Source organism: Elaeis guineensis, chromosome 1, assembly GCF_000442705.2.
Source record: "Elaeis guineensis isolate ETL-2024a chromosome 1, EG11, whole genome shotgun sequence".
Taxonomy (NCBI): Eukaryota; Viridiplantae; Streptophyta; class Magnoliopsida; order Arecales; family Arecaceae; genus Elaeis; species Elaeis guineensis.
Window position 1 is genome coordinate 133,012,754 of NC_025993.2, and position 72,089 is coordinate 133,084,842.

The window sequence follows — 72,089 nt, forward strand, 5'->3', positions numbered from 1 at the left end:
TAGGATACTCCACATCAAGCAAGGCATATAGAGTCTTCAATAAGAAAACTCTCGTTGTTGAAGGAACTATCCATGTAGTATTTAATGAATCTAATAACAAAATTTCTAGAAAAGAAGATATTTTAGATGAGGATACAGGAATTCTCAACAAGAAGATGGATAGCCTCATGTTGAAGGATGATTCCTCATAAAATAATGAAGAAGATTCAAGGAAGGGGGATGAAGAAGAAAAAGAGGAAGCACCTACTCCAAACCAAAGAGAAAAGCTACCAAAAGAGTGGAGGTATGCATATGGACACCCTAAAGATCTAATTATCAGTGATCCATCACAAGAGATAAGAACTTGATCTTATCTTAAAAATATTAATAATTACTTAGCTTTTGTATCACAAATTGAGCCTAAAATTATAGAAGAAGCTGAAAATGATCTTTATTGGATAAATACTATACAAAAATAATTAAATCAATTTGAAAGAAATAAGGTATGGACATTAGTTAATAGACCTAATAACTATCCTATAATTGGAACAAAATGGGGGTATAGGAAAAAACTAGATGAGCATAGTACTATTGTTAGAAATAAAGCTAGGCTAGTCGCTAAAGGATATAACTAAGAAGAAAGCATTGATTTTGATAAAATCTTTGCTCCTATAGCTAGATTAAAGGTAATTAGGCTACTACTTGCATTTGCATGCTTCATAAATTTTAAATTATATCAAATAGATGTTAAAAATATATTCTTAAATGGATACATAGCAAAAGAAGTATATGTTGAATAACTATCTAGTTTTGAAAATCATATATTTCGAAATCATATCTTCAAATTATATAAGGCTCTGTATAGATTAAAACAAGCTCCACGTGTATGGTATAAAAGGTTGAGTAAATTTTTGTTAGATAATGAATTTACTAGAGGTAATGTTGATAAAAATTTTTTAAAAGAAAAAAATAATGACTTATTAGTGGTATAAATCTACGTAGATGATATTATCTTTGGTGCTACTAATGAATCTCTTTGTCAAGAATTTATCAAGCTTATGCAGGGTAAGTTCGAGATAAGAATAATGAAAGAGTTAAATTTCTTTCTCGAACTCTAAATCAAGCAAAGTAAAGAGGAAATCTTCATCAACCAAATAAAGTACATAAAGAAAATGCTTAAAAAGTTTGGGATGGAGACTTCAAGACCCATTGGCACACCCATGAGCCCCTCGTGTAAGCTTGACAAAGATAAAAAGGAAAAGAAAGTAGATACTAAATTGTATAGAGGTATGATAGAATCATTATTTTATCTTACCACAAGTAGATCAGATATTATGTTCAGTATATACATGTGTGTTAGGTATCAATCAGATCCTAGAGAATCTCATTTATCAGTAGTTAAAAGAATTTTTAGATACTTATTTGGCACGTTTAATGTAGATTTATAGTATGATAGATTATCACCATTTGAATTAATTGGATATTCGGATGCTGATTTTGCTAGATGCAAATTTGATAGAAAAAGTACAAGTGGCACCTGCCAAGTTTTAAGAGTTAATTTGATCTTATAGTTTAGCAAAAAATAAAATTCAGTAGCACTATCTATAGTCGAGGTCGAGTATATTACTGTAAAGAGTTGTTGTGCTCAAATCTTGTGGATCAAACAATAATTTAAAGATTTTGACATCAAACTTAATAAGATCCCAATAAGATATGATAACATCAGTGCAATTAATTTAATTAAAAATTTAATTTAACACTCAAAATCTAAATACATTGAAATAAGATACCATTTCATAAGAGACCATATACAAAATAATGATGTGATGCTTGAATTTGTTTGTACTGATAAACAACTTACTGATATATTCACCAAATCCCTTAGTGAAGAAAAATATAGTATCATTAGAAGAGATTTAGGGATTTGCTACCAATCAGAATAAATGTTATTTTCTAAATCTCAAAACAAGTTGAATCAAATCTAAAATAATCAATTTTATGTGCATAACCATTGATTAATGTCATTAGGAATCTCCTAATGCTTTTTATGTGTTGAATTTTTTTTAAAATTATAAAAAGTTTCAGACTCATGCTCGAGTCAACTCGAACTAAAACTTGAGTTGACTTGCATTTGAGTCGACTCGAAGTAAATTCAAGTCGACTCGATTGTCGGGACCACGATCACTTAAATGGACCCACGACTATTCACGGTGCACTAAAATCATTCTATGGAGCCTGTAAACCTTGAGTCCATCCCTAAACTCTTCGTGAGGGTCCTCTCTTTCTCCCAAACTTTCCTCAAACAGTATCTCCTTCAATATTTTCCCTCTATCTCCTTGATTTCTCCTTGATCTGTTGCCGATTTGAGCAACATGGTGCAAACTTGGCATATGGGGCGGAGAACCCTCTCGACTTGGGGCATTGAGTAGCAGAAAAGAAGAAAGAAAGCTAGAATGGAGCGATCCCAAGCTCCTCAATAATCTGTCGAGAATGAGCCGGATCGAGGTATGGAGTCTTCCACTGCTCCACGACTCTCTCCTTCCAGAAGAATGGCCACTAGGGCCATTGCTATGGGCAGAAGGATTGATTTCCTTTTCTTTAAGAGATACAACTTCTTCATCGGTCCATGGCTAGAAAAAATGGAGTGGAAGAATTTCTGTTCTATGAATATTCCTATGTATCCAAAATTAGTTAGAGAATTTTATGAAAATGTGAGAAGAGGAGCAGATGATTTGAACACCACAGTGAAAGGAGTACATTTTGAAGTCTCCGAGGCAATCATAGCTAGAGTATTTGATCTACCTATAGAAGAGATTGTGCCTGAGAAAATGTCAAACAAGAAGACTGTATTGAGGGTTATTGTTGGTAGAGAGGATATAGTAGGAGAATTCTTAGCCAGTGCCCTCTCGTGGAGATGAAGATCTTACACCACATTATTGGAGGGATTTTCATTCCAAAACTAGGGAGATGTGATTTTATTTCTGAGAGGGAGCTGATGGTTATGTATCATATTGTTCAAGGGATATCCTTGAATTTATCGGGTATCATGATGCACCATATGAGATAAGAATCAGCAAAGAACAAAGTATGCTTACCTTATGGAATGGCACTGGCTGGATTGTTTATGGCAGCTAGAATTTCATTGGAAAATGAGGCATGCACCAAGTTATCTCAATTTGATGTGCATGATTACAAGGCCTTGACTAGGATGCAATTTTATGTTGAGGTTAAGAGATGGGTAAGGAACGAGTCAGGACAGGAGAAAAGGGAGCCTAAGATAGAGGAGACAGGAGAGCCATCTACACCCATTGCCTCTAGAGCTCCATTTGATTATCCTTCATCATCTAGAGCTGCACCTAATCTTCTTTCACCAGCAACACCACCTGCTAAACCCCCTACAGCCTTTGCTTCTCACCCAGTAGCTATTGATTCTGCCACATTAGAGAGGCTTGCTGATCTTATCTCGATTAGACTTAGTGCCCAGATAGCAGCAGTATCTGAGAGAGTAGAATATATTCAGACTGAGATAAAGTCCATATCTGAGAGACTCACTGTGTTAGAGCAGAAAGGACAACAGCCAGATGCCCCCACTGATCTTTCTAAGGTAGCATCAAAGATTGCTCGATTGAAGAGGAGAGTCGAGTCAGGAGGCTTTGAGATGCTTGGAGCTATCAGTGGACTTGAGCAAACCTAGTAGTGAGGACCATGTCTGTGCTTGGAGCCATGGGGAGCCTGATTGGGAGGATTGAGAGACTTGCCCTAGGCGCTATACCAGCAGTAGCAGCAGCAGATGCAGCTGCCAGAGCTGCCATACCTAATCTTCCATCAGCTCAGTCTCAGCCACCTATTCAGTCTCAGTCTCAATCACTAGTTTAGTCACAATCACTGCCCCAGCCTCCTGTTAGGCCTATCTAGTTGTCTGCTAATTAAAGCAAACCACCTTTCAGAGTATATACTAGAGCTGGAGTAGGATTTCCTTCATCCCTAGCAATTTGTCCATCGAGTAGGATCAGGAGTCAGAGAGCTGGACCATCATTCTCACGAGCTTCCTCATTTGAGATCCTGGACATTCCCTCTGATGAGGATTAGAGGCATAGGGACTTCTGTTTGCTATATGATGTATTAAGTCTTTTGTTAGGACTTATGATTGTATTTGGACTTCTATGTTGTCTTTTGGACTCTTATATTTGTGTTAGCTGACTTATCACTGTATTAGTGTGATTTGCTTGTATTTGCTGACTTATATGACATTGTATATTAGTGTGCTATGACCTAGCACATTCATTTTGATGAATACAATGCTATACTATTACTTTTCCTTATTCTTGTATTATGGAGTATTCTAAATTCCTTATACCTTGCCCTTTTGATTGATGACAAAAAGGGAGAGTAGAAAAGAATGAATGAGCATAGGAGAAAAGAATGTATGGGCATATGATTGTATGAGCATTGCTTAGCATTGCTTCTTTGATATTGCTTGCTTTGATATGTATCTCATGAATGTATTATAAATGTACTTATGTGTGTTGGGTGGATGTCTGGCCAGGATACCACCTCCCAAGATCTTTTCAGTACCACGCGATGCAGCAGGAAGAAAGAAGAAACAAAACAAAAGAAAAAACATCAAAATACGTGGATCAGCCACAAAAGGGCTCGCCTCCATGGGGCATGCAAACTTCACTATGAAAAAAAAAAATTATAAGAGGAGACCTCACCCTCAACCCTTGTACACCCAACTCTCTCTCACTAGAAGTTTCCCTCACAAAAGCTCTCTCTCTTTTGGAAGACCCCCTGAATCCCTGAAGTGCCTGGCGATCGCTGTCCAGGAGCCTCCTGCTCCTTCTCTATCAGCACTTCCACCTTTCTCTCTCCTCTCGGGTTCGTACGGCTTTGTACGGCAAGAAAACCCGAACCATTTCTTCTCTGTTTCATGCACAGGCCCTTTTAAAAGGTTAAAACCCAATTAGATTAGGTTTAAGAGTCCTTAATCAACCCAAATCAGGTTCTGAACCGTCGGATCAAAAAATAGATCAACCCACGCCCGCGATCGTGATCGGTCCACAGAATAGTATCGTGGACCGTGCGAAATACGTGGGAAATGCCCGTGTGGTCCACAGGCCCAACCGTAGACCGTCCGGTCCATGGTGGATCGGGGCAAAGGAGCAGCAGGCCGCTGGGCCTGGGCCGGCCTGCTCCCGCGCGTGCCTGGGCCGCACACCCGGCTGGGCCGTGCACCTACTTGGGCCGCGGCCTGCCTGGGCCGCCCGCCCGCATGGGTCGCGCATCCCGCACCAGCCTGGGTCGCGCTTCCCACGTGCCGCCGCCTGCGGCCGCACCGCTGCCACCCACCGTCGGTCGCAGGTGGTCCTCCACCATCTTGAATCTCATGCCGACTTCAAAAGCTCGTATCTCCTCCATCCGAGCTCCGTTTCGGGTAATCTTGATCTCGTTGGACTTATTTTTCATTGCGAACCTCACTGTGAGCTCAATATGGGCTGAATCTTGAGGCATCAAATCTTAACAATCTCTACCTCGACTCGATATTCGGCCTCCTCCAAACTTCGAGAGCTTCTGGATCTCCTCGCCCCCATGCCCTGGGGCAATCGCCTGCTGATCATGGATGGGCAAACATGGGAGTCGAGCCAGGCTGCTCGATCCCATCTCTGTCGTATGCTGTGCTCCTCCTGACCTGAGACCTGCTCGAGGCATCATCCTGCGAAATAGGAATCTCACCTTGCGACGTCGCCTCTCATCCTCTCGAGTCTCTTGTCTCGTGCCCAATCCGCCTCCTGAAGCTCCACCTCGCTTTGAGCTCCACTTGGCTCCCGAAGCTCCACCTCACACTGGACTCCCTGCCAGGTAATAATGTCCTCTGCTCTTCTTCTTCCCCTCCAGCATAATTCTATCACCGCATAGTACCCTTAGGATTCCTCCACCAGCTACCGTCCTGTAGCTTCTCGAATCCAGTCTACTAAGTGAGATAAGATTCTGCCTGAAATCGGGTATGTATCAGACCTTCCCCAATCTCCTCACTGCACCGTCATGTGTCCTCCAGCTGACCATCCCAATGTCTCTGATCGCACAGCTCGATCCATCCGGTAGATATACAGTGCCCTCACTGTTCTCCAAGGAGTCAAGCTGCTCCTCTCTGTAACATACATGATAGGGGCATGCAAAATCTAATATCCACTGCTGGAAAGAAGTAGATACCTCATCAGATATCTCAAGGACATCTCCATCTGAATCGCTGCCGACCGTCGCTACAGCAGCCACCGTCCGATTTTTAAGTTGAGGGTAATCTCTGGCTAGATAACCCAACTCCTCAAACTGGTAACACCTGGTTTTGTTCAAGTCCCTCTTGGACTTAGACCGCCCTCATTGCGATCTCCTGTCGCTCCGTCTACCGCCTCCTGCTCTTTCAGAAGCCACCAAAGCTGAGCTACCACCACCTGAGCTCGAAGTTAGATTCTCCCTCCTGAGAACCTCATTCTGGAGTATCGCCGCAGTGACCTCATCCATCTTGATAGTGCTCTTTCCCACTAGAAGAGCAGTCACCAAGGACTCGTACGAAGTGGAAAGCGACGCCAGCAAAACCAGCGCCCTGATCTTCTCCTCAACATTCTCACCAATGCTGAGGAGGTCGGTGAGGATCTTCTGGAAGTGACTCAGATGCTCCTGCACGCTTTGTCTCTCAGTCATCCGCAGTTGGTAAAACTGCCTCCAGAGGAAAAGTGTGTTGGTGAGAGACTTTGCCATGTACAACTCCTCGAGCTTCGACCATAGCACCATCAGAGAAGTCTCGCAGAGCACATGGATCACCACCTCATCCGCCAGGTACATGCAGATGGTACTCACCGCTTGCATCTGTAGCCGTTTTCAATCCCGCACCTCCATGGTGGTCGGCTTCTCATCGCACAAGAGAGCATCGATCAAGCCCTGTTGGATGAGCACGTCCTTCACCCTTACCTCCACAAGGAGAAATTGCTCTTACCATCGAACTTGTTGATCTCCATCTTGATTGTTCCTGTCTTCTCCATCTTCAGTCTTGCTCACCACCACTGCAATCTGCGTCCTTGTATCACCTTGCTCTGATACCACTTGTTGGGTGGATGTCTGACCAGGACACCACCTCCCAAGATTCTTTCAGTACCACGCGATGCAGCAGGAAGAAAGAAGAAACAAAACAAAAAGAAAAACAATCAAAATACGTGGATCAGCCACAAAAGGGCTCACCTCCACGGGGCACGCAAACTTCACTATGAAAAAAAAAATTAACAAGAGGAGACCTCACCCTCAACCCTTGTACACCCAATTCTCTCTCACTGGAAGTTTCCCTCACAAAAGCTCTCTCTCTCTTGGAAGACCCCCTGAACCCCTGAAGTGCCTGGCGACCGCTGTCCAAGAGCCTCCTGCTCCTTCTCTCTCAGCACTTCCACCTTTCTCTCTCCTCTCGAGTTCGTACGGCTCTATACGGCGAGAAAACCCAAACCACTTCCTCTCTGTTTCACGCACAGCCCTTTTAAAGGGTTAAAACCCAATTAGATTAGGTTTAAGAGTCCTTAATCAACCCAAATCAGGTTCTGAACCATCGGATCAAAAAATAGATCAACCCACACCCTCCGATCGTGATCGGTCCATGAAATAGTGCCGTGGACCGCATGAAATGCATGGAAAATGCCCGCGCGATCCACAGGCCCAGTCGTGGACCGCCTGGTCCACGGTGGATCGGGGCAAAGGGCTAGCAGGCTGCTGGGCCTAGGCTGGCCCGCTCCCGCGCGCGGGCCTACACGCGCCTGGGCCGCTCGCCCGGCTGGGCCGTGCACCCGCCTGGGCCGCGCGCCCGCTTGGGCCGCCCGCTCGTGTGGGTCGCCATCCCGCGCAGGCCTGGGTCGCGCATCCCGCGCACCGCTGCCTGCGGCCGCGCCGCTGCTGCCTGCCGCCGGTCGCCGGCGGTCCTCCACCGCCTCAAATCTTATGCCACTTCAAAAGCTCGTATCTCCTCCATCCGAGCTCCGTTTCGGGTGATCTTGATCTCGTTGGACTCTGTTTTTCGCTGCGAACCTCACTGTGGGCTCAATGTGGATTGAATCTTAAGACATCAAATTCTAACAATGTGTTGATATGTACCTCATGAATGTATCATAAATATACTTATGTGTCTTGTGAATGTAATTTTCGGCTTTAACGTATAAGTATCGCAATGGGCCTTAATGTGTATTATGTGTACGTGCCAATGTCTCATAATATTCAATATATGTATGAAAAATATTGCATATATAGCACAATCAATGAATGAATAAGTCTTAAGTGGACATATATAGTTAATTGATACTCACACATTTAATTGAGCTTGAAATAAATATGAGCACATACTAAGGGGGAGCAAAGCTTAAACTTATGAAAAAGCTCAAACCTTTAGCATATTTCTTGATACTTATGCATATTTTTGCCAATTGCTCATATACTCAAAAGTTTTATCATCATCAAAAAGGAAAAGATTATTGACCCCAAAGATTGATTTTGATGAATAATAAAATATTTGAATATATATTTAGACTAGTGAATTCTTTAAGTTCATATTTCAAGAGAAATTACAGAGTATCAAAAAAAAAATTAATGATACAATTAAGAACAATAAGAAGAAATCTAGAAGCTTTTGATGTGTGTTACACATCTCAAACAAGACTAGAAGAAGATATTTGAAGGTTGGAATTGAAGAGGAATTCAAATTGAAAAAGATCACAAAAAATTCAATGGAGGGCACTTCGAGATGACTCAAGGCTATTTCGAGTCAACTCAAGCTGGAACGGCATACAAAAAGGATTTTGGTATGAAAATATTTCAGCCGACATGCCCTCGAGTCGACTCAAGTTGGGCGCGAGTCGACTCAAGTGAATAGTGGTCGAAAAAGCAGAGTTTTAAAATAAAAAATATTTCAATCGAGCTGAGTTGAGTCAACTCGAGTTGCTCGAGTCACAGCCGTAAGATGCCAACAGAGAGCTGATGTTTGGGATAAAAGACTTGCAAACTAGTCGAATCGACTTGAGGCACAGTTGAGTCGACTCAAGATTCAGTGAGTTAACTCAAGGATCAGCTGAGTCGACTCGAATCACAACAGCTACTTCTACAGAAAATTTAGAATAGTATAGTTTTGGCCCCAACGACTATATTTTAGATTTCAATGGCTAGAAACAATTTTTGAGGGTCTAAAATAGTATGCTTTCAAACTGATTGAAGTGACGAGAAAAAAGAATCAAAGTGAGAAGTACAAAAATAAGAGAAAAAGTTCAAAAAGCATTGAAAAAGAGTGCATTCAATTTCTAACTCATTGAAATATCAAATCAAATCATTCTCTTCGCAAGAAGACAAGCTCATTTCTCCAAAAGCTTTCACAAAAGAAGAGTCAAGAGCTTTATCGATTTTATTGCTCATTAAAGGAGCTTCTTGTTTTCATTTGTCCTAACTAGCTTCAATAGGATTTTAAAGCTAGGGGATAGGCCCATCCAAGCCTAAGAATTGGAGTGTAAGCTAATGATTGGCTTGTTTGTTGGTTGTGGTTGGTGATCTGATATAAAGTCAACTAAATTTTGGATAGTGAGCCTAGAAAGCTATCCGAATGTTATCTTGAAAAGATCATAGTGAAATTTTCAAGTGGATATTGAAGAGTGGACATAAGTGCAAGGAGCACCGAACCACTATATATCGATTGTATTTATAATTATGTTCTTTTTTCTTACCCTCCTTATATTTATATTTCTGCATATCCTATTGCTGCCCTTATCAATACTTCACTAGTTTTCAAAACAGCATATTATATGCTTAAATTTTGAAAAATTCAATTGACCCCCCCCCTCCCTTTTGGGTTGTTCTACTGGGCAATAATAATTATTCAAGAAAGGTTTCAACATTCAAAAGAAATAATTAATAGATATTTTACCCATATCTTAAATGTTATCTTAAATATTACCAAAGATATTATTAACCTGATTGATAGAGAGTTGAAAAATGTCCAAGTCCATGATTACAGTCATCGGTGGCCTTATTTTAAGGATCACATTAGAGCAACTAATGGTACCCATGTGCTAGTAAAAGTTTATCCATCTAAACAAATACCATATATTGATAAAAAAAGAATTTCAATGCAAATATCAGGGCTTGTTATTAATTTGACTTGCATTTTGCTTCTAGTTGGGTTGGATGGGGAGGTACTACTCATGATACTCATACTTCTTTCGAGGCTATATGTAGAGAAAAGCTCAAATTTCTATACCCATCTAGAGATATCTATTTTAATTAAATAAATTATAATGGCAGGCATATATTTTAACTTCCATGCATAAGTATTAAATTATAACTTGTACATATTTATGCAGGTAAATATTACTTGATAGATGTAGTATATCCTCACATGTTAGGATAAATGGGGCCTTACAAAGGGCAGAAGCATCATCTATATCATACTCCAAACCCAACATTCAAGTCGGATATATGATGGCCGCACACCCTTAAGGCAAGATCCTAAAGAATATAAAAGGTCTTAAAATTCATTACAACCTCAAGATTTTCCGAATGCTATTGATCTCAATTCATAATAAATATTCCATATTAATGAATATCAAATCTTATATAATTTATAAGACTCGCTCATCCCACTGATATTGTTGATGTTCTATGATCTTTTCAAATCATAGTCCCAATCTTAGCCAAGTATAGGCATGCTATAACACTAAAAAAAGAAAAAAGGAGGGTTGTGAGCTTTACAGCCCAATAAAAATTTTTACACACCAAGATCAATATGATAATAATAAATGAGAAACTATCAATAGTTATTAGTCATAGAAATCACATACCAAAAAATACCATGATTCATAAAATAGGCATAGCAAATACATCTTTTTGTGCAATGAGTTGCATCATACAATTATCTCAAACCAATATACATCAGGTTCGATCATATCAAGGTGCTCGGCTCTAGACTACTACAATCATATTTTTAGTCTATGACAGGGCACCAATATCGTGGCTAGTCCTGTGAACAACCACAACTATGTTTTCAGTCCATGATGAGGTATTAACTATGGCTAGTCCAAGGACCACAAGCGCTCAACCCTGACTATCACAACCATTTTTATAACCTATAGCACGGCACTAATAGTGGTCAGTTTAAGGCACTACAATGAAGGATGTCGCACATCTGAAAATATGCATGCAAAAATCAGAAACACAGCAAAAAATTTTTTGATCTAGATTAAATATTTCAATCTATCTAACATGCATAAAGTAAATCAATCTATAGGCTAACAAGATGATCACATAAATTTTAAGATGCTAAAATTTAAATCAAATTTAAATAAAAATTAAAAAATTAGAGATCCGATTTCTATACCTTTGCATGGATAGCCTTTCACCATAATCTAATGATCATGGTAAATCGATGAGGTTTCTACAGAGCCGCACACACGTCCGACCTCTATGAGTATCTACATAAGATCTTTGATCCGATTAGAGGCCTTTGATTTCACCAGAGTGCTAGCTTCCTTACAGAAATTGCCTCTTGATGGTTGATGCAAATCTTCTTCATTTCTTTCAGACCCTCTCAGAGGATAAGAAGAGGAAGAAAAGGAGGAAAAGAAAGAAGAAGGAATAGAAGAACCCTTTCTCTTTATTTTTCTTCTTAAAAGTCCCTACACACAAGAGAAAGAAGATGCCCAAAGGATATGCAATTCTCTTTTTTTCACATACAAGAACTCACGGCTAAAAACTTTCTCACACCCAATCTCTTCTGATTTTCACATTGAAAAGCCCACTTAATCTCACACCAAAACCATATTTTCAAGGTGGCATCCAAAGAATTTAAGATAAGGTAGAAACCTTATCTTGATAAGGCTTGTGAGGCGGCATCCAACTCTTGGACGTCTCCTCCTTTCTTGTGCGTCAGATAGCTTATGCGAAGGGATATTAGGGTTTCACGAAAAAACAAAGAAGGGGCGTGTGCGTGAGAAGGGGCAGTGTGGGGCATCTGATAGCGCAAGGAAGAGTGAGAGTCCCAATCAATTTTGGCTCTTTCTTGTTGCTTCAATCAAACCCTAATTAATTTAGAAATTGGTTACACCCAAAGGGGAGTCCAAATCTAAATAGGAACCCAATTAAATTTCAATCTAATTAGGATCTAAGTGCACTTAAGTCCTAACCAAATAAGAAATTGGTCTTCATCGCAATTGGGTTATCTCATAATCCAATTAAGCTTGATCAAATCAAATTGAATCTAATTCAATTAGACTTGATTGTAGCCCAATTACTTAATTAAATTGAATCAATTAGTAATCCACTTGCTAATTAATTCTTCTATAACTCACTAACTCTTAGTGAATTACTTTATTGTAACTCTTGCACTGGATTAATCATCAATCATATTGATGATTAAATCTAATATAGATTCATAATTGCTAATAACCATCTAATCGGATAAACACCTCTTTTGTATATGATTCCATAGGTTCTATTCTGTCTGATAGTGAGATATACCATAATCTCCATCATAATATCATCGAAACTCCTTTCGATAGATTGGAACGATTCCAACTCTACCCATCAAGGATCATCGATCATTAAGACGACGCTCAACGAGTCTTACAATCCATCAGTGACACCTAGCAGTATATAGTAGCACTCAACAGAATGAAATATTAAACCTCTAGATGTAATTACCATGTAGTTCGATTCTTCTATTATGAGTTTCGATAAGATGCAGATCAAGGATAACTCATCAAATCCATTCATCCATCATATGCCAAATTCAATTGATTCGGATCCATGTGAAACCTTATGGAAACTCTTTTCCATCATCCACCTTCCATGGCCATAGATTTTAGGATTCAGTCTCATGAGCTGCATAGGACTTCTCCCTATCTATCAAGATTGACAGATTCCATTTTAATATGTATCCTATTCCTATAATGGACCTACTGTAGCCAACATATACCTCAAGATTTTGAATGGCTAGATTACCAAGTATTGGTATAGTCAAACTATAGCAATCCCATTGTGAACAGTCGAAGCACTACAGATCAAAAAACTATCTATACAACTGTAACTTTGAGCAAGTCACCGATGAGTGGATAGCCATCCTAGTGACTTCTTGTATTGGTCATACTCAGTATTCTTGATCTCTATTAAACACCTGTACTCTCACTCCAGTATCTCCACACTATCGAATCGAGATTCATCTACCTATGAAGAAAAGTAATCCATGCATCGATCTATTTAGATCAGTCACCATCCCCATAATGATCCATTGATCAGAAGTATTTAGAAATTAACCATTAATGATACGTGCCTCAAATTTTTAACTCTTAAAAATGCATATCATCATTCATTAATTTCTCAGACGATTCATGGATACAATTTAAACATAACATGAATAAAAAATAATCTAAATTTATTTATTTTAAAATTTTAATTATAAAATTATGCCTCTAGAATGTGTACATGTGTCAGCCAATCTGGCTTTTAAGACATACATCTAACACACAAGTGCTCCACTGTTAATACTGTAGCCCCTAACCAACCTTCTAAAAGGAAAATTTATGATAGAAAGTGAGGTTTATTAGTCTTTATCCACTAAGCTCAAAATTCTACGTCTCTATGTGCTGCGGACGGGTCAAGGGGCTTTGCCCTGGAGTCAATCCGCTTCAAGCTAGATCGACCCCAACGGCAGGTAGAGAGGTTAGTCTCTCTTTAATCCTCCAACTGAGGGATGAACTAACCCCCATAAAAGATCGACCCTCCAAGAATTGTTGCCACATCACCAGCCACATAAAATTTATCTTGGGGCCAGTTGGGTGTGCACACGAATAAAGCCGACAATCCCCTCCAGTGACTATTTGAGGGGCCAAGTGGGACTCGAATCTATAATCTCACTCTGATACCATGTGTTAAGACCGTAACTCCTAACCAACATTCTAAAAGAAAGATTTCTGATAGAAAGTAGGGTTTATTAGTCTTTATCCACCAAGCTCAGAACCCCATGTCTATACATACTATGGGCAAGCCCGAGGGGCTTCGCACTGGAGTTGATCTAGTTCAAGCTAGATCGATCTTAGTGACAGACAGAGCAGTTAGTCTCTCTTTAATTCTCCAACCGAGGGATGAGCCGAGCCCCTCATAAGAGGTCGACCCTCTGAGAATGTTGCCACATCACCAGATATATAAACCCCACCTTAGGGCTCCGTAAGGTGTGTTGAAATATAGCCAACATCAACTCTAAACTACCACAACCATATTTCTAGCTCATGACAGGGCACCAATATTGTGGCTAATCCTGTGGACTACCACAACTACATTTTCAGTCTGTGGAAGGACATCAATATTGTGACTAGCCTAGAATATCATAATCTCACATACAGTCACACAGCTCAATTATAAGCTTGTTAGGTTTTGCAATTCAAAAGTTCATTCTTTTGCAAAACTCGATGCACATAATTACTAGAATATATCTAAGTGAGGATCAATGATATGTAATACATCATATCAAATGAGTTATAAATATATACTTAACAATTAAATATATGACATATCACCACCAAAATATAAGGATTAAAATCACTGATGCACAAAATAATTTTTATATAAATAGGTAATCAATATCCAAAAATTTTTACCTCTATTGATGACAAACTTTGGAATAAAATTTACCAATTCATGACTAGTATGTCCACTCAATATTATAATTCTAACACATCCTCGATCAATCATTGGCATAAGAAAATTAAATTATCATTAAATTTCTATTTTTAAAGCTCTAACATCTGAATTACTTTTACTCCCAAATTTCTTGACTCTACATAAAACATGACTAATTAAGAAATAAGGATTAGGATCTACCTTGATTTAAGGGTAGAGTGTCAATATCCTTGCTTAATGTCCTCGATTGATTGACCACATCATATATAATCAAAATCAATAACCAAAAGAAATCATAAAGTGATCATGGTTGTGGTGGAAAATCATGAAAAAAAGGAGAAGCACAACTATCTATATAACAATACCTAGCAATTTGAATTGGTCGAATCCAGGTGACTCAACCAGTAGATCATGTAGTAAGAATCAATAAGTTCAAGACAAGCATTGTCAATGATAGGTGTTCTATGAAAATCATGATCGAAATCAATACCGGTCCAAAATCCTCTACTAAAGTCACTTGGGATGCATGAAACAAGGGTTTAGATTCACCCTCTAGATCTACATTTAAGTATAGAGGGTAGAGAGAGAAAGAAAGGAAGAAAAGATGAGAGAGAGAAAAGAAAAAGAGAAAGAAGAGAGAGAGAGAAGAGAGAAATCTTCTTTTCTTGGAATAGGCAAACTCTCTCCTTTCTTCCTAAACTCAACAACAGCAAGGTTGGGCCAGCGACTTGCAGCGACGTCCAACATGTTAGTGGCAATAGTAGGTGGCAACAGTGGCGACGTCCGACCAGCATAAAAGGATGAGAAGAAGAACAAAAGGAAAAAAATAATCACATTAGACTCAGCCTAGATCATGGCCAAGCCTCCAATCAGTGATCATAATCTGATGATGAGAAGAAGAACAAAAGAAAAAAAATAATCACATTAGACTCAGCCTAGATCATAGCCGAGCCTCCAATCAGTGATCATAATCTGATGTACATCCTTAGGGAATGCAAGGAAGCTATAGAGTGGATCAAATCCAAGGATCGACAGCTGTGAAATAAGAAAAAGAGGCCAAAATAGGGCACCTTTGTTTCAAGCATGGTTTTCGATGAGCTGCTGGCTCCAATCAAAATAGGTCGATGACCTTGAGGTCAGAAAAAAGAGGAAAAACAAATGCCTAGATCCTTACCTAAGTCCGATTAAGAGGAAAGCCAATTCCAATGATGAATCAATGGTGGCTCTTTGAGCCTACACCTTGAAAAATCAAAAAAAAAAAAAAAGATCTTCATTAGCAGAGGATCGAAGATGAGAGATGATGCATAGTGGGAGGAGTCAGGGTGCATTCTATAGGTAGAGTTTGGGGCTCCGATGAGTCCTACGACTTGATTTCCAATGGAAATTGAGAAGAAGAGGTGGACTCCTAATTCTTGATTTCCAACGGAAATTGAGAAGAAGAGGTGGACTCCCATTGGGAGTCCCCTTCTTCAGCCTCACGTGCCTAGCACGTGAGTTTCCATCTCTTTTTTTTAAGGGCCTGCTTTAAGATCCATGTGAAAAAAAAAAAATCCATGGGCAGGGTTCTTACAATCCACTAGATTTTTGATATCGAAGTCAACTAAGAGGTATGTATAAAATCTATAATCATGCACATTTATCACTGATATGTACTATTAGGAGGACATTTGGAGGTTGGAATATAGATGGAGAATATTGAGTAGAATGTCTAATTTCCTTTATCATTTATAAGTTCAAATTATGGCGGCTTCTATGGCCATTTATAATTTTATTAGGAATCATGTTAGTAAAGATTTTGAGTTTTAGTGTTATGATGATGAGAAGGATTTCCTCTCTGCTGATTGTTTAGAGATTAGCAAGAAGAATTAAGTTCGAAGCAAATTAAGCCGAACAACAAGTAACTGTAAGATGGATATTCTGCATAATCATATTTAGTATTCTTCTTATGATTGTTGATTTCTTTTTTTATGAAATTATACATGCAATATAAATTTTATTTTGTATCATTCATATTTTGTGTTTCAGTAAATGATAGAGTTGCTCCATGCATTTTTGTTGCTATTAGAATCAAGAATGTAAAACACCTTGGTAATGTTGATGGTTAATATATATTTTAGAATTTGTTAAGAATATGGTGGCATCAAATGTATACTGGATTTATCAATTCCAACCAATAGTATTTTATTGTATATAAAAAAAAGTAGGAATAGGAAAGCATTAGATAGAAAAGAATTCTAAAATCTCACTTTTACAAGTGTTATTATTATATTATTATTTTGTACCATATATTATTATATCACATTATATTACATATTGTATTAAATTATGTTACACTAGAATAATATTATATCATGTAATAATACATTATTACGTTATATTATGTTATATTATATCATACTATGTTACATTATTATGCTATAGTATACAATATTATATTAAATATATTATAATAATATTATATTACATTATAGTAATATTATAATGTGCAATATATTTATGTAATAATATATATTTATATTTTATTATTCTAAGGTATAATATTATGTAATATCTTTTATAGTCATTTTGTCATGCCAAAAGTACTTTCTTGGTTTGGTTATGAAACACATATTAAATTTCACAATATATACTTTAGAAATGTAATTATCAAATACTAAATAGTTTTTTATCTATTTTTTAAAAGCTTTACTTTCAAAAACTCCAAAAGCTCTACTAGCAACAGCTTCGTCAAATGAGACCTAAATACTGGAGAGATATAAAAGAGGATTTTTTTAATGATTTCAATTGATAAGAATCTTGATTACTTATGAAATGATAAAGTTTCTTTTTCACCAATGCCATTTTTTTCACTTATATCTATTTGGGAAAGGTAGGTGTTTTTGAATTTCAAAATCTAACTCCTAAAATTGGGAATGATGTGAAAAGAATTTTAATTGATTTTAGTTAAGAAAAATCATGATTAGTTAAGAAATGTAAAATCTTTCCTTTTTTAACTACTGCTAATTTTTTTCTACTTATATCTAGTTGGAAAGTCCTCAATAGGTGGATGATTTTAAATTTCAAAATTCCACTACTAAAATTAAGAGTAATACGGTTTCTTGATACTATGGTAGGAATACTATTTTCTTTGATTTTCTTTAAAATTTTGGTGAATTTCTAGATAGGAGAGATTTTTTATTTATCTCTTCTACCCGTTGAATATGTATAGAGAAGAGAAAAGATGTAATCTAAAACCTAATTTGCCGATCCTTCAATTACTTGCAGGAATTTAAGAAACTATAATTGTAGAAAAGATATCAAGTGCTAGAAGTTGGAACTTCTATGCCCACAAGACTGCAGAGTGCAAGCCAAGATAATAGCGACATGGTTGGCTCAAGAAGCAAGAATGATCAAAGGCCAATTAGACCTAGTCATCCCTTTTCATATGGAAGATATATCTTTGGTATGAATCCAGATGGTGTCTTTACCATTATATTTCTCAGAAAAAAGATAAATAATTGAGTTACAAACTGATGATCCTATATAAATATTCATACTTCTTTGCTCGTCCCTTAGGATCTCCCTGTCCATGTGTGTTTTATGCGCAGGTGCGTGTAGATATCTATATGGAAGAATATACCCAAGCCATCCTCTCTATAATTAATCTCAATTGTTCGATTACCCAAAGAAAGTGCAAACGGGATTATTTGGTTGGTCTCCCTTTGCTATATTTATACTCATTTCCAGTTGGGGTACTTAGTGCCGTCAATGGGCCAAGCCGAGGTGTAGTAAGACCTTAGATAGGTTCAACCTGATGACCCAGCCTCACATATTACAAATTATTTTAGGGATGAAAGTGGTATAGATACTATCCATTCGGATTCATTTTCGTATTTAAATCAATATAGATATAGATAAAAATTTGATGATCCAACTAATATCGATATCCGTATCCATATCCATCGAAGAAAAATAGCTGTGGATATGGATCGATAACTATTCTATCTATATCCAAATATTCGAATATGCATATAATTTTATATAGTATTTATTAATTTTTTAAAAAAAATATACAACTATATAAATATGTTATTAACTTGATTGATCATCTATTTAGTAATATCTTTGATTTTATAGTCATAAAGTTTAATTATCTAAATAATATTCATAATTATATTCATACATCCAGTATTCGAATTGTATCCGTATCCATTTAAAATAAATATAAATATGAATTTTTTTATCTAAATAATATCCGTATTCGTATCTATATTCATCAGACAAAATAAATATGGATATAGATATACTAGTATCTGATCCGATTTTAGTCTTAAATTGTAGCCTATGGGTTGGCCTATTGATGGCCCTAGCTATTGAGGGTTGCAAGCTAGGTGGATTAGTTTTGGACCAATTTTAGTATCATAAAGTGTTTTGGATCATGTAAGGTGTAAGTTTTCAAAGCTAGAGCTGAATTTTGGGGACTATTTTTGTAGGTTAAATAGAGATTGGAAGTCAAGAGCTAATTTGCAACCATGCCTGACCATTTCTTTGATTGTCGCTCATTTTTCTGTGTGACATGCATTTTCTTTTTTATAATATAAAATTTTAATCATTGACTTAATTTAAAATTAATTTTTTTACCTTCTGGAAACAATGGAGAGCCCATCAAACTTCTTTCGACTAAGATACAAAAGTGCCCCTAAAGTCCAATCTAGGATTCTCTATGGTAAACAGTTCATATTACAAAGTGCTTAATGGCTGATATTAAGAGATGGATAGCTACCAATACAATGCCTAATGTATAATATGTATAGCTATCTTTTTTAATAACTAGCTGTTCATATCATGATGGTGGCCATCAAACATTGCACAATATTTTATGGTACAAAACTGCGTACAAGGGATCCATGCTCTCTGATGTCCAGCCCAAAGCTGGAACAGTAAGCCGAAAAGGGAGTGCAAAGCCCAAAGGACAGATTAATCCATCCAGCTAAAAAGTTATCAAACACCAATCCAATGATGCAAATCAAACAAATTAACCAAACATGAGCAAAGAATTGTGTGCTTGTTCTCCCTTAAAAAGGACTCCTCTTCTTCTGCATGGTGCAATGTGATTACTAAGGATCTGTAGTGCCAAAAAAAGAAAATCTAAAGGTCTTTCAAAAATTTTTATTAGACATGCAAAGAAACAGCAGAAATATTCCACGCACGAGGAATCCTATTTAAACAATCTTCAAGAAAGCCAGAGTTCTAAGGATTGGTGATGCTCATGTTTTATATTGCAGGGAGTGAGGACAAATTAATCTCTTGCCATTATATCTCATTCTGGCCGCGATAAACTAGACGTTGCAGTTTACACAAGTAACGTTAACCACCGATAAAGAATTTATTTTGAATTTTGATATTGATATGACATCATGGGCTCTAGGAGCTTGATAAGCGCCTCACACACACACAAATTAACAACTGAACCCCCACAGGAATACTAAATCATGCCAATTTTCACATTGGACGTCCATATATTCCTTTTTCTATTTGTCTCGCCCAGTATAGAGTTATTAGAACTCGATGGAGGCACAACTTCAGCCTGGGACAAACATCTGCGGTATGTATTTTGGCACGAAATTAGGGGGGAAAAAAACAAATGCCAGAGATAGATATATAAAGTTATAAAAGGTCCCCAATTATCTAATTTTATTCAACTTTCTAAACTGTTTTCCTTCATCAATCTAGAATTCAGGGACAATGAATACAACCAAGAATAATTTGATGATCCTACTGTTAAAATTATTTTCTTATATGGTCTAACTATCATTTTCTACAATCTTCTAGAGACATTCTTTTGATAAAAACTTGAGACATCTTTAGAAACGTTTCCTAATGATGATAAAACACTAAGACTATGATGGAGGATCCAATAAGGGGTATAAATATAAAATCATGGCCCCTCTCTCCATTCACAAATTAAGAGCAAGCTAGCACTTGGTGAGGATACCCCACCTATCTTCTTATTGAAGTTGGAGAGTGAAGACCAGGATGCCAGTCTCTGGTAGGCTGTGCTCTTGCTTTAGTTGCACTATGGGAGCAGACGGGATTAGAGAAAAGTACGTTCTTTCTCTATCAGAAAAAAAAAAAGGTATGTTCTTCAACCTATATTTTTTGCCTTTACATGGTTATCATATTGCGGATTACATGCACATCAGTTATTACCACAAATTATAATAGTGCTATCAAAGCACTATGGTTTTGTGAGGGCCGACTTTGCATGTTATAAAAGAGCAGATAGTCTAGGTTAATATTTTGAATCTAATTTTTATTTTTTTGGGAACTAAATAAATTAAAATAATAAATAAAGGATTTTTTAAATTATTTCAAGAATGAAAAAATTGGTGAATTCGGTTTTTCTATTTCAAGCTGCCGGATGAAAGGAAACCCGGCATCCAGGTGGTAGTGGGATTTTAAGAACGGTGGGGGATAGGATTGGTCGCATGGATTAATAGTTAAAAAGAAAAAAAAAGAAAGAGTTTTGTTTTCCTTTTCTGGGCTTGCCCAAAATCCTACCAACACCGTCACCACCACACTTGGTTGGCGGCCTTTCCTCACCGGTCCCGCAGCTGAAATGGGCCTTGGTATGGATATTGAGCCCAGCGGGCGTGGCCCAATAAGATAATCCTCCTTGTTAAAATGGGTTCGCTTCGAGTTTAGTCCAGCCTAGCTCAAGTCCGGTCTGGTCCAAATCTTACATAATATATACCGTATACTTATGTCTTAGGAATTTGGTTTAGGTGACCAAAATTATATTAGGGATAATTATATATTACCCATATATGGTGAGGCTTAATTTTACTAAGCCCGTTTGTGTTTTAAAATGTAACACTTAATTCACCTGAGGTCAGCTCTACCAGACTCCCCTGTTATCATCCCATGTAATGAAATAGGATCAAGGGTTTACTTTCCATACAATTCCATGTGATTTTGAAACTCTTTTCCTCCCTAAATCACTAAATCAAGGCCTTTTTTCACCAAATTGAAGCCTCCATTTACCAAATCAAAGCAGAAAAGTGAGCAAAAAACCAACAATGAGGCACATTGCAATTGTTTTTGTTTTTTATGAATTCGGATCTTATTTGAGAATTAACATATGGGGATTGAGGTGTTTATTTTTGAATTATCAAATTTGGGATTAGGAATAATTACATGGGGACTAGGATTTCATGGATTTGGGATTTTTCTTTTCGGGAACTAGAGATTCAAATTATAAAATTTCTACAAGACATGCTGGGAATGTAGGTGGTTAGTGAGTTAGTTTTTGTGTTTATTTATTTCCGACATTGTGGACCATATGGGTATGTGTAAGTTTTTATTGAAACTGTAGTGGTCAGTCCTATTTGCCAGTGATTATTTGGTTATGCAGCAGTTTGATTAGTTTAAAATGGTGATGTGATGGTCTCATTTTTCACTCTTATTATATGAAGAATGGTTATGTAATGGTTCGTCCTCTTTTTTTATTATTGGAAAACTAGCAAGTAATATGGGCTAGACAATTGGATTAAGAAAGCAGATGTACCAAAATTTTATTATAATCATCAATATGAAGTAATAAATGTTAAATAAATACTATATATTATTAACTAATATGAAACACAATCTTTAGAAAAAAGAAAGAAATTTTATAATTATAGTACAAGATAACAACAATACAAGATAACAACAATGAGGAGTGTAGCTGAGAATAATTACCTGCAAGTTGAACAAGGGTTTTGAGACACAGAAAAACTTGGGACATGCTACTAGAAACCATTGTGTATTTCTCCCTTTTTTTTTTTTTTATCAATTTTGGAGAGGTAGAGCTTTGAAAATCAAAAGGCAGGTAGATCTTTTAAGATGCATCATTATTCTACTCACCAAGCCTGACATTTCCCATCTATTGACGCGCACTCTCATTGGCCATGGGTCTCATTTCTAAGGGATGGATATCCTCCAATCTTGACCACCCATCACCATCATGTTTGATGAACTGTAGAAGCTAAGAGACACACAAACCATCAAAATATCATTCATGTTTGAGTTGTCTTTAATGTTTAAGTTAGTGAAACTTAATGTTACATTAGAATTTATTATATAAAATAGGAAGCACTTTATTTACTCTACTTTCATATATAATATGTAAGTTTTCATTAGAATATATATTTCAATTGTGTAACGACTAAACGACAAAGAAATCCTCAAGAATAAATAATGCCATCATCAAATTAGATTAGATCATAAAAAAACTCGATATTGTTCCAAGAATTGATTTTAATGATTATAAAATATTTAAAAGAGATATTAATAGCTACATATCTTTGAAGTAGTTTAAAAGCTTGCTTCAAGGAAGCTCAGGAAGTTTAAGCAAATAAGCATGCATAGAGAAGGCCAAAGTATCAATTTTTTCGAGTTGGAGACAAGGTTGATGGTTTTCGAAAGTTTCAAAAATATGAAAAAATGACTTTAGATAGATAGAAGGTAATTTCATAGTATTCAATAGTCAAAAATATGATAAATCAGCAATTCGGACATCAAGAACTGGCCTTTGGAGCTTAGAGGGCCATCTATAGGCCATCCTCTTTGAAAATGGAATGTTGGCATACTTGGCATGCCAGAGGGGGTGACACTAGTATCGATCCTTGGACCAGAGGGTGATACTTACTACATGGTGGTAATAGAGAGCTATCCTCTTTTTTTCATACTAGTGTCTACCCCCTATGCCATGGGGTGACACTAATGTCGATCTTTATGTCCTAATAGATTATTATGATTAGTTTTTCAATCCAAAAAAGATACAATTAATGCCCCTCTATCCATCTCCAAAAGGCTTCTAAAATGAGGAAAAATACATCAAGAATCCAAGAGAAACCACTTCCAAAGAGATAGAAGTATTCATTGCAAAAAAACATTCACTTCAACTCCAACCACCACTTCCTAGTGCTTTTATTGTTCTTCTCCAGTTGAAGGGTGCAGTCAAGAGGCTTCTTCATTGATTTATAAAACACTTTAATTGTTTATAGTATGCTCATTAAGGAGCTTTCATTATTTTTATTGTTTTGCTCTTATACTTATAAGAATAAGTTTTACATGAGCTAAAACTTGGGGATAGGTTGATCCGTACTTGGAAATAGAGTGTACTAAGTTTGCTCATACCTACAAAATGAGTGACTAGCTTAGAAAAAGCTAGGATGATTAGTCGATAGGATCTGATTTTATAATTATTTGAAAATAATTAATGGATTGAAAATTTTCACGTTGAATACAAATGGGCATACAAGATCAAATCTTGATTAGATGGTACGGTTAAGCATTACAAGGTACATCTAGGAGACCTTTGCTTCTGCACTAAACTAACATCAGTTTGTTCTTTGTTAGTTATCGCTTCTATTAGAAAATGATCTCTCTTTCAAATGGATGTAAAAAAATATTTTTCTCAATAGTGATTTAGAAGAAGAGATTTACATGCAACCTTCTCTTGGGTATCCTCATCCTCCTAACACTATTTGTCGATTGTGTCGAACATTATATAGCCTTAAAGAGGCTCTTTGTCCTCGGTTTGTAAAGTTTAAATTCATCATTGCTCAATTTAACTTTATTGCTAGTGCTCGTAATTCGATACTTTTTATTCATAAGACTTTTAGTGGACTCATTTTACTTCTACTTTATGTGGATGATATGATCATTATTAGAGACGATACTAGAGGTAATTATGATTTAAAGCATTCTCTCAATCAATAGCTTGAGATAAAAGACTTAAGTTCTCTTAATTACTTTTTGGGTTTTGAAGTCTCAATATCTGATGATGGACTTTATCTCTTACAAGTTAAGTATGCTTCTGATTATTTTGTTTGAGCAGAGTTGATCGATAACAAAATAGTTAATACTCTCATTAAGACTAATGCCAAACTCTTTGCTACAGATGGAGAGCTATTGACTGATCCTACTCTGTATCAATAGTTAGTTGGTAGTTTGGTTTATCTCATTATTACTAAACTAGATATTGATTATGCCGTATATCTGGTAAGTAGTTTTTATCTACAATATACTCCATGCATTATGTAGTAGTGATCCGCATCCTACGGTACATAAACGAAAAAATATTTCATGGCTTACATGTTTCATCTTAGTCAATCCTTGAACTACATGCTTTTTCTGATGCTGATTAGGCGGGTGATCCAATTGATTATCAGGCAACAACTAGATACTATTTCTTATTTGGAGATTTACTTATTTTTTGGCCCAACAAGAAACAAATAATAGTTGTCCGATCAAGTACTGAAGTTGAATATCGTGCACTTGCAGATACCATTGATGAATTGATATAGTTGCATTGGTTATTACAAGATACGGGCGTTTTATATACTACTCCTGTTCCATTATACTGTGACAATCGAAGTGCAAACCAAATAGCTCATAATGATATTTTTTTCATGAATGAACTAAGCATATTGAGATTAACCATTACTTTGTGTGCCACCATTTACTTTATGGAACTTTACATCTTCCCTCTATTTCTTCTGTAGATTAGCTAGCTGATATTTTCATCAAAGCTCATCCTCCAGGCTATTTTTGTCTCTTAATATCCAAACTCAAGCTTGCTTCTAGTCACCTATCTTGAGTTTAAGAGAAAATATGAATATTATTATGAGTTATTAAGATCATAACTATTATGGTCGCATGACTATAAGGATTCCAGGATCAGAATATCATATTCATTATGGTCACGAAATATCATGACTATTATGGTTGCATCAATATAAGGATTCAGGGTCAAACTTATCATATTTACTTGATTGTGATTATTGGATATAATTGTATAACTACAATATTTGTTTGGATATAATTGTAAAGCAACCATAGTAGCCTTTCCACTTTAGTGTATATGTAGAGCTATATTCATGATGTTGAGTACGACAAATACAATATAATCTTTTCCATTTACAAAATCCATGGACTATAGAGAGTTTATGAGGTGCTGTCTACTACCTCTTTGCAGCAATTATAGGCCTCTAAGGTGGTCCCAATTTTTACACAACTATAACAAATTTTAGGAAGATTTTCATATATAAACTCCTACTAGAAAATCTTCTCATTTATCTTGAGTTTTGTATTCGAGCAAATGTTTTCTATGAGATTGATTTAGGCAATGTTGATGCCTTTGTCATTCATGCATGTTGATGTCTTTGTCATTCATCGAGATAATGAGATGCAACGGCCACACAAGCAAACTTCATAATTATTTCTTTGTCTCAAACTTCCAACAGAAGATCAGGTAGGCAAAGCTAGATATGAGTATCAGATGGAGTCTTTTGAAGCCTTTAAACTTTGGCCTTCAGCATTCTAGCACCAAAATCTGTCTATCAAGGCCAAGGTCCCTTGTCCAAAATCCTTGCATTTGCCTTATCTGACAGTACACAAAAAAGAAGAAACCTCTTTGAGAGTGATAGGGCTTGGAAGCCCCCTTTCAAGTTTCACCAAACTTTCATCTCTTGCTAGCTTCCTTGGACAACCTGAGATTAAGATTGTCCAGGTTCAATGCATTGGGTGATGTTCAATCACTAGTGGAACCAGGAGATGGTGGAGCCACCACTTGATCTCTTGGAAATGGCCCCCAGGGATGCAATCGATAGATCCACTGAGAACCTGCCAAACTAAGGTATGATTTGGACCCTCCACTCCCAATAGCTCCTCCATGAAAAGGTCAGTGGAAACCCTCTCCATCACATTTTTTTTCAGTTAGACATCATTTTTGTTCCTATTCCTAATTATTAAGTGTCTTAACCAAGCTCCGCAAGTCTTTGATATACAAGTCTGTGCTACATCATAAACACATACCTTATAGTTATATTTTTAATATTTTAAAAATTTTAAGATAAATTTCAAAGCATCTTGAATGGAGCTAGCCTCATTGTTGCTCAACCTAAGTCGCAGTGCAATTTCTTTTCAAAGTCTATAATTTTAAGCCAAATATTAGGATAAATTAAACTAATACCAAGATAAATATATTAGATTTTTTTGGATAATGTAAGCGATCAGATAAAATAGTAAAATAAATATATGATTAAGTAAAGTTGACTGATGACTCGTAATTTTTTATAGTACGAGCTTTTTTATATACTAAATAATGGTTGGACCAAGATCATCATCAAGCTAGTGGACCAGTCCAAATGTGAAGTAAGATATACTAACATGCATATATTGTATACTTTTTCATTTAGTTCGGCTTTATATATGCAGCTTCATGGTTAGATTAATCTGCTGACCATGGATTCGGTCCAACCAATGAGCATTCTTTTCTATAACATTAAATAGAAAATAAATTAAACGTAACAAGTACCTGACCTGAAAGGTTATAAATAAACCAAACACTATATTTTAAACCCAGACGGGGATTTGACTAAGTTGTATTGACTAGTGATAGACCGAGAGCGCATGAATGGTCGTGTTTAATTACCCAGGTAACGCTACACCTCCCAAAATCAATTAATATTTCATCCTCTAAACGACCAGTGGGCCAACCGATTTTGACCATGACCTCTTCCATTGTCGCCATTTCCTTTGACATCATTTGAACTTAATGATCGAATTGATCCACAGTGAACGGCAGGCTCCCTGATATCAACGTGCTCTAAATATTTGCCGTGCAAGTTGGGTTACAGCCAGACACACATTTATGTACTTGGATTCATTGCATGTTGTTTTCAGAATCAACATGAATATGTCCTCCATTTAAACCAAGAAGACTTTAGAAGGTGTTCTAATTTCAAAGGTAAGTCTTAGTGTAATATGTATTGGTCTCCATTTTGTGAATTACATTACTGGAGAAAATTCTAGGGGCAACGATTCAAGAAAAAAGTCAGTTACAAATAAGCAGATTGCCCCATCAAAATTAGGACCAGTTCTTTTAAATCTTGCTCAATCATCAGGGATGGTTATTGGGAAAATCTTTGTTGCCTCTAATAATTCCATATAAACGAAAGTACATGTAAATGAAATTTGTAAATTGCAAACATAAATAATTAGTACCTTGTTCAAAGCTCATTTGTTCATATTTTTCTATCAGTGTCAATGGACCAGGTTGGGTTTAGACCTGAAGGTATTGGCTCCAAATTTGATTTGACTCGGTATATACTTGCAGATTTGATCAGGTCTAGAACGAGACTCTATTCATGTCTTAGCCTAATCTTCTGGTTAAGCTTGGTCTGAAAATTATCAGAGTCTTAATTTTTAAGCTCAAGCCTAGCCTGTGGTCCAAAAACTTAGCCTGACTTCTTTCGAAATTAGGTGTCGGGGCATTCAAACCAGCCTCACCCGTTAACAAACCCAATATTTTTGTATTTCTGCTTTTCTTTTCATCTTTTCTCTTTCTTTTCTGTAGAATTGTTGTGGATTATAAAACAGATATAAATTATACCAGAGAAGGATTAGTTTCAATCAAACGCTTTAAAAAGGCAACATATAACACAACTAATATAAGGAAAATGTATAGCAAAGAGAAGGGCCATCTGAAAACATGTAGCAGTTGGATCCTTTATATTTTTCATTTTATTTTTTCAAAGAAAGAAAATTAGTTTAACTCTGACACCTCTCGTGTCTGAACCCAATTTGAGGAAAAACATGATGCAAATATTGTATTGGGTCATCTGAAAGCTTGACTTGGGATGAAGTCGACCAACACAACAGATTCCATGCTTGGAATTTGGAACTTTGTTTGTAGCTCCCAAAATGGGCTTTGGACAAAACGTGTTGAATGGGTCGGTCATGAGCTAGTAAATGATCTTCGGCCGTTAATGGCTGATGATTGGTCCCGGTTTCGGCCGGCTTTTCCTGTTCCCTATGTAGAGTCCAGATTTAAGTACGTCCCAGCCAAAAATATATATATATATTCAAGTAAATGATAATAATTTTCATTTATTTATTTATTTATTTATTATTTTTAACTGTTCTTGAAAGGAGGTGAGGTGCAATTTTTTTTTAAAAAAATAAGTTTTATTAAATTAATTAAAAATAAATACATCCACAGATATCAAAAAATAAAATATCTAATAGCTTATAATATTTAAAAAGGAGAATGGTTAATAATCAAAAAGTTATTAATTTAAAAAAATATTTTTCATGCGTTAGTATAGGATGACTTGACACAGAAATTTATAGATAGGAGTAAATATTGAAGTCTATGAGCTTAATATTAATTATTTTATTTATTAATTTTTTATACTTTTTGGATATAATGATCTAAAGTAGTAGCAGCATAGTGTAAGAAAAAACAAAGTTACTATATTTACTTTTAAAAAAAAAATTGTTGTATATATGTGCATGTGTATGTGTGCATGTGAAAGTAATAGTATGGCAACCTATGAACTTAGAAACCCATTTTGCCAACACTCTATTCACGAAGGGTTCATTTGTTAATGCAAATGGCTTTTTGTATCTTAATACAGACTATTTGATCATTAGAATTGTTTTGTAGTGAGAGCTTGTCAATTTATCTATTGCTGTGTCATTGCGTCATGGATGTATGGCCTCCATAGATTTGCTTAGCTCCTAATGCAAAGAAAAAAGCTGAAGAAAGTATTCTAGCCAACATGGACTTCATTAGAGCTAAAAGTCAATGAGCTGGATGCTTTCCATTTGATGGAATCAATCCATTCTTTGATGCCTTCACATGGTCTAACAGCTAATTTCTGGCCATACATGTTAATTTAATGACTTTCTCAACTGTAGTTTCACTAGATCATTTCAAAGGTTTGAGATTTTTATAAATCTTAACATATGATGTCACTATTGATTTTATTGTAGTACCTCAAAAAAATCACCAAATCTTATGGCATAAGGAGATCACACTTGAAGCATGAAAAATGTGCTTGTCTAATTGTTCAGAATATGCCCATTACATTGTATGCATTTTTCCTTAAAGAAATACAACATATGTCACTATTTTTTTTTTGTAGAAGATATATGCCACTATTTGAGCTCAAACCTTAAACCTCTTCATGGAAGAAGTAGGGGAACAATGGTTTAGCTAAGTTTTACTGGATTGGGCATAATCATAAAGTACTATGCAAAATTGAAATGGCTAAAATTGCCCTTTTTTCAAGAGAGGAACTAATAAATTGTTGGCTAGGCATGGTAATATATATTCCAAGTAATTATTTAAATATTATTTAGCTAAACAAAATCAATAACAATATATTTTTTAGAATTAGTAATATTATTATAAGCCATATAATTTATTTTTTCTTTATAGAGCCATGATCAATAACATTATGCCACCAAGTTCCTGACCTATAATTAGAGAGAATCATAGTTATATCTAATATGAATTATGTGATTCATCCCAAGCAACACCGGTTTATACTCATTTTTTATACATATAGACTCTCTATAAAATTTGTAATATTTATAGATATCTTTAAATACTAAATTATATAAATTTTATAGATAGAATGAAAAAAACTTAAATATTTATATACAATATTTATATTAATAATTATATTTTGTATAAATATCTAAAAAAATTACAATCATTTTATTTTATTAAAATAGATTAATTATATTAATTTAATATAAATATATATATAATTTAAAAAATAAAATATCTACGAATTGAAAATGAGCTATTGCCATGGATATACATAACATAGCAGTTATGTGACCGGCCACATATAATATAATTCAGCATTATTGGCTCCTTCGTAGGTATGTGTAATTTTTTAAGATTCTTAACATTTGACATTGTAGATTATTTGACTATATATGACATTCCATGTGATTATGAAGTCCACGATCATAAAAATGGCCACAATCATTTGACATTTTGTTCTCATTGTTAACCCAATCAATTAATATTTTTTTAATTAAGAGCTTAATATTGAATAGCATTCTAAAATATTAAACCAGATCATACCATTATAAATAAATTCCCTGGGAAACGCCCATTGAGGAGAGAGAGAGAGAGAGAGGAGAGACCGAGTGAGGGAGCTCCCCTCCCCGGTCAACACGCCCCTTCTCGTTTCCTCCCCTTCCTCCAATTCAACGTTCAAACCTCTCTCTCTCTCTCTGACCTCTGGACGCCATTGACGACCATTCCCCTCCCCATTAAAACCCTAACCTCCCCTCCCTCTATCCTCATCCCTATCCCTATTGGTCTGCCCTGCCCTCCCTCCTTAGATCTCTCTCTCGCGATTGGCAGCGGTTCGGACGACCGGCGAAGATAACGATGGTGAGATTGCCGTACTTGACCGCGCTCACGACCCTCTTCAGCTACGGCCTCCTCTTCGCCTTCGGGCAGCTGCGGGATTTCTTCCGGAAGCTCATTGATTGGTCCAAATCCAAAGACCTCAAGGTCCCGCCTTCCTCCTTGGTTTCTATTCTTCCTCCATTTGGGTCTTCTAGTTTTATCCAGTTTCTTTGGTATCTCCTGTTGATTTGGTCTCTGAGAGGGATTTGGTTGCCATTGGAAGCAGGGTTATGCGCCGATCTGCTTGGGCCTCGAGGATTTTTACACCCGTCGCCTCTATCTCCGCATTCAGGTCTTTTCTTGCTTCGATCTTCTGCTCGATTTCTCGTTCAAGATTTCATCTTTTTTTCTTTCTGAAATGCAATCGGTTTTCTTCTGATGACGCCTCAACCTTCTTTTCCCTCTAAAGAAAGATATGAATTTATTGAATAAGGACTGTGTCGTATTGGCCAGAATGATTCAGAATAATATATTCCATTATATTGGCGTAAAAGTTGCTTTTTGAAAGCATTTGAGAATAATTCTGGTGCATGTTTCAGCGCTTTCAGTACTTATCGACAAACAAATAGGAGATGCAGGAAAAGAGAACTGTTGATAGGTTTTTGGTTATTTAACTATTGATGATGGTTTCTTTTCCATAGGAAATTAGATTCTTTTCGTTTTCTCTTTTTTCTTTTCTGATATTTGGTTTTTGCAACCGGTGCTCTGGGTTCAAGAAAATGATTGGTCTTATGTTATGCTCTTATTATGTTTTGTCATAACAACTACAAAAATGATGAATGTAACGCAGTTGGCAACCAAAGTAGTGGAAGACCAGAAGTAATGGAATTATTAGGCAAGGATGAGAAGGGAGAAAATGAGTGATGCATAATTCATCGGGTAGAGGATAAGACTTGGGGTTCAACCAAGTAGAAAAATTTAATTATAATGCAAATACATGTAGACCAAGTGATATAGTTAATTATTAAAAGTCACCAGTTAACTAAGACTTTTACCAAGTCAAACTAATTTTATTCACACAACCTAGTGCCGTCCTAGTATGGTTCACACTCCAACCTTTCTAAATCCATGCTCCAGATTTGATCTGATTTTTGATGCCAATAATAAGAGAATAAGAAAACACAAGTTGAAAATCTTCTTGAATTTAGCTTTCTTACAAGTGATTATATGTCTAAGAATTATACATTTCTATTGAGTTATATCTTTGGAAGGACAGTAGACCCAAGGTACCTGAAGTTTGCAGATTTTATCATGCATCTTACATCACTTTGTGCATGTGAGAGCTTGTTTCAAGACGAAAATCATATAAGTCTGGAGTAAGAACTACAATGAGATATGTTCCTTCTCACTACTTTGGTTCTGATTTCTGTGATAGCCAGAATGATCCTATTTTCTAGGTGAGAGAACTTGTGCACATTTAGGATAGTGAGATTGCTATAGTATTGTCTTCAGAACAAGTATGATTTCCTAGGATAATATCATCATTCATATCTTTAAAGCACTACAAGTTTATAAGGATTTTACCCAAAAAGCTTTTGAAGTATGATCTTTTAACACAATATTCTGTTTTGGCAGGACTGTTTTGGCCGGCCAATTGCAAGTGCCCCAGATGCTTGGATTGATGTGGTTGAGCGTTATTCAAATGACAATAACAAGACACTACAGTAAGTACATCTATATGGATTTTCCATTAGGTATGGTGATTTGGTCATAATTAGTAAGCCTAGGTATCAGGAACATATCTGTTGCGGATGGGTTTCATTTTTCAAGGATATTTGGAGCCTCAATAATGGCACAGAAATTATCTTTTTCCATCTGCTGCTATTAGACAGAATGCTTTTGTGATGGTGATATCTTCTCTGGGATGTTGTGATGGTGATATCTTCTTTGGGATGTCCTAAAATTATGCCTGTTTCTGTTACTTGGTGCAGCCGGACCTCAAATACTACTAAATGTCTCAACCTTGGTTCATATAATTACCTTGGGTTTGCAGCAGCAGATGAATACTGCACGCCCCGTGTTATTGAGTCTCTAAAGAAATACTCACCCAGTACCTGTAGTGTTCGTGTTGATGGCGGTAAGAATATTCTGCTTAATATCTTAAATCATGCAAATTTGCATGAATTTATGATAATTTATACCTGGTTTGGCATCAGGCACGACTAAACTGCACACAGAGCTGGAGGAGCTGGTTGCACGATTTGTTGGAAAGCCAGCTGCTATACTTTTTGGCATGGGTTATGTGACAAACTCCGCTATCATTCCTGCTCTGATTGGGAAGGTTTGTACAATTTCTTAACTTAATTAGATGTTGCAAACATGGGCTTCATATGGCCAAAATTTACTGATTTATATGTGCTCAATACGATCATATATAGGGAGGGCTGATAATTAGTGATTCTCTGAACCACAACTCAATTGTCAATGGTGCTCGAGGGTCAGGTGCAACAGTGCGTGTGTTCCAACATAATAGTAAGTTATATATCTGTGGATCAACAATGTCAGCCTATCTACTATATTTTCTGTTCTCAAGCTTTACTCCCCTTTTCCTTGTAGACCCCTCTCACTTGGAAGAGGTGTTGAGAGAGCAGATAGCTGAGGGACAGCCTCGAACACATAGACCCTGGAAGAAAATCATGTTATTGTTGAGGGCATTTACAGCATGGAAGGAGAGCTATGCAAACTTCCTGAGATCATAGCTGTGTGCAAGAAATATAAGGTTTGACCACATTGAAATCTTGATCTCTAATTTTCCTATGCTTTCTCTCCTTTTTCGTACATTCATCTGGTAACAACACAATGCTGTTGTTCTTTCATCTGTACACTAGAGATCAATTCAATGTGTATGTTGCATTAATTTTGGCTTGCAATGTACTCCAGGGAATGGTTAGAATTTGTGGAACTTAGATTATTTTATCTTTTTCTTTGAAACAGGCATACACATACTTGGATGAAGCCCACAGCATTGGCGCAATTGGAAAATCAGGAAGAGGTGTTTGCGAGCTCCTAGGAGTGGATCCTGCTGATGTAGATATTATGATGGGAACATTTACAAATCATTCGGATCTTGTGGAGGTTATATTGCAGCATCAAAGGTCCAATTCTTGTTCACCTTGTATAATTTTATGTTTTTTAACTACAAAAATGGAGTCCAAGGTTGCTTAGTTGCGCTTTTATCTTTTTCAGGAAATCATCCAATATCTGAAGTACACTTGCCCTGCGCATCTTTATGCAACTTCCATGTCACCACCTGCTGTGCAACAGGTTATATCTGCAATTAAAGTTATTCTTGGAGAAGATGGGTCTAACAGAGGTACCTAAGGAAATATTTTGAAACATTTTATCATCTTCCTGAGGATCTGTGATGATGTCATTAATGTTGATCTTTGGGAGGTTTCTTATGTGTGATTTATTTGCTTATCAGGGGCCCAGAAACTTGCACGCATTCGTGAGAATAGCAATTTCTTCCGATCAGAACTTCAGAAAATGGGTTTCGAGGTTCTTGGGGACAATGACTCACCAGTTATGCCTATAATGCTTTACAACCCAGCAAAAATTCCAGCCTTCTCTAGGGAGTGTCTCAGACAGAATGTAAGTATGACATCTTATTTAACTTTGAATGCCAGACTGCATGTTGGTAGACAAATGTATCCTTGTGAAGATAATTCTGTACTCAAAACTTTTTTATGTAACTCATTTAAAATCTGACATCTTGAATCATTAAACAAGACAAAATTGTTGATTCAACAGAGCTTGATAAAATGGCTATGGATATTTGGGTTATGCACTTTTCCTCAATTTCATACTTGACGTGAAGATAAACATTAAAATTTCACCATGCTTGGCTAGATGATAAATTGTAAAAGGTCACTGTTCCACGTGGACAAAATGGATATGGTAAGCTTGGCTGTCTTTTTGACTTAATTTAATGAGTGTTACACAGCAAGGTCTTAAGTGGCATGCAGCTTTTTCTCTTCATTAGCTCAATTTCTTTTCTTCTGTTAGGGAATCAATAATGAAAAATATTTAACGCTCCTAGTACACTTTATTAAACTCTAATGAGATCAGCATATAACTGCTTGCAATCCATTCCGAAAATCCATGATTATTTGTCTTCCTTCCTTTTTGATGTAGACTTTTTCACACTCAAAAGATGGTACCTGTTGTGTCTCATTTTATTTTTTCTCATTTCTTTTTTTTCCTTTTTTTTCTTCTATATATGTATGGAGATTTCTAAAATGTGTTTCTCTTTGCCTGATATCTGTTGGGAGGGGGGACTTGTAGAAAAGTTTCTCTTCCACCAAAAGACGTATCTGTCTATTTCAAATGCAGTTTATATGACGTATTAGCACTTCGATTTGCGTCAACGCCTGACCTTATCTTGTGTAGGAAACCTATATGCCAAAATATATCTGATCTATATTTCATACTTATCCATGCCAGTATCCACAGGCTAATATCTAAATTGCCACCACCATTTTCATGGTAAATATCATACTGTCTTATCGGCTGCTAAAACTATGTAGGTTGCTGTTGTGACTGTTGCATTCCCCGCAACCCCTCTTCTCCTGGCAAGGGCTCGTATCTGCATATCTGCTTCGCACACCAGAGAAGACCTGATTAAAGGCCTGGAGGTTAGTTGATTTCCAACGTACACCTTTCTATGGATCACTATTTTAGTTGACTTTCTCAGCGATCATTGACCAAAGTTTTGTGATGTTTCATGCTACCTCCAGGTTATCAGCAAAGTTGGTGACCTTGTGGGCATCAAATACTTCCCTGCAGAACCACCTAAGCATGAGCAGGACAGGAAGAAGCTGGAATAGCAAAATTTCAGTTGCAGAGATCCACCACTGCAAAATACTCTCACGGTAGCAAACCATCTAGCAAGTGCCCAAGATAGGTTATTCCTATGTCCTTTGGAGCTGTTCTTCTGAGGTTGACCTTTGTTCATATATCACACGCCAAATTGTTTTCCAGCTGACTACAATTTATATACATTTCATGTTCTTTTTCATGTGTATAACTAGTACAATAATTTTGTGCGGATTGAGTGTGCCTTTTCTTTCTGGCATCCATACAATCTTGACTCTGGTGGATTTCCTTATCGAACCCAAGTTATATCAACACCAAGACCTTCGTGAGAAATAGTAATGCATGTTCTTAAACATGTTCGCATATATTTCAAAATAAATATATGCCTATTTCAAGCTGAGAAATTTATTATAGAGAAGGTGAAGGACCATAAAGGCTGCAAGGTGATGATTTGTGGGTTTAATGATTTTTTTTTTCTTTTTTAAACTGAACTGCATATTGGTAGTGCATTTTGATGGGTGTTGGATAAACTACTAGTCTGATGTTATGTTCGTGTGGGAGCCTCGGCTCCTTTATTTTTCTCTTCTTTCACTCGCACTGTGTGAAGGCTAATGGGTATAATTTCCACCATTTACTCAAAATAAAAAACAAATAGTGCATCCCTAGAACTGCCATGATCAAAATTGAGCTTTCATTTCCTCTCTCGCCCTCTCAGGAAAAAAAAAAAAAAAAAAAAGAAATCTTTCAAAACTTTGATTAGTTTAGATCATTTAGAAGGGTTTATTCCTTATTTTTTGTTGTGCAAGTTGGACCTTGACATGATGTTCTACTAGCTTGCAAAAGCTTAAAAATTCCTTGGTAACCAAAGTAGAGGTAACCAACAACAAGGCTCTGTAAGGTTCTGCATAAGCTTTTCCAAGTATCTAAATAAATGAAAGATGAACTAAATAAACTTCATCTTTTCAAAAATTCCAATTCTCTTTACCCAGAAAAATTATTCGGCAAAAATGATCAGTTAAAAATGAAATAGATACCTAGCTAATAAGTGCTTTTTAACTTTTTTGAAATCTCAAAAATACCTTACGTTCTCCTTGATTCAGAAAGAGGGCTTAATTTGGCTGAATAATCTAGATTTATTCCAAAGTTATCTGGAAACCTATCAAGGCCTAACGTTACACATATCAATTATAATGCAATAATTTTATCCGGTGCTTGCATGAAGAGGATGAGAGGATGGATGCCATATGAAATAATATTCACATCCAGAGGATGTTTGGTTGGAGAGAGTGGAGGTTTGAAATCAGAATGGGTGACTCCCATTCCAACCGTTTGGTTGGAAGGAGTCTAATTTCGATTTCAGAATGGAATGAGAATGGCTCAATCTATATAAAACTTAATTCTTATTTTCTCTAAGGATTTAAATTTTCATTCCAATTTCAATTTCGATTTCGGTCACGAATCAAACGCTTCAAAGAATTTGATCATTCCGATTTCAAGCTATTTCGATTTTTATTTTCATTTCGATTTTGATTATGGGCCCGCCCCCCGTGCTAATATGAAGTGGACATGAGCCAAATTCCAACAATTCCAATAATATTCCCCTGCAAAAATATACTTGCAGGGGGATAAACACCTGCGACAGAATGAAACACTAATTAGACAGGTGTTCCAATAATCTGCCGTTGTTGGTAAACCGACTCGAGCAATCATTTTAATAGTGAAAAAGAGAGTCATTGAATAACTAATAAAATGAGAAGGAAATAAATTAACATGTTCTCCCATGCTATTCTGATACACGAAATAGAGAGACTAGCAAATTAATAAGACATCACTAACAGTGGTGGCATTGTACCACCCAATCATCTCCTTGACAGTGCGGTTAACGAGCAAATCTTTGCCGGGCATACATATTGGCATGATCTCAGATACACCTCTTTGGAACAATCAGGAATTCAGTGGCAGTGATCGACGACAAATGATATGCCCTGCTACTTCGACCATGGAAAGAGCAACCAGATTGCTGAAGTAAATCAACTAGATTTGTTCAGTGAGATTTCCTAATAATTTCCTTCTAAATAGGGTTAAATTGTTATAAGCCATGATCACACATTTTTGAGGGATGATAATTTCAGCTGATCCACTGGATGACTAATCTGATCGGGTCCAATCCGATCCAATTAAAATTCAGGTAGATATGGGTTCTAGAAAAGATACTTAAAGTGGTTTGGGTCATATGTAAGTAATAATATACTCAATCCCAAATCTGATCTAATATAATTTTAATCTAAATCCTCCTTTCAAAATTATAATTATTTCATAATATTTATATAATGAGTTTCTTATCCAATCTGATCCAATCAACCGACATGATCTGCACCTTTACTTGATCTGACTTGACTCAACAAATATGGGTACATAATTTTTAATCACAAGACTAGTATGGACAATCTGATCTATATCCGATCTATTGTCATCTTGTTGCTTCAAGAATTGATTTTGATGATTACAAACTATTTGAGGGGACTACTAATAAGTTTTAGAGATTATTTTTATGATGTTTCAGATAGTCCAAGAGATTGGGTTTGAAAAGCTTCATCAAATATATCAAAAGTTGAAGTCTCAGTAAGTTGGTGAAGTTTTGAAGGCTTTGAGAGTGTCCAAACTGATTTGAATTCATTTGAGAGCGTTTGGATGAGTTCTGATAAGTTTCGAACCTTAAATGTATGAAAAATTGGGTTAGAACATGATGGGACGACCCACCTGGGTCATCCCCTTCTGTTAGGCAGCCGGCACGCAGTATTTTGGGTCATGGCATGCTATGGGACGACCCACCTGGGACGCCCCATATAATTGGGATGCCCCATGAGATACATCCTGAGACCAAAACAGAAAGCAGAACTTTTTGTCTGCCCAATTGGGACATCCGATGGGAGTCCCAATACCAGTGGGACGCCTATGGGACGCTCCATTTCTGCGAGCATGCGTAACGGCTAATTTTCAGCCCATTTTTGATGCATTTAATGTGCATTAAACATACTCTAATGGCTCTATACCAACTCTAAGACATTCTCAAGGGTAAATGGCAATTATAAATGCTTTCTTGAAGTGAAAAATCATAAGTTTTTGCAAGCTCAAAGATTAAATCCGAGAAAAGCTATTTTCTGCCCTAAGAGAGAGATTGAAGCATTTAAGCACTTCACCAACTACTCTCCTGCAGTAATCAAGTGTGGAACTCATTGAGAGTGTATAGCAAAGGCTTCCATCCCTTAAGTATTGTATTTCTATTGCTTTTATTATGTGTATTTAAGGGGTTTGTGTGTTGAAATTTGTATACTCTGTTTTTCTCAAATAATTTTAGGATGTTTGAGTTTTGGGCGGTTCCAAAACTTGTTTGGGTTGATCCGAACCCTGAATCAGAGTGTTGAGGATTGGTTTGTATCCGAAAAATAAGTGTTCTTGCTTAGAAGGTAAGGATCGAAGGTGTCCGACGTAGTGTAATCCATTGTTATCCATTTAGTGGATTGAATTTTCAAGTAAGAACTTGGAGAGTGGATGTAAGTGCAAGGTTGATACCGAACCACTATAAATTCTTTGTGTTTGTTGTGCTTGCCTCTCTTTTCTAGTTCTTTATGCTTATTACTTGCTTACTTTTTATTTGTGTCTGATTTTATTTCTATTGCAAGTTGATACACTTCACCCTTCACCTTGGCACATTGTTTAAGTAGTTTAATTTTTAAAATTTCAAAAAGACCCAATTCAACCCCCCTTGGGCTCCATATCTGGACAACAAGTGGTATCAGAGTCTGGTGCTCTAGTTCTTGTTTGATTTAACCATCAAGAGCTAAAGATCCATGACAGCCCAATTCGGCACATCCCTATCCAAGGGGCAATTCACAAACCGACCTCCACTTTTCAATGGGTCAAACTACACCTATTGAAAAGCTCGAATGAAAATTTTTATTCAAGCACTTGACTATGATATGTAGAGTGTCATAGTAAATGGACCACACACACCCACCAAATTGATTGATGGCATGTCTATTCCTAAGCCGGAAGGTGAATGAGATGATTTTGATAAGAAAATAGCTCAGTTCAATGCTAAAGTCATGAAAATTTTATATTATGCTTTGGATGCTAATGAATTTAATCGCATTTTCACATGCACGTCTGCTAAAAAAATTTGGGATAGGCTAGAAGTCACACACGAAGGCACAAACTAAGTAAAAGAATCTAAAATCAATATGCTTATGCATAACTATGAACTGTTTAAAATGAAACCTGAAGAATCAATAACTCAAATGTTCACTCGATTTACTAACATCATAAATGGCTTAAAAAGTCTTGGCAAATGTTACTCTAGCAGTAATCTTGTGAGAAAAGTGCTCAGGTCATTACCAAAATCATGGGAAGCGAAAGTCACTGTAATCCAAGAGGCCAAGGACTTGAATGTTCTACCATTGGAGGTACTGCTTGGATCTCTCATGACCCATGAACTGACCATGAAGCAACACACTGAAAAGAAAATCAGAAGAAAGAGGACTATAGCCCTCAAGTCAATAGCTTAAAAAGAAGATGACTCAAAAAAATCAGACAACAGCGAAGAAGATGAGGACTTGACCCTGATCACTAAAAAATTCAGACGGTTCATGAGAAGGAAAAGATAAGGGACCAAGAGAAAGCCACCAGCTAAAGAGGAGCCAAGTAAAGAGAAAGAAAAAGGATAGCCCATAATTTACTATGAGTGCAAGAAGCCTGGCCACTTTAGATCAGAATGCCCTCAGCTCAAGAAAAACTAAAAGAAGTTCAAGAAGAAGAAGGTCATGATGGCTACGTAGAGTGACAGTGACAACTCCACCACTGATGAAGAAATCTAAGAAGAAGCCAACCTGTGCCTTATGGCACACGACAATGAGGTATCATTTGAAACTCAATCTGAATTTACTTATAATAAATTATTAGAAGTTTTTCATAAACTCTTAAACGATCTAAAAGAATTAGGAATTAAAAATAAAAATCTAAAATCAAGAAATCATGAATTAAGTAAGAAAAAAAAATTGATAAGAAAAATGAAGAATTAGATCTAAAGAATCAATTACTAATAAAAAAAAAAAAAACTCTCTAGTCAAAATGAAACTCTTATAAAAGAAAATAAAAAACTAAAGGAAGTGATATCAAAGTTAAAACATATAGTTGACAAATTTACTTTAAGTTCAAATAAACTTCAGATGATTATTAACAGTCAAAAGGTTGTATATAATAAAGCAAAACTTGACTACAATACTCTAAGAAAATAGAAGTCCTTCAAAAATATTTTTGTCAATGAATTCATAAGAAATTTGCCAAATGTTACTTGTTTTAGATGTGGTATGATAGGGCATAAAGTATATATATGTTCATCAAACAAATTTAATGGTAGAAAGGTTAAGAAAATATGGATTTCAAAAGGAACCATTGTGGCTAACCTCAAAGAACCCAAGTTAGCTTGGGTACCTAAGGTTAAAATTTGATCTCATGTGTGCAGGTGTGTCTTGCATCCCAAGTAACACAAAAGAAGTGGTATCTTGATAGTGGATGCTCAAGATATATGACAGGTGATGAATCACAATTCATTACATTGGAAGCCAAGAATGGAGGGATAGTCACCTTTGGAGATAATGACAAAAGAAAAATTATCAGTATCGGTAACATTGGTATCACTCCTTCCACTTGCATTAAAAAATATTTTACTTGTAGATGGTTTTAAACATAACCTGTTAAGTATTAGTCAATTATGTGATAAAAATTATAAAGTAGTTTTTGAATCATCTATGTGATTGTAACTAGTCCCACTGATGCTAGCACTAGATTCATTGGATATAGGCATGGCAATATTTACATGATTGATTTGGATAATCTCTCGTTACAAAGCATGTAATGTTTTATGACCATGAATGTTAAAATTAATGAGACTAGTTGGCTTTGGCATCGTAGGCTTGCACATATTAGTATGCACATACTTCTAAAATCATTAAAAAGGATTTGATTTTTGGTTTGCCAAAAATTAGTTTTGATAAAAATAAAATGTGATGCATGTCAATTAGGTAAATAAATAAATTTTTTTTAAAATCTAAAAATATTGTTTCAACTTCTAAACTTCTAGAACTCTTGCATATAGTTTTATTTGGTCCTACAAGGATAACTAGTATAGGAGGAAAAAGATATGATTTTGTAATCATTGTTGATTTTTTATGTTTTATTTGGGTTTTATTTTTAGCTTCCAAAGATGAAGTATTTTCTGTATTCTCTAAGTTTTACCGAAAAGTTTCAAATGAAAAAGGTTTACCAATTGTTTCTATTCAAAGTGATCTAGAATTGAATTTGAAAATAAAGATTTTGAAAAATTTTATGATGAAAAAGGCATAGATCATAATTTTTTAGTACCTAGAACACCACAACAAAATGGAGTAGTTGAAAGAAAAAATAGAACACTAGAAGAAATGGCACGTACCATGCTATGTGAAAGCAAGCTCCCAAAGTACTTTTGGGCAGAAGCAATTAATATAGCATATTACATTCTAAATCGTGCCTTAATAAGATCAATTTTAAAGAAAACATCTTATGAACTATGGAAGGGTAGAAAGCCTTATATAGGTTATTTTCATATTTTTGATTACCGATATTTTGTTTTGAATAATGACAAAGATAGTTTAGATAAATTTGATGCTAAATCTGATGAAACTATCTTTTTTGACTACTCCACTTTTAGTAAAGCTTTTAAAGTATTTAATAAGAGATCACTAGTAGTGAAAGAGTCAATTCATATTATTTTTGATGAAACTAATGATCTTTCATCAAGAAAGAGAGAGGGTGCTGATGATGTAAGTATCATAGAAGATGGAATGAAGGAGCTCATCCTAAATGACATGGATCAACAAAATAAGGATCAGATGGATGAAAAATATGAGGATGAAAATATCAATGATCAGAACATTCAAGAGCAACCTTAAGACATAGGTAATCTTCTAAGAGAATGGAGGTATATCCACAATCATCCTAAAGAATTAATAATTGGTGATCCGATATAAGGTGTAAGAACTAAATCTTCACTTAGAGATGTTTGTAATTATGTAGCTTTTATTTCTCACTTAGAACCTAAAATAATAGATGAAGCTGAAAAGATAATAATTGGATAATTGCCATACAAAAAGAATTAAATCAATTTGAAAGAAATAATGTATGGACACTAGTTGCAAGACCTAAAAATCACCCAATAATAGAACCAAATGGGTAGATAGAAACAAATTAGATGAAGATGAAAATGTTATAAGAAATAAAGTAAGATTAATTGCTAAAGGATATAATCAACAAGAAAAAATTGATTTTGATGAAATATTTGCTCCTGTTGCTAGACTAGAAGCTATAAGAATGCTTCTTGCTTTTGCTTGCTTTATAAATTTTAATTTATTTCAAATAGATGTTAAGAGTACTTTTCTAAATGTTATATTACTGAAGAAGTTTATGTTGAACAATCCTCTGATTTTGAAAATTATAAATTTTCAGATCATGTATTTAAATTAAACAAAGCATTATATGGATTAAAATAAGTTTCTAGAGCTTGGTATGAAAGATTAAGTAAGTTTTTATTGAAAAATAGTTTTTCAAAAAGAAAAGTTGACACTACTCTTTTTATAAAAAGAAAAGATAAAAAAATTTTAGTCATACAAATATATATTGATAACATTATATTTGGATCTACTAATGAAAATTTATGTCAAAAATTTGCCAAGCTTATGCAGGGGGAGTTCGAAATGAGCATGATGGGAGAACTCACATTCTTCCTCAAAGTTTAGATCAAACAAATGAAGGAAGGAATCTCCATCATCCAAAGTAAGTACACAAGAGAGCTATTAAAGAAATTTGAAACAGAGAGCTCAAAAATTGTAAGTACCCCTATGACCCCTTCTGTAAATTAGAAAAGGATGAGCATGGTAAAAGTGTTGATACAAAATTTTATAGAGGCATGATAGGATCTTTATTATATCTGACTGTAAATAGACCTGATATAATGTTCAGTGTATGTATGTGTGCTAGATATCAATTAAATCCTAAAGAATCATACTTGAATACTGTTAAAAGAATTTTTAGATACTTAAAAGGAACACAAAACCTAGGTCATTGATTTTCAAAACAATCATCTATGGACTTAATAGGTTTTTCAGATGCTGACTTTGCTGGATGTAAACTTGATAGAAAAAGTACTAGTGGAACTTGTCAATTTCTAGGAGTAAACTTAATCTCCTGATTTAGCAAGAAGCAAAATCCAGTGGCTTTATCTACGATTGATGTCAAATACATTGCAGCTGAAAGTTACTGTGCTCAAATCTTATGAATTAAACAATAACTCATAGATTTTGACATTGAACTTAAAAACATTCCCATAAAATGTGATAACACTAGTGCCATCAATTTAACCAAAAATCAAATTCAGCACTCTAGGTCAAAACATATTAAAATTAGATATCATTTTATAAAAGAACATGTTCAAAATAATGATATAATACTTGAATACATAAATATCAAAAATTAATTAGCTGACATTTTCACTAAAGTCCTTAATGAAAATAAATTTTATGAAATTAGGAGAGAATTGGGCATCTTAGATCCTTCTATTTAAATTTCTATCATAATTTTGCTCCCAAAATTTTTTTAAAATTTTTTAATTTCATTATCCTAATTTTGGGAACCATCTATCAATTTTTTAGGATTTTTTAAATTATTTAAAAATTCTTCAATACTATTCAGATACCTTCTTGAATTTTTATCCGTTGAAATTTTCTATCAAAAATCACATCAAAATTTACATATACCCTCTATGACCTTCTCAAGTCGATGTGACCATTTTTTGATTTTTTTTTCTTAATTTTTCTCTCTATTTAAATCATTTTCTCTATCACCTGAAAGAGCCCTAAATGGGGCATCCCATGGGACAACCCATTCATGCAGGTAAGTCACTTATAAGTGAGCCCACCCGATCATTTTTCAATAGAACAGAAAGTTGAGACGCCTCAAATCCCAAACCTTCTCTTCTCCCTCTCGTCCCAATCAAGAATCCACATCTTTGCTCTCCCAAAAAAAAAAAAAAAACCTCAAAATCCCTCCAAACCAAAACTCATTCTTCCCAAATCCATCTTTCTCATGGGTCATTCTCAGTTTTCCCCAAATCTTCAAGCCCTAGCCATTTAATCCATGAAAATCACTCAAAAATTCTCTTCTCCTCTTTGATTTCAGTTCAATCCAACCCTTCTCCACTCTCTAGACCATTTTTTATCATCTTTTTGCATTATGGCCCCCAAGATGAGGATGCCACAAAGAAGAAAGTCTGTGAGATCCTTGGAGGCTGAGGAGAGAAGGAAGAAGATTGCTCAAGAGCATCCTATGCTTCATCTCTTGTGATACCAAGTAAGATCCCTTGTCTGCTAGAAAAGTTGCATTGGGTAGGAATATAGATTTCAAATTTTAAGGCAAGATGGATTTTCTATTGGGGAGAAGATGATTAGGCAAGGTTGGAAATTCTTTTTGAGCTTGTCCGAATCAGTTTACATAGATTTGATGAAGAAATTTTATTCCAATCTATTTTTCTCTAAGAGAGTTTAAAATCTACTGTTAAGGGTGTTCAGATCATTTTAAATGCTCCAAGACTAGGTAGATTGCTTCAAATACCCTGTAAAGGTAGTTGTTTGGATGAACTGCCTAAGAAAGAAGTTAGACTTAGGACCATACTTGGGAGGGATGATGTGGAAGATTTTTTAAAAATTGAAGCTAAGGATCTGAGTGTAGAGATGAGACTGTTCCACCATATGGTTTTCAGAATTTTCTTCCTTAAGGGGGAAGAATGATCTGATGACGGGGAGAGACATATGTCTCATGCACCATGTTGTTTCGAGTCTCCCCTGAACCTTCTATTTTGGATGATTGATGCTATGAGGGATGCCTTGAACAGGTTCAAGGCTCCCTTGCCCTATGGTATGGCCCTCACAGTTATCTTTAGAGAAGATGGAGTCAGTTTTGATGGAGAGGCTGTTTGTAGGCTGTCATACACTGACATCTACAATAACACTCTCTTAAGAAGATAGGATTTGTGAAAGTGGATGGTCGGTGGGCCAAGAGTCATACTGCAGAGGAGGATAGTGATTAGGATGAGGAGCATGCTGAGGGGGAGGGTCCTTCTTCTCTTATGCTCAGCCAAGTCCAATTGTTCACTATATTTAGAGCCTGAGGTAGGATCCTCGATCAGAGTACCCTCATTGAGTTGTACCATGCCTACTTTTAGTTTGAGAGATGTTGATATGAGATAGCTAGCTGAAAGAATAACAGAGATTTTATCTGTTCAGTTGCAGTGGTTTTAGGATCAGCTTCTTCAGCAGTCTCACCAGTTCCAGCAATGAATCTACAGCAGGTTCTCTAGCAGCAGGCACAGCAATAGCCACAGTAATTTCACCCTGCCTCTTCGAGTGCCTTCTCTGCTCCATCATTGGATGCATCTATTATGCCATATATTTTCTTTTTGATGGAGCTCTTGTCTGACTTGAGTACTAGATTGGAGGGTGTGGAGAGCTCCCTTCTCAGATTTAGTGGCAGAATTTTTGATATAGAGAGGAAGTCAGACAGATTGTAGTCTCTCTCTCTCTGTTGGAGTGGGCACATCGACTTCTTCTATGTCGCAGATGGATGATCTGGCTCGAGAGATAGAAAGACTCCATAGTCAGCTTCGTTCCTCTCTTGAGTTGCTTCGGACAGACATCAGAGACTCCAGAGATTTTCTATCTGCTGATCTAGATGGGCTCCAAATTTTTGTGAGGGGGATCTTGTCCCAGCTTGATGCCATCATGACTCAGCTTCAGTCTAGACCCTCTGCATCTAGTGAGCCAGCCTTTGTTCAGCCTATTGCTTTTCATCCTCTGACTTCTTTCTCTTGGTCCAGACCCTTTAGTCAAAGATGAGGCTGATCATGTCTCACCTTTCTTGATCTCGTGCTTGATGCCCAGTCTCTCTGACTTTATCATTTTGTATTAGATTACTTAGTTATATTTTATAGATTGGATGTATGAGAGCTTTATGCTCTTTATGACTCTTGTAACCTCTATTTTAGTGTATATGAATGAGGTTGTTTCCTTTCTACTCATGTCTCTTTGGATGAATGTTTATTATCATATCCCTTTGGTTGTATGAATGTTTATTATTATGTCTCTTTGGATGAATGAATGCTTAGTATCATTTCTTGTTGGATGGATGAATGTGATATCATGCTCTATTTTTTTGATACTTGACTTAACACCATGAACATCCTACTCTTCTAGTTTATTCTTTTTGATGATGTCAAAAAGGGAGAGAAATAATGAAAATAAAAAAAATATAATAATGATAAAGGAAGAGAAATAAAGGTAAATGGAGAAAATAATGCATTTGAGGGAGAAATAATGATAAAGTGTGAAAATAGTGTAGTTCTTAAAATTTTTTGAAAATCTTTTGCTCTTTTTAAGCTTTTTAACAATTTTCACTCTGATATAATATTCTATACTAAATGGTAAAAGCTCTAATACTGTTTCACCTATTTTTTTAAAAAAATAGCTCTGATACTGATTCATAATTTTTTAAAAAACTCTGATACATCCATTTTTACATTCATTTTGATATTATTTAAAAAATTGCTCTGATCAACCTATTTATCTTAAATGCTCTACTAATTTTATTTTTGTACTGATACCAAATTGACTCGATACATTCATTTTTGATTCTTGCTCTAATTATCTCACTCTTACTTTAACATCAAGACAAGAAAAAGAAAAGAGATATATCTTCTCATATCTATTGCTCTGATACTAGAATCAAAGAATTTTTTTTATATACACTCTTTATATAAGAAAGGGGGAGATTTATTTTCAAATAATCAAAATAATCTAATCTATATAAGAAAGAAGAGAATTTTGATTGAATAAGGACAATCTTTAGAATTCTCTAATTTATTCATAAATTGTTTGAGCTAAATGAGTTAATTCATTAAAGTTTATATATCATGATCCTCTATGATTGAACTCTTGGCATAGTTCTTCTAGTGTTTCACAAACCCAAATTACTTGAACTTTAAAGATATTTTTTATGAATACTCAAATATTTTGTCATCATCAAAAAGGGAGAGATTGTTGCTCCAAGAATTGATTTTGATGATCACAAACCATTTGAGGAGACTACAAATAAATTTTTTATATTTGAAGATTACTTTTATGATGTTTCAAATAGTCTAAGAGATTGGATTTGAAAAGTTTCATCAAATATGTCAAAAATTAAAGTTTCAGTAAGTTGGTAAAGTTTTGAAGATTTTTGAAAGTGTCCAAACTGATTTGAATTTATTTGAGAGCGTTTGGATGAGTTCTGATAAGTTTCAACCTTAAATACATAAAAAATTAGATTAAAACATGATGGGACGATCCACTTGGGTCATCCCCTTCTGTTAGATAGCCGGCATGCAGTATTTTGGGTCATGGTACGCTGTGGACGACCCACCTGGGACGTCCCATATAATTAGGATACCCTATGGGATGCCCCCCTGAGATCCTGAGACCAAAACAGAAAGTAGGACTTTCTGTCTGGCCAATTGGGACACCCTAATGCCAGTGGGATGCCCCATGAGACATCCATTTCTGCAGCATGCGTAACGACTAATTTTCAGTCTATTTTTTGATGCATTTAATACACATTAAATATACTCCAACGGTTCTAAACTAACTCTAAGATATTTTTAAGGATAAATTACAACTATAAATGCTCTCTTGAAGTAAAAAATATAAGATTTTTGCAAGCTCAAAGATTAAATTTGAGAAAAGCTATTTTCAGCCCTAAGAGAGAGATTGAAATATTTAAGCATTTCACCAACCACTCTCCAACAGCAATCAAGTGTGAAACTCATTGAGAGTGTACAGCAAAGACTTCCACCTCTTAAGTATTGTATTTCTATTAATTTTATTGTGTGTATTTAAGGGGTTTGTGTGCTGAAATTTGTATACTCTATTTTTCTCAAATAGTTTTTGGGTGTTTGAGTTTTGGATAGTTTCAAAACTCATTTGGGTTAATCCGAACCCTGAATCAGAGTGTTGAAGATTGGTTTGTACCCAAAAAATAAGTGTTCTTACTTGGAAGGCAAGGGTCAGAGTGTCTGACATGGTGTAATCCATTATTATCCATTTAGTGATTGAATTCTCAAGTAAAAACTTGAGGAGTAGATGTAGGTACAAGGTTGGCACCGAACCACTATAAATTTTTGTGTTTGTTGTGCTTGCCTCTCTTTTTTTGTTCTTTATGCTTATTACTTGCTTACTTCTTATTTGTGTTTGATTTTATTTTTATTGCAAGTTGATACACTTCATACTTCGCCTTGGCACATTGCTTAAGTAGTTTAATGTTTAAAATTTTAAAAAGATCTAATTCACCCTCCCTCTTGGGCTTCATATCTGGGCAACACATCTTTACACATCTCAAAAATGAATTACCAGCCATTCACATGCATGATGTGGTACTGGAGGAGTTGGCAACCTATGACAGGCACCTCAAAAATAAATTACAATGATAATATTGTTGTTAAATGTTGACCTTTTGTAATACAATATCTAGAGCCCTTTCTATGGCCTATTGTAGGTATAGATATCAGCACATGAGTGCTAATGGCTTGCAATTTCATAAAACTTGGAAAATCATATCTAGTGTGTGCTTGTGTGAGCGATGAAGTTAAGCTGAAGCAATCCATGATCTAAATTGTATGATCCAGATCAAAATACACCAAATCGATCTAGATTGGACTTTATCTCAGAATTGAGAAAAATGGGACAATCCTAAATTGGATTGCAAGGATTTTCATGCTAAATATGAAAGTGAAATTTGAAAGCCTTTGAAGTGCGTCTGTACTAATATGGAGAATATAGAGGTCCATTTGAAGAATATTATAATGACCAAGATTTTTGATGTCAGAAGATGAAATCCAATACTTCTCAACATCATGGTGCAGTGGAGAGAATGAATCACACAATTGTGAGAAGATTTGATGATGTTTTCACATCTCAAGCTATCAACATCATTTTGAGCAGAGGTTATGCACATTGCATGCTATTTGATTAATCGACCACCTTTAAAACTATTGATTTGGAATATTTGAAAAAAGTGTGGATTAGAAAAGATGCCTCTTTCAAGCACTTGAGAGTCTTAGGATGCAAAAATTTGTTCATGTGTCAAAAAATTAAAGAACCAAGTTTGATGATAAGTCAAGGCCATGCATTTTCTTGGGATATGGGAGTGAAGAGTTTGGTTATAAGTTTTGGGATCCAGAAGCAAAGAAGTTAGTTAGAAGCTAAGATGTTATTTCTTTTAAAATTCAAACCATTGAAGACTTCGAAAAAGTAGAAAAATCACAAGCTAGCAAAGATGAACTTGTTGATTTAAGGCCTATAACTCTTTTGGTGATTCATGATGAAGGGAGAGATGTCTAAGGGCCAAAGTAAAACAATTGATGAAAATCCTCCTTTTAAAATTAGTGATGAATAAGAAAAGCAACATCCCTAAGAACAACCACCACCTATGCCTCAAGTAAACAGGTCTACAAGGCTACATTAACCATCAAATAAGTAATCTTCTAGTGAGTATATGATGCTTGGAGATGTGGGGAATTGAAAACTTTCTAAGAAGCATCGGTTCATGAACAAAGAGATAAGTGGCAATGGGTTATGCAAGAAGAAATTGATTCTATATATAAGAATGATACATATGATTTGGTAGAGCTATCAAAGAGCTGAAAAGCTTTGAAAAATAAATGGATGTTTCAATTAAAAAATGATGGCAATAAGCAAGTCGGGTACAAGGGTCGGCTAGTTGTAAAAGATTTTCGATAATAAGAAGGCATTGATTTTGATGAGATTTTCTTTCCATTGACAAGATAAGATATCCTCTACTGGGTTATTATAGATCTCATGGCATGCTTAGATCTAGAGTTGGAGCAACTAGAGGTCAAGACCGCTTTCCTTCATGATGACTAGGAGAAGAAAATTTACATGAAGCAACTTTAACTTTTTGTTGTCAAGGGCAAAGAATATTTGGTTTGCAAAATCAAGAAGAGTTTGTATAGCTTGAAACAAGCCCCTCACTAATGGTATAAAAGATTTGATGTTTTTATGATGAACTATAGATACAAGAGGACAAATACAGATCATTGTATCTATGCTAAGAAGTTTGGGGATGATGATTTTATTATTTTTTTGCTCTATATTGATAACATACTTCTAGTTGGCAAGGATGTTGGAAAAATCTAGAAGTTGAAGAAAGATTTAAGCAAGTCCTTTGACATGAAGGATTTGGAGCTAGTAAAGAAAATTTTGGACATGGAAATCAAGTGTGATAAGGAAGCAAAAATGTTGTGGCTATCACAGACAAAGTATAGTGAATGGGTACTTAACAAGGTCAATATAAAAAATGTCAAACTGATTAGAATACCACTTGAGCATCATTTTAAATTGAGTTTAAAGCAAAATCCTTCAAATAAAATGAAAAGAAATGAGATGAAGAATATTCTGTATTTTTCCACCATAGGGAGCATGATGTATGCTATCATTAGTATAAAATTGAGTTAGTGTGGTAAGTAGATTCCATACAAACTCGATAAAGAGCATTGAGTAGTAGTAAAGTAGATAATGAGATATTTAAAAGATTCATCGGATATATGTTTATGCTTTGGTGGCATAAAATCACTCTTGCTAGGTTATATAGATTTGGGTGATGATGACACTAAGAGGTCTACATCGAGTTACTTATCTACTTTTGTAGGGAGAGCACTGTCAAGGTGATCCAAGTTTTAAAAGTGTATTTCTTTTTTTACCATTGACATGGAGTATATAGCCATTATCAAAGCTTGCAAAGAAATATTATAGTTGATGGGTTTTTTATGGGAATTGGATTTGGAGCAAGATGGGTATGTGATCTATTTGGATAGTCAAAGTACCATTGATCTAGTAAAAATACAACCTATTGTACTAGAACCAAAAATATTGATATTCGCCATCATTAGATCCAAGATGTTTAGGATAAGCAATGAATGAAGATTGTGAAGATCCCAAAGACAGCAATCCATTGGACATGATGATTAAACCCCTCACAAAGGAGAAGCAAAAACTTTGTAGGGATTTGGTGGGTGTAGGTGCATGCTGAGCATGGGCACTTGGGCATGGGATTCACCAAGCAATGCAAATCCTTTTCATGGGTCTAGAGGGGGAGATTGTTGGATTACTACTTGTGTTTTGGGCTAGCCCCATGTGGAGTGGTCCACACCATTACTAATAGATGTTCACATGGGCCTTATTAATAAGGCTTATGTTTTTTAAATGGTAGCCTACATAAGAAGAAGGGAAGAAGAGAGAGACTTAGGGTTTTGAGGTTCTATATACAACAAGAGTTTATCGTATACATATCTTCTTGGATTAAAGTTCAATATACAAAAGCTCAACTTTCTACACTTATCTCATTGACAAGAGTATTTGGTGCTTCTAAAAAGTTGGGATTTCTTTCTTTAAGGGTGTGTCTACAAACTTTATAAGTTAAAAGCTTATTGATATTTTTTTTCTAGAGACTTCCATGTGCTCTTGCATTATCTTGTTGCTATACACTTATTGTACTCTTTATTCATTGATTAGTAGATTCTTGCTTGGTGCACTGTGGTTTTTTCTTTCTTAAAGAATTTTTTATATAAAATCTTTGGTATTTCTATTCTCTTGATTACTTAATTTTTTCTATTTTTATTGAGTTATTGATTGCTACTATGTATTGGGCTTGAGAAAATATTATCCATAGCTTGTCTAGGAGGAGAAGGGAGCACTTCCCAACAAGATTTTGACCATACTTCAACCTAACTATATTGTTGAGGTCTAAATTAGATTAAGTAAATTTGCTAGTTTAGTGCATCATAAGGAATAGGTCAAATTTTACTTATTTTCTAATTTTTGATGGGTTTTAAGTTTTTGTTATATGTGGAATTATCATCTAAAAGTCCTACCTCATGTCAATGTTATACTAGAAAAGTTTTGAAGTCATTAGAATTATGATTTGAAAAACTTTTGATATGGAAATTAGAGAAATTAAGAATTTATTAATGTTAGAAAAATCTTCTAATATTAATAATTATTTTTAAAAAATATTTTTGTAAAATGTTCTTTGACATATATGTATTTACATGTTTCAAATGTAATAAAATAGGTCATAAAGCTATTAACTGCAATCTAAATAAACTTAAAAATATTAAATTTAAAAATATTAAAATTAAATAAATATGAGTTCTAAAAGAAATCATTCAAGCTAACCTTAAAGGATCCGAGGGTACCTAAAAAGATCTGATTATCTTTTTGTAGGTGTACTTGGCATTCCTTGGGTCAATAAAAAAATAGTACCTTTACAGTAGATATTCAAGGAATATGATAGAAGATAAATCTTAGTTTATCACTCTTAAAGCTAAAGATAGAGGAGTTGTAACTTTTAGAGATAATGGTAAAAATAAAATAATTGATCTCAATAATATCAAAATTACTTTTACCACTTTTATTGAAAATATTTTGCTTGTGGATGGTTTGATGCATAATCTTCTTAGTATTAACTAATTATATGATAAAAATTTAGAAGTTCATTTAAATCATCTCGTTGTATTGTAACTAGTTCCACTAATAGTAGAGTTAAGTTTATAGGAAAGAGACATGATAATATTTATTTGATAGATCTTGATGATCTTGATAAGGATAACATTGAGTATCTAGTTACTATGAATGCCAAAATTAATGAAGCTAGTTGGATTTGACATAGTAGATTAAGACGTGCAAGTATAGATTCCATTACAAGATTAATCAAAAAGAATTTAATTAGAGATTTTCCAAAACTTAATTTTGAAAAGAATAAAGTATGCAATGCTTGTCAATTATATTAGGTAAGTAAGTTGGATCTTTAGTTAAATCTAAAAATATTATTTCAACTACTAGGCCATTAGAACTTCTGTATATAGATTTGTTTGAGCCAATTAAGACTATTAGTCTTGATGGTAAATATTTTAATTTTATAATTATTGATAACTTTTCTTAATACACATGAATTTTGTTTCTTGTACATAAAGATGAAGTTTTTGAATTGTTTGAAAAATTCTTTAAGAAAATCACTAATAAAAAAGATTGTAATTTTTTCAAAATCAGAAGTAACCATGGCATAGAATTTGAAAATCATAATTTTAAAAACTTTTGTTCTAAAAATAAAATTGACTATAATTTTTTAGCCTCGAGAATACCTCAACAAAATAGGATGGTGGAAAGAAAGAATAAGACTTTATAAGAGATAACATAGATTATGCTTTGTGAAAGTAACTTACTATAATATTTTTGAATAGAAGCTATAAATATAGCATGCCATGTACTAAATTGAGCATTGATTAGACATATTTTAAAGAAAATCTCCTATGAGCTTTGTAAAGGGAAGAAATCAAATATTTTATGCTTTAAAATCTTTGATTATCAATATTTTATTTTGATAAATGATAAAAATAAATTAGACAAATTTAATGCTAAATCTAATGAAGGTATATTTTTTGGATATTCATCATCTAATAAAGTATATAGAGTGTTTAATAGAAGAATATTAGTTATAGAAGAGTCTATTCATATTATTTTTGATGAGATTAATATTTTTAAATCAAAAGAAGTAAATGTAGATGATGATACAGGTATTCTTGAAAAGGAGACAAAAGAAATGATATTGGAGAATCTTCTTTCGCAAGTTCAAGAAGATAAGGAGTAAGAATACGAAGAAAAGATTGAAGAAATGCAAGAGCTTCCTTCATCCACTTAATAAGGTATACGTGATTTACTAAAGGAATAGAGGTATGCTCATAGTCATCCAAAAAAACTTATTATAGATATTCCATCTCAAGGAATTAGAGCTAAAGCTTCAATTAGAGATGCATTAAATCATTTTGCATTTGTCTCACACATTGAACCTAAAACTATTCTTAAAGCTGAAAAGGATGCTAATTAGATTATAGCGATACAAGAAGAATTAAATCAATTCAGATTATAGCTATGTAAGAAAAATTAAATCAATTTAAAAGAAATAATATTTAGAATTTAGTTGAAAGACCTAAAAACAATCTATTATTGGTACTAAATGAGTTTTTTGAAATAAATTAGAGTAATGTAACTAGAAACAAGACAAGATTGGTTGCATAATATTACAATCAAGAGAAAAAAATTAATTTTAATGAAACCTTTGCACTAGTTGCTTGGCTTGAGGCTATTAGATTGCTCTTAGTATTTATATGCTTCATGAATTTTAAGCTATTTCAAATGGATGAAAAAAATATATTTTTAAATGGATATATTATGAAAAAAATTTATGTAGAACAACCTTCAGATTTTGAAAATCATAAATTTTCAAATCATATTTACAAGTTAAATAAAGCTTTATATGATTTAAAATAAATACCTAGAGCATAATATGATAGATTAAGTAGATTTTTTTTTTAAAATGATCTTAAAAGAAAAAATATGGATACAACTCTTTTTATTAAAAGAAAATCAAATGATCTTTCAATTATTCAAATATATATTGATGATATTGTTAGGAAACACCATCACATGATGATTCGGTATGCATGCAGAGATTTGATAATTTTTTCAATACATGATGCATGTTGTAGCACACCAAAATTAATCTTACTTATTATTATGTAGATAGGTGAATCAAGGTCGTATCCATAGGGATCTTAGTTGATTATTTCAAAAATACAAAAGAAAAAACAATAGATTGAAAGAAACTAATGAAGAGACAAAGCATTGCAATAAAAAGACTTTTCATTGATCAAATAAAGAAATATACATAAAAAAAGAAATAAAAGTATAGTATAAAATAATTAAATCAAATTGATCTTCTAACTGCATCTAATGATAGATGTACTTCCTTGAATCTTTTCATCTTCTTCATGCAAACAATGGCAGGATGGCTGGAAGACTTGATTTAGAAACTTTAAAGAAAAAAGATAGATAGAAATATGAAATATGAAAAAAAAAAATAGCCGCACTAGGATTAGGATCTCTCCTATATTTGATGGAAGGTATGCTAGGGTTAGGACCTCTCCTAGACTTTTTGAGATATGGAGAAGGGATATTCCAAACTCTATTAGGATATTCTTTGAAATGAGTTTTATAGACCTATCCTCTAATATATCCTCCTGCTATCCTTGACACAGACTGGACATCCTTGGATCTTGAAATAATTAAGATTCAATTCTCACCATGTCATATCTCATACGCATGATAAGAATAGATTTAGAGACAATCCAATTTCATAGAAATAAAGCATGTCCCTAAAGAAACAAAAATAAATCATTAAAATCCATCATGGATCAGACCATATCTCATATAGTCTCATAACTCTTTTTAATTATCTCGTTGAGCTGAGATGTACTAAGAGGGATCCAATATGAAAATATACCATTTTATGAGATAATCAAAAAAAAAAATTTTGATATTGCATCCTCGATTTGATCGAAGTATTTTTAGAAATTTTCTGATTTACTTCTCTACTTTACATCTGAATTATTTGAACCTTTCAAAAATTTCAGATTTGTATCTCATATACTTACCCATACTATGACTGATCATCGATAAAGATAATGAAGTAGAGACAACTTTCTTTATTAGCACATCAAATAGGCTACACACATCAAATATGTACTAGGATAAGTATCTCAGTGGTCTTTTTCCTCTTGTCCCACAAGAGTAGGTTGATCATTTTTTCTCAAAGAGATGATGTACAGACTAGTTATGACTTAACAGTCAATGAGCCCAAAAGCTCATTTTTCTCCAGTCTGTTAATCATTTCTTCTCCTATACGATCTAGCCTAAGGTTCCACATATACTTAAAGTTTATCTCAACTCTGGATCTCTCAGATCCAATGGCATTCACTGCTTGCTAAATTAAGTTTACAGATACATCACTATGCAAATAATAGAGACTGTCTCTAAGAACTAAATCAAATGATAATCATAAAGGATAGATACCTATGGCCACAGCAGTAACTCTTATCTATTACCAATTTTAAAGATTATTTTTTCAGCCCTCTACATTCCCATAGACTCTATACTAGGGTGCATAAAAATACTAGAGTCTAAACTCAATTGGAAAAAAAAATCGTAAGGATAGTATTGAGTAATTTCAACAAGCCTACTTAAAGCATGTCCTTGTTTCTTTAGACTCTCTAGGTATGTACCTTTGAACTTTTCAAGATTCTTAGTTACCAACATTTTGACCAATTCAGATAAGATACAAAGATGGTCATTCATATGGTAGTTTATCATAAACTACCCATACAAACTAAAAAAGGATCGCAGGATTAAATCCACAAGCAATTTCTTATGCATGATCATGTCGAGCCTTTTAAGCTCCTTAACATCCTTGATCATTATCAAATAATGATCATAGACTGACTGCCATCATGCATCTCATGCGCTATGTGATTTGATCACCTCATAACATTTGTAGATGAATCAATATGTTTGGCAGTGTATATGTGCTCATACATACATTGGAGTTCATCTAACATGGACTTCAATATATAGCACCTACCTTTATTGTCATTGTCCATCCACTTATTAAGTATAGCTCGTTGACTTTGAGTTGGACAGTCTATTAACAGCAGAATAACTTGGTAGAGAACATTACTTAATTTTTTAAAATTAAGAATGATTCTTAGATTTGTGAGCTAGTCTATGTAATTGATTTCAGTTAAATGGTTGATATCTAAGATTTAAGCTAGTGGGTTGGAAGCTGACACAATAAACAGCAGAGAGCAAAGATTCTAGTTAGATGTTGGTACTTATTTTATAATTTACTCTAAAAATTTTTAGATGTAAAAAAACTCACTATTTTATCAGATCTCTCACACTCTTCAGATGGAGAAACGAAAATCCTAATGCGACAACTGAATTTCTAGTGGGTGCTACGGTCCCACGATGTCATGCACCTCACCTAACAATTATTGGTAACATGCACACCGATGCATGGATAACTCATTATCCAGATGCTTTTTTAAGCATGTTGCAGTGACTTGATCTCTAAGTCATATGAGCTCACCTAACAGTTATTGCCCATACTCTTTAGTTAAGTCAGATCCATCGTTCACAAGTAGGTGCAAAGTCATCATTGGGTCCCTCACCTAACAGTTATTGGGCCCAATCCCATCTTTACTCTGAAGCAACTCTTTGCTAATAGAATGATTGCGTGTTCCCAATGAACTGAACCACTGTGACTAACCGTGAACAATCAATACTGGTAGCACGTCCGCACATCTACAACTATGAAAGACCATTGGACTTAATATTTATAGAAAGATTTTGGATTTAAGTCTCATCTAATCAGTCATCACATGACTGATCTGATTGGCATGGGTTAAATCAAACCACCAAGCAACCATATTTGAGACTCAATTTTCCAAATTGGTCAGGTAAGTGGAGATTGGTGTGGGTCACCCCGTTGCTTTCTTTGGACACCAATAAATTGGTTAGATCAGTGAACGAAATCAATTAAATAACCACCTTTCAATTACTTATTTTAGACACTAATTGGTTAATTGGTCCAAATAGGTTAGCTTAGTTGAATCAGATTCGAGCCATAGAGCTGAATTAGGTCCTTAGATTAATCGATTCTACATATGGGTGTCAATTGATTCGATCAACAAGAATTGTATGATTTTAAGCTCTATTGATCTAATCCTAATCCATACTCGACTTAATTTGATCAATCATTAAATCGATTTTGACCTATTATGATCAAATCAAAAATCCTAGATGTAATCCAATTACATGACCTAATTTGATCTACCTATAACCAATCCCTTATGTACAAACACTAATTTCATATCTTAAATCTAAATTTTTAGATCTAAATTCTTTGCATAAAAAATATATTTTAATCTTAAAATAATTTTCAGATCATATATACAAATATATATCATATATATGAATAAAATTCAGATCATAAAAATTAATTTCAGCCCTAAACATGCTTTCATATATCATATATACGAATCAAAATAGATCTCGAAACTCTTTTCAGATCTAAACAATAAAATATATATCACATATATGATGAAAAATTAGATCTAAAATTTTATTTTAATATAAAATTTTAATATCATTCTAGGATAACCATACGGCATAACAAGTTACGTCAGGACAACCTTATGTCAAAACGATATCAAAATTTTTAGATCTAAAATTTTTTCTATAGATTTTAGATCTAAATCTAATCTCATGCATATGATGTGACTCTGATACCACTGTTGAAATTTTATAGTTTCATACATGCAAAAATTTTGAAATGAGTATGCAGCTAAAATTTTAAAAATTTAGATTAAATCTAATTTAATCTAAGCATGCATAAGATCAAATCGTAAAATCATAAACAAGATCTATATATGTGAGATAGGATTCAAATACAGAAATTAAATAAAATAAATAAATAAAAAAGATCTAATCTTCATACTTGGGCATGGATTGATCTACACCGCGAACTGATGATCATGGATATCTTCCGAAGGTCTCTTGAAATCGCACAAAACGTTCGACCTCTATAGATATCCACACGAGACTTCGATCTGATCAAAAGCTTCTTGATCTCATCGAGATGCTAGTTCCCTTGCAGAGATCACATCTTAACAGTTGAAAAATCTTCTTTTCTCTCCAGACACTTTTAAAGAAGAAGAAGAGAATAAGAGGATGATGATCTCTACGCTAGAGATCATGAGAAGAATGCTTTCTTCTCTTTCTTTCTAAAATCCATACACCAAATCTCTATACTAGAGATGTAAAAAATTTATGTCCAACTCTTAAACAAAAGGGAGAGAAAAATTCATGTCCAAACTTGGACAAAAGAGAGAGAGAAGAGGTCCAAACAACCAACCTTTGATTGTTGGTAAGAAAGAAAAGATGAGAACACATAACCAACCTCATGTTCTCCCTTCATGCCTTACCTCTCTTCTCCCTTATTTTTCACGCATGCCTCCTCTTATTTTGGCATCCAAAAATTTGATCACATCAACCATGTTATTGCCCCTCCCTTATCCCATGTTTAAATAGGAAGAGAGTGAGGTTTTAGGTTGGAGATAAGAGTTCAACTTTCCTAGGACTCTTGCATATGATGCCGCCCACCCTTTCTTCCTTTTGCACCAAGATATCCCACGGAAAAAGGGAATAGTGTGAACTCCTTTCATGCTGAAAACCTCATGGTCATGGAGAAAAAATAGGTGCAAAATAAAAGTGGGCGTGGAGCTTCCTTATGGTGCATGGAGAGGGAGAGTCCTAACCACTTAGGACTCCTCTTTAGGTAGTTGATTTAAACCAAATAAAATTTTAATTAATCCTAATCATATTAGAAATTGATTAACCTAAATAGATTAAAATCTTAATTTGATTTGGAGCCTAAACTATTTAGATTAAAATCTAATCCAATTAAAAATTAAAAGTCACCTAATTAGAGGAGGATTTCTAGTCCAAATAAGAATTCAAAAACCTCTTAGTTAGATCCTAGTCTAATTAGGAATTAGGTTAAATCCAAATCTTAATCAAATAAAAAATTATCTTCTCATGCATTTTGGTTATCTCATAATCTAATTAGATTTGATCAAATCAAACCTATGTCAAGTCAAATTGAATCTAATTCAATTAGACTTGATGCAAGCCCTATTGCTCAATCAAATTGAGCTAATTATCAATCTAATTGCTAATTAATTTCTTATAACTCACTAACTCTTTAGCGAGTTACTTAATTATAACTTTTACATCAGATTAATCATCAATCAAATTAATAATTAAATCCTATCATGATTCATAATCGTAATTCAACCATCTGATCAGTCAAAAGCTTCTTTGTGTGTGACTCTATAGGTTCTATTCTGTCTGGTAGTGAGATATATTGTGATCCCTATCATAATATTATTAAAACTCTTTTCAATAGGTTGGAACCATTCCAACTCTATCCATCAAAGATCATTGATCATCGAGATGATGCTCGTAGATCTCACAATCTACCAGTGACACCAGCAGTATGTAGTGGCAACCCAGCAGAATAAAAGATGATGAATCTCTAGATATAGTTAATGCATGATACAGTCCCTCTATCGTGAGTTCCGATCAGATGATAGGTCATAGATAGATCGTCAAACCTCATCATCGGTCATATGAAAGATTCAATTAGCTTGAGTCCATGTGTGATTCTCATAATTTTTTTTTCCATCAATCACACTGCTATGGCCATAGACTTAAGAACTCAGCTTCTTAAATCTCATAGGACTACTTCCTTCTGTTAGAATCAATAGATTCTATCTAGGTGCATATCCTACTCCTATAGTGGATCAACTATCATCAATATCCGCTACAAGAACTCATTGAGTCAATATTTATATGTAGTCAAACTTCAGCAGCCTCACTGTAAGCAGCTGTAGCATCATAGGTTAAAAAATCAGTCACACTACCGCAGCATCGAGAAAGTCACTAACGAGTGAGCAGACAACCATATGACTTCTTATGTTAGTCACACTCAGTGCTAGTTATTCTCTAACAACCATCTACACTCTTGCTTTAGTGTCACTACTGAAGGAAAAACCATCTTTTTCTTTGTAGGATCTTCCAGATTTCATCAAATCTGAGGCAGAATAATTTAAAATTTTTATCCTATGCTATTTCAGATCTAATATCTGTTAGATCTAATTTTATTATCTAATATTTAAAATTTAAAATTAAATCTAAAAGTATGAGAAGTATAGATATACCTCAAGGGTAATCTGATTACCTTGTAGATGATCTAAGCACAGCCCGAGATTTTGATGTAGCACACAAGCACCTGGCCTCTACCGGTATCCACTCAGGCAGGACCAAGAACATCTTCTCCTTGTGAATCTACGCTCCAAAAATTAGATCTCTATCTGATTTGAAAGTACTTCAGAACTCCTTCTAAGTTGGAGCAGCAGCCTATCGAAGATGTCCTGCAGCCTTCCTGTTCCAAGCGTCACCTTGCCTTTTCCTTGCACCAGATTAACGTCCAACTCCTTGGACATAAAGAGGAGAGATAGGAGAGCAGGGAGAATATGGAGAAGAAGGGAGGGGACAGCAGCTATTGGTTTGGTGCATAAAACAACTTCTCTGTAAAATCCTAGGCGCATAAGGGTTTATATAGACCCTATATGTTGCGCAGTGCCACATCATTCAACCAATCAAAAAATTTCAATAAATTTTAAAAAAAATTTGATTGGTTGCTTGATGTCATCTGATCACATCAGATAAGAACCCAAGTCTCTATCTCAAAGTTGGCACCAACACTGGATAAGGACAAAGAGAGGTTGGCGCCAAAGAGTCCAATCTTATCAAGACTCCCCAACCTTATCCACTTGGGGCATCCACTTAATCCAATTGGGCTCGCATCATAATCTGATTATGGTATCCAATTTGATGTGGTTTGGCTCCACAAAAATCCTCCAATAAGCTCTTGCCAAGTGGCCTTCAATTTAAGACCCATGTGTCAACTTTTGACAAATATCCTAAAATAAAATTGGCAGGTGACAGAATTAGCAGGTGCTTGTCTTAAATTTATCTCATGAATTAAGACAAGCCTTTTTTGAGCTGGACAAGCTTCATTTAGACTGAGAAAAACCTTTTCAAGATTCTCTGGATGAGTCAAATCACATTTGGCTCAGTAGAGACAGAAAAGATTACACGAGGAGAAAGTTAGGCTTAATCGTGTGCTAGCACGATTTCTTTGAACCTAATTGGATCTTATCCAAATCAATTGGGTTAGCCCAATTGATGACATCTAGATCCTAACCCTTGTTTGTGTGACTCAGTTAGATTTAATTTTATATGGTAATGAGATATGTCGTGATCTCATCATCGACATCATCGAAACTCCTTTCGATGGATCAGAACTCTCCTGATTCAGACAAATTAGAATGATCGATCATCAATATCATTCTAATTGCTTCCAAAATCCACCAGTGACACCTAGCAGTATGTGGTGGCAACCCATCAGAACTGAAGACGAACCTCTCAGTGCAGTTACCTATGTGATTGAGTTCGTCTATCATGAGTCCTGACTGAATTAGGGTTAAGGTGAACTCATCAAATCCAACATCAGTCATATGAATCAATCGATCAATTCGAGTTCGATGTGAAATTCCAATGGAAAACTCTTTTTTCATTATTTCACTCTGCCATGGCCATGAGCTTAAGGATTCGAACTTTCGATCATCATAGGACTACTCCTCTCATCTATCGAGGTTGATAGATCCCATCTTGGTGCGACCTAGTTCCTACAATGAATATGCTACAGCCAACATACACCTTAGGGTTCCGAATGGCTAGGAGACCGAGTTATGGTGTAGTCAAACTATAACACACTCAAGGTGAACTGTCGATGCACCTCAGGTCAAAGAACTAGACACACAACTGCAGCATCGAACTAGTCATCGACGAGAATGTAGACTTCCTTATGACTGCTTGATATGGTCACACTCAGTACTCTCATTCTCAACGAATACCTATACTCTCGCTTTGGTGTCTCCATACTGTAGACTCAAGACACATCTATCCTAAGGAAGCGATCGTACACCAATCTTCTGGATCGATCACCATCCTCGTGATGATCCTATGGTCAGGAGCTGTTTATAAGTTAGTTATATAAATTCATGCCTTAAATTTTCAACTCTTGAAAATATGAATTGACATTCCTACTAACTCAAAGGATGTATCACAGACACAATGTACACAATGTGATAGAAGACTAACTCATTTATTAATTTATAGTCAAAATTATAAATTTATCTTTAGATTTGTACAGGAATATGTCAGCCAATCTGGCATCTAGAGCACACATCTAACAAACTCCCACTTGACCTAATGCCAATTGGCCACATATCTAAGTCCCATCTTCTCAAGGTGGGCTTCGATCTTTTGCTGGCCCAATGGCTTAGTCAGTGGGTCTGCCACATTGTCTGTGGAGTCGACTCTCTTGACCTCGATATAACCCTTTTCGAGGTAATCACGGATCAAATGGAATCGCCGCTCGATGTGCTTGGACTTCTGGTGAGACCTTGGCTCCTTAGCTAGGGCTATAGCATCATGATTGTCGCAGTAAAGAGGGATGGCATCCGATGACATCACTCCAAACTCCATGGCAAACTTCTTGTACTAGAATGCCTCCTTCGCAGCTTCTGATGCAGCAATATACTCTACCTCCATGGTGGAATCAGCAATCACCGTCTGCTTGGAACTCTTCCAGCTAACTACACCACCATTGCAAATGAACAGACTCCTAGATGTCGACTTTCGATCATCTATATCAGACATAAAGTCTGAGTCTGTATATCCCTGAATCTGGAGTTCTCCATTCCCAAAGACTAGAAATATATCCTTAGTCCTTTTCAAGTACTTAAGGATATATTTCACAGAAGTCTAGTGCTCTTCGCCTGGATTCGACTGATATCTGCTTGTGACACTCACAGCATGGGCTATATCAGATTGTGTACATAGCATGGCATACATGAGGCTTCCTATTGTCGAAGCATAAGGGATCTTGCTCATGCATTCAATCTCCTCAGGTGTGCTAGGGCACATCTTCTTGGAGAGATGAATGCCATGTCTAAAAGGTACTAAACCTTTTTTGAAATTTTTCATGCTAAACCCTTTTAGTACCTCCTCTATATACATCTTCTGTGAAAGTCCCAGCATCCTATTTGGTCTATCTCTATAGACCTTAATACCCAGTATAAAGGATGCCTCTCCTAGATCTTTCATAGAGAACTTCTTAGACAACCATACTTTGACTGAGGTCAACATGAAAATGTCATTCCTAATTAGGAGGATGTCATCTACGTACAATACGAGGAAGACAACTGCACTCCCATTGACTTTTTTGAACATATATGGTTCCTCCTCGTTCTTGATGAAACCAAACATTTTGATCACATCATTGAAATGAGTATTGCAGCTCCGAGATGCTTGCTTAAGTCCATAAATAGACCTTCGCAGCTTGTAAACCTTGTGATCATCATCACTGGATGTGAAACCAAGTGGCTGTTCCATATAGATATCTTCCTCAAGATATCCATTTAAGAATGCCGTTTTCACATCCATCTGCCATATTTCATAATCGAAATATGCTGCAATAGCAAGCAATGTGTGGATGAATTTTAGCATGGCTACGAGCGAGAAGGTATCCTGATAGTCAATGTCTTCGCACTGACTATAACCTTTCGCTATGAGCCTAGCCTTGAATGTCTCCACATTCCTATCTGCACCTATCTTTCTCTTGAAGATCCATTTACACCCAATAGGTATAATACCTTCAGGTGGATCTACAAGGTCCAGACTTGGTTTGAGTACATCGAGTCAATTTCTGATCTCATTACCTCTAACCATTTCTCAGAGTCGATATCTGATATCGCCTCGTCATAGGTCTTGGGATCATCACCATGAACCCTATTTCCCATAAGAAATATTTCCTTTATATTTTCTTGTATGGTACCTAAGTACCTTTCAGGAGGACGAAAAATCCTAGTCGATCTATGAGGTGAAAGAGGTTGTGTTAAGACTGGTTCTGATTAATTTGGTTCCTCAGGTTCTTTAGCTTGTTGCTCTTGGGAGACATTCTCCTTGAGCTTAATTATTCTTCCGATGCCACCATCTTGAATAAACTATTTTTTATGAAAAATAGCATTTCGACTCACAATCATATTGTGGTCTTCCGAAATATAAAAATAGTATCCTAATGACTCTTTAGGATATCCTATAAACCGAGCTCTAAAAGATCTGAACTCTAACTTGTTCGTCTACTGTCTCTTGACATGAGCCGGACAATCCCAAATTCTGAGATGATTCAGACTTGACTTTTTATCATGCCATATCTCATACGGTGTGGTAGGAACGATTTTAGAAGGAATCCTATTCAATACATAAATTACTGTCATGAGACAATATCCCCAAAGAAATTCAGGGAGGTCCGTGAAGCTCATCATGGAATGGACCATATCTAATAGGGTCTGGTTTTTCTGTTCTGAAATCTCGTTGAGTGGAGACGTTCCAGGTGGAATCCATTGAGAGACTATACCATTATCCTTAAGATAGTCTAGAAACTCCTGACTAAGATATTCACCTCCTCGATCTGATCGAAGAACTTTAATAGGCTTTCTTGTTTGTTTTTCTACCTCATGTCTGAATTCTTTGAACCTTTCAAAAGCTTCAGACTTGTGTTTCATTAGAAACACATACCCGTACCTAGACATATCATCGGTAAAGGTAATGAAGTAGACGTAGATGCCTCTAGTCAGCATATCAAATGGGCCGCACACATCCGTATGTACTAGGGCAAGTATGTCTGTGGCCCTTTCCCCATGTCCCACAAAAGGAAGCTTGGTCATTTTGCCTTGAAGGCATGATTCACAAACTGGATATGACTCGAAAGTCAACGGACTCAATAGCCTAGATTTCTCCAATTTGTTAACCCTATTTTCCGCTATATGACCTAGCCTTAGGTGCCACAGATACCCATTATTTAGACTATCTCTAGGCCTTTTAATTCCTATGGCATTCACATTTTGCTCGATATTAAATACAGATACATCAACATGTAACTGATAGAGACCGTTAATGATAAAATCATTTGTAACTTTATTATTTTCATAAAAAAATGTTATAATGGTCCTTATGAAAGCTAATCACATAGCTTTCTTGTGCTAAACATGAAACAGAAATCAAATTCCTGCTTGCTGCAGGCACATAATAACAATCTCTTAAAACTAAATCTAATCCTAACGGTAATCGCAGAGGGTAGGTTCCCACGGCCACAACAGCAACTCTTGCTCTGTTCTCGATGCGTAGGATCATCTCCCCATCCCTCAGCCTTCTGCTCTCCTCAAGACCCTGCATAGAAGTGCACAAATGAGCACTAGAATCAGAGTCAAGCATCCAACTGGATGCAGAAGAAACTGTAAGGTTAGATTCTAAAATGAGCATACCTCCAGAAGGACCATCCTTCTTGTTCTTTAGGGTGGCCAGGTACTAAGGATAGTTTCGCTTCCAATGGCCATCTGATTGACAGTAAAAATATTTTTTCTTATCAGCAGCCTTTTTCTTCGGTTCTGTCTTCTTCTACTTGCCATCCACCTTCTGCTTCTTCGCAGATTTCTTTTTCTTTCCAAAAGACTTTCTCATGGAAGAAGTCCACTCCACAGTAAGAACTGAGCCTTTTGAATCCTTCATAGAAAGCTCAACCGTAACTAGCATGTTCATTAACTCAGCCAAGGTACACTGCATCTTATGCATGTGGAAGTTCATGATGAACTGACCATATGCATCGAACAAGGACTGAAGGATCACATCAATCTAAAAATCTTTGTCTAAGATGATATCGAGTTTTTCAAGCTCCTCAAGGTCCTTGATCATTGTCAAACAATGATCTTGGACTGACTGCCCATCACGCATCTTGGCCTTAAAAAGTCTTTGACAAACTTGATACTTGGCCGCGCAACTCTGTTCACCAAACAACTCTTGCAGGTGAGCCAACATTTGACAGGTAGTCAAAATATTCTCATACTGGCGCTGTAAGTCATCAGACATTGCACCCAACATGTAGTACCTTGCTTTGTTACCATCATCCGTCTATTTTTCTAGAGATGCTCTCTGTTCAGCAGTCGGACGTGCTGGCATAGCAGGTGGGTCCTGATCCAAGACATGAGTCAATTTTTCGAAATCTAGAATAATTCTGTAGTTTCTCAACCAGTCTTTGAAATTGGATTCAGTCAATCTATGGATGTCTAGTATTTTGGTTAGGAGGTTTGAGGCAGACATGTTTCCTGTAGAGAGTCAAAAGTTTTTAGTTAGATTTTGTAATCAGACTTAACCAATTTATTTAGGAGTTTTATTTTTAAATAAATTAGGCTCCCACTATTTTCTCAGATCCCTACACTCTCCTGGTAGAGATGTAAAAATCTCTGTGATCAGTGATTTCTAGTGGGTGGTGCGGTCTCACTGACTGACTTATCACCTCACCTAACAGTTATTGATGATGGGTCAACCGATGAGTGGATAATTTTTGTCCAATAATTTTCTAATTATGATGCACTCAAAACTTAGTCTCTAATTCATGAAGCTCACCGTGCCTGGAATATTACTCCAATCCTTAGTTAAGTCAAACCCACCATTTGCATGAATTAGATTTTTGATTGGGTCCCTCACCGTATCCAAAATATTGAGTCCAACCCATCCTCTAATTCGTAGCATCCAATGCCTAATGGACATGGTTGCGTCTTTTCGGTGCAACTGAGCCACTGTAACCAGTCGAGAATAATCAACCCCAAGAAGGGTCCGCACATCCACAATGGTGGAAGACCTAGACTTAATATTTTCTTAGGAAGATTTGATTTAGGTCTCATTAAACTCGACTTGACATAGTCATAACAATTATGACTAACCTAGTGGCATGGGTTAGCTCGAATTGTTAGCCACCTCTAATTAAAACTGGATCGATACATTTGGCCAGATAAGTGAGATCGGTGGAAGGGATATGCCATTAACTCGACAAGAACGCATTCGAGTCGAGTAGCTCTCAATTAAAAATCAGTCGGTTGCATCTGTCCAACTTACCTTAGACACCAAATTATCGAACCAGAACTAATTGGGTTAGCCTACAATCCAGGCTCTAACCACTGAGCCAAATTAGGTCTTAACTTGATCGAGTCACATCTAAATGTGATTCGATCTTGATCCAAACTTAATCCTATTAGGCTGGTCAATTATTAGCTTTCATGATCCCACCTAACCAACTCTTGATTCAGTTTGATCAACCACTAGATCTAATTGAGCTACCCAAGTTCGAACCCAATTTTATGAAAATATCTTAGATCTGAAATTCTCAATTTTAGATCAAATTAATTTCATAAACTTAATTCATTAATTAAGTTTGGGTTCATAAATAAAATATGTAAAATAAATCTTAAGATTTCAGGATCTAGGATTTTGCAGAAAAGTAAGTTTTAATTTCTGATTAAGGATGAACGCACGGCACCTCTACATGTCATAAGAACACCCCATTGAATGGGAAGAGAGGATCTTAAAACCCTACTTCATTTTTATGACCGGACGGCCATGAGGAACACCTTAATTAGAAATATAAATTTAACTACAAAACTAGTTAGATCTAAATTTACACATCTCATATATAATTTAAGATCTAACTAATACATGCTTTGCATACATCTCATGTATCAAAAATTGATCTAATTAACACACTTTCAGATCTGATACATTACATGTAATATCTAAAAAATAAAATTTAAATTAAACTATTCAAAATTAAATCTATTTTAAACAAGTTACTGGAACAATTCTACAACTAGTCTAGGCATGCAACAGATCAATTTTATAAAAAAAATTAAATTTTATTTTTTGATCTAATTATAACACTTATAATATCAAAAAAATAGAGAATAAATTAGATTTAATTTATATTTTAATCTCATTAAAATATAAAACTTAAGACTGTTCATGGATCAACTAATCCTAGTCTAGTCATGCATCTCATGCATGTTAGATCTTCTTAGATTTAATTTTAAATATTTTAATTTTAGATCTTATCATATCTGATGTGATATCTGAAATCTTTTAAGTATTAAATAAATAAATATAAAAAATTAGATCTAAATTAGATCTGAAATAGAGCCAAAAATCTGGCTCTGATACCAGTTGAAGGAAAAACTGCCTTTTTCCTTTGTAGGATCTTCCATATTTCATCAAATCTGAGATAGAATAATTTAAAATTTTTATCCTATACTATTTCAGGTCTAATATTTGTTAGATCTAATTTTATTATCTAATTTTAAAATTTAAAGTAAATCTAAAAGTATGAGAAGTATAGACATTCCTCAAGGATAATCTGATTACCCTGTAGATGATCTCAGCATAGCCCGAGGTTCTGATGTAGCCACGCAAGCGTCTGGCCTCTATCGATATCCACTCAGATAGGACCTAGAATGTCTTCTCCTCATGAATCTATGCTCCAAAAATCAGATCTCTATCTGATTTGGAAGTGCTTCAGAACTCCTTCTGAAGTTGGAGCAGCAGCCTATCGAAGATGTCCTGCAGCCTTCCTGTTCCAGGCGTCACCATGCCTTTTTCTTGCACCAGATTAACATCCAACTCCTTGGACGTGAAGAGGGGAGATAGGAGAGTAGGGAGGATGAGGAGAAGAAGGGAGGGGACTGCAGCTATTGGGTTTGGTGCATAAAACAACTTCTCTGTAAAATCCTAGGCGCAGAAGGGTTTGTATAGACCCTGTATGCTGCGCAGTGCCACATCATTCAACCAATCAAAAAATTTCAATAAATTTTAAAAAAATTTGATTGGTTGCTTGATTTGATCACATCAGATAAGAACCCAAGCCTCTATCTCAAAGTTGGCACCAACACTGGATAAGGACAAAGAGAGGTTGGCGCCAAAGAGTCCAATCTTATCAAGACTCTCCAACCTTATCCACTTAGGGTGCCCACTTAATCCAATTGGGCTCACGCCATAATCTGATTATGGCACCCAATTTGATATGGTTTGGCTCCACAAAAATTCTCCAATAAGCTCTTGCCAAGTGGCCTTCAATTTAAGACCCATATGTCAACTTTTGATAAATTCTTAAAATAAAATTGGCAGGTGACAGAATTAGCAGGTGCTTGTCTTAAATTTATCTCATGAATTAAGATAAATCTTTTCTAAGCTGGACAAGCTTCATTTAGACTAAAAAAATCTTTCCAAGATTCTCTGGATGAATCAAATCACATTTGGCTCAGTAGAGACAAAAAAAATTACACGAGGAGAAAGTTAGGCTCAATCGTGTGCTAGCATGATTTTTTGAACCTAATTGGATCTTATCCAAATCAATTGGGTTAGCCCAATTGATGACATCCAGACCCTAACCCTTATTTGTGTGACCCAGTTAGGTTCAATTTCATATGGTAATGAGATATGTCGTGATCTCATCATCGACATCATCGAAACTCCTTTCGATGGATCAGAACTCTTCTGATTCAGACAATTAGAATGATCGATCATCAATATCATTCTAATTACTTTCAAAATTCACTAGTGACACCTAGCAGTATGTGGTGGCAACCCATCAGAACTGAAGATGAACCTTTCGGTGCAGTTATCTGTGTGATTAGTTCCTCTATCACGAGTCCGACTGAATTAGGATTAAGGTGAACTCGTCAAACCCAACATCAGTCATATGAATCAATCGATCGATTTGAGTTTGATATGAAACCCCAATGAAAACTCTTTTTTCATTATTTTACTTTGCCATGGTCATGGACTTAAGGACTCGATCTTTCGATCATCATAGGACTACTCCTCTCATCTACCGAGGTTGATAGATCCTATCTTGGTGTGACCTAGTTCCTACAATTAATATGCTACAGCCAACATACATCTCAAGATTCTGAATGGCTAGGAGACCGAGTTATGATATAGTCAAACTATAACACACTCAAGGTGAACTGTCGATGCACCTTAGGTCAAAGAACTAGACATACAACTGCAGCATCGAGCTAGTCATCGACGAGAAGGTAGATTTCCTTATGACTGCTCGATATGGTCACACTCAATACTCTCATTCTCAATGAATACCTATACTCTCGCTCTGGTGTCTCCACACCGTAGACTCAAGACACATCTACCCTAAGAAAGTGATCGTACACCAACCTTCCGGATTGATCACCATCCTCGTGATGATCCTATGGTCAGGAGCTGTTTATGAGTTAGTTATGTAAATTCATGCTTTAAATTTTCAACTCTTAAAAATATGAATTGACATTCCTACTAACTCAAAGGATGTATCACAGACACAATGTACACAATGTGATAGAAAAATAATCCATTTATTGATTTATAGTCAAAATTATAAATTTATCCTTAGATTTGTACAGGAATATGTCAGCCAATCTGGCATCTAGGGCACACATCTAACAACTACATCACAGACTCGAGACTCATCTGTTCGAAGAAAGTAATCCGTGCACTGATCTATCTGGATCAATCACCATCTCCATGATGATCTTATGATCAGGAGTAATTTAGGAATTAACCATCAATGACATATGTCTCAAATTCTCAACTCTTTAAGAATATATATCATCATCTTGTTAATCTCTTGGATGATTCATGGATACATAAAACATGAATGGAATATAAGTGCCCATTAAGTATAAAATTATGTCCTAGTAATATGATATATGTCAGTC

At 35.3% G+C, this 72,089-nt stretch overlaps 1 protein-coding gene and 1 pseudogene across 1 annotated transcript; both read left to right on the forward strand.

The window, feature by feature from the left end:
* The first annotated feature begins 3,702 nt into the window (after positions 1 to 3,702).
* On the forward strand, positions 3,703 to 16,596 carry LOC140856572 (uncharacterized; annotated as a pseudogene).
* A 14,099-nt stretch (positions 16,597 to 30,695) lies between these two features.
* LOC105034240 (long chain base biosynthesis protein 2a) lies at positions 30,696 to 35,990 on the forward strand. Its single transcript, XM_073262044.1, is given in 14 exon segments — positions 30,696 to 31,012; positions 31,134 to 31,199; positions 32,483 to 32,571; positions 32,839 to 32,984; positions 33,064 to 33,188; positions 33,286 to 33,379; positions 33,464 to 33,541; positions 33,544 to 33,626; positions 33,842 to 33,956; positions 33,959 to 34,002; positions 34,094 to 34,220; positions 34,332 to 34,498; positions 35,434 to 35,541; positions 35,644 to 35,990. Coding segments are annotated over 14 exon segments (1,458 nt in total). The 5' UTR covers positions 30,696 to 30,886; the 3' UTR covers positions 35,734 to 35,990.
* Positions 35,991 to 72,089: the final 36,099 nt, after the last annotated feature.